At 43.1% G+C, this 65,166-nt stretch overlaps 1 protein-coding gene across 1 annotated transcript; it reads right to left on the bottom strand.

The window, feature by feature from the left end:
* Positions 1–4,435: 4,435 nt before the first annotated feature.
* MAFF (MAF bZIP transcription factor F) lies at positions 4,436–39,094 on the bottom strand. The gene is made up of 3 exons (XM_089674260.1): positions 38,935–39,094; positions 20,810–20,870; positions 4,436–10,919 (listed from the first exon to the last, which is right to left on the bottom strand). The coding sequence occupies exons 2-3, from the start codon at positions 20,843–20,845 to the stop codon at positions 10,509–10,511; spliced, it is 447 nt and encodes a 148-aa protein (XP_089530386.1). The 5' UTR covers positions 20,846–20,870; positions 38,935–39,094; the 3' UTR covers positions 4,436–10,508.
* Positions 39,095–65,166: the final 26,072 nt, after the last annotated feature.

Here is a 65,166-nt window from a genome sequence, read left to right as displayed (position 1 = left end):
TGCAACATAGGTTCCTACCATCATAGGAAACAGGTTTTAGGGTGTGAGGAACACAAAAACAATCTGTAAGAATGTATATTAGTGTGTAGAAACCAAACTCTGTGAGAAAAGAAAGGTCTAAAATGGAATAAAAAGAGGAAGCATAAGGTGACCATACTGTGAGGAGGTATCTTTGGGAACCTATAGAGACAGCAAACAAGAGCTCACTACTTTACTAGTGGTGAAGTTCTCAACAGAAAACTAGTGGCTCTGACTTATGTTGTACAAACAAGTGGCTGATCCTGAATGCCTTGAGACAGAATAGCAATTTTAGATATGTTTAGGTTGTTAGTCTTTGATTATTCGGTATCATCTGCATATCTCTTGTGTTGGTGGGGGTGCACCGAACAAGAAACAGGAGGTTTGGCCATGCCACTGTTAAGTGTATGAGCAAATAAACACCTAAAGATGGTATTTTTAAAAATTTTCTTCTGTGTTCCAGGCATTTAGTCAAAGTGCCCTCTGTATATGAACAAACAACACTGCTGAAATTCAAGGCTTGAAGGACTTGCCGTGTGTTAGATTCATTGAGACATGGTTTCACAAAGTGAAGACACCATCAACAGAGGATGGTGAGTTGTTCCAGTTAATTCAATCTTAGGTGGGGGAATATGGATGGGGAATTTGAATGTCAGTAAAGTTCCTAAAGGTAAAGACCTTATCAACCAGTGTGGTCAGATGTCCAATTATAAGAAGAAATGGAAGGCCCAAACAAGGTGAAGTTGGTCCTCTAGATGCATAGCAGAGAACACTTCATCAATCAGATTTGATAGATTGAATTATCAGGAATCTGGTCAAAAACAGTCTCTACAGGAGTAGACTGTAAAGGTCCTGATTCTGAAACAAAGATGAAGACAACTCTGAAAGATATGATTTCTGAAAGAGTCTTGTAGAGTCAATACTGTCAGGAAAATCGTATGCACAGTCGTGCTCAAAGATGTGCACATGCTTATAATAATTCTCGAGTATCAACTAGATGTGCCCTAACTTGCACACGTGCATAAGCGTAAATGTACATGAATACTTGGTACTCATTTGCCTATTTAAAGTGGCTCCAGAGAACAGAGAATTGCTAAGTGGTCATCATCTTCTACTGTTTGTGACCTGATCCTTTGCTACTCGGCTTGTCTTGACAGTTGCTTGTTCCTAATGCCCCGTTGCTGATTCTGGCTTGTGACCTGACCTGACCCTGCCTTCTGTCTGCTTTTTTGGTACCTTCCCTGCTCACCCGATACTGACCCCGGCCTTGCTCGGACTCTGTTTTGGTTCCAGATTCTGCCGCCCAGCTGATACCGACTCTTGCCTGTCTGATCACCCGAGATCCTGCATCTGCCTGTTTACTACCTGCTGTTGTGCACATGCTACAGTGTCTCTGCATCTGCCAGGGTATCCTACATCTGCCTGCTTGCCAGCCTACTTACTGCCTGCACCTATTACTGTGTCTTCGCATCAGCTGTCTCATCAGTCTGCCTCCATGCCCTGTTATATCCTGTCACCACCTCCAGGAGAAACAGGACAGGAGATGTAAGGGAAAGTCCTCTCGTCAGCTAAACCTTGACCAGGTACGTGACAACTAAGCTCTGGTATAGATGGGACTGGGGCACATATTGAATGCCTGTGAAAAAACTGGCAAGTCAGTAGTGGCTATAAGAAATGCAATGCGGGGGCATCATGGGAAGCAATGATATTTCAAATATCATGCGGATTGGATGCGGTTCAAACCACATCCAATCCGCATATATGTGAACTGACACTCAAACAGAAAATATGCACCAAGTATAGGGTTTCAACTAAATCCAAAAGGAGAAAGTCCTAGGCTACTCAGAAACCTAGGCAATAGGTGCTGGTTCAGGCCACAGGTGGCAAGAGATGATTATGTCACTAAAGGCAGGCACTGGAGAAAGACTGGAGACCAGATGATCAGTAATTGGCAATGGGAAAAGATTTCCTTCTGCGACGAAAGACAGGAAAGGATTATTATTATACAGGATTTATATAGCGCCAACAGTTTGCGCAGCGCTTTACAATATTAGGGAGACAGTACAATTACAATATATTTCAGTACAGAAGGAATGTGAGGGCCCTGCTCGTGGAGCTTACAATCTAAAGGAAGGGGAAGATGATACAAAAGGTGATGGCTGCGGGGGATGATCTGGTGGAGGTGATTCAAGTACAGTTCTTAGGTGGAGGTGGGGTAGGTTTCCCTGAAGAAGTGCGTTTTCAAAGATCACCTAAAGGCAGACAGGGTGGGGGCTGACCGGATAGTGAAGTGCACGCATGCAACACTCCCCTAGGTGTACAACGTCCAAGCTGATTTCCCATAGGCATAACTGTCACCTCAGTAAAAGGGGAGTAAATTTCCAAAGACAAAATGGTGGTCAACAATACAAGAATGTTGGTCCATGTCACCATCATTCCCAGTCAGTGCTTTGGGAGCCCTGCTGAGAGAGAGAGAGAGAGAGAATGAAACCAGTAGAGGGAAAAGAAGGTCCAACTATGTTTCATCCTTGACCAACATTATTATACAGGATTTCATATAGCACCAACAGTTTGCTCAGCACTTTACAATATAAAGGGAGACAATACAGCAACGATACAGTTCAATACAAGAGGGTTAGGAGGGCCCTGCTCCTTGGAGCTTACAATCTAAGATCATAAAAGCATACTGTGTACAGTAGGTTAAATAAAGATAAAAAAAGTTAAGATTTTATTTCCCATGGTTAATAACTGGCATGGCATGGTATTGTTTATGCATATTGATTTAAGAATTGAAGCAAAACAGGCTAGCAATTAGCAATTTCAGAGGCCAGCATTTGTATCCTCTATTTTTCCAAGTCTGGGCGAACCTCTATATTTCTCTCATTACAGGGGTAATTTAAATGCATCCTGAGGGGTGTTGGAGGCTGTGCAGCACAATGGTTCTAGCCAATTTTTAAATGGAGCAACAGTAATAAACTTTTCCAATCATTTGTATCCTTGTAGTAAACTCAGTTGGTCAGGAAAAACAACAAGTCCATGTAGTTCAACCAAAAGAAAAAAAAAAAAAAGTTAAATAATAGCCTCCATAAACAGAAACCTAAACCCACAGTTGATCCAGAGGAAGGGTTAAAAAAAAGCCCTGCTTCCAAGTGTAGTCCTGCTATGATAGTTTCCCTATGCCATCATTTAATGTCTAGGCTACTCTAAGGCTTCATTCAGAAGGGCGGCAGCCTATGCCACTTATCTATAAAAAGCACTCAGTGGTGGATTGTTTTTCAGAGGGTCGTTGACATGGAGGTTTTGCTGTCACTGATTGTTTTAACCCTGAAAAAGCTGAACCACTGCATTGCAACTAGAGGTGCAGAATGACAAAATGTGTTTAGTTTCGATTCGGTATTTAAATCATTTCCTTTTAGTTAAATTTGTTTAATTCATTTTTGAAATTTGTTTTGTTTAATTTTATTCATTTTTCAAATTCGGTCGAATTTAATTCAATAGAAAAGTATCGTATTCTAATTTCAGACGACTGTTATATTCTATTTTTTTTCTATGCTTTCATTTTCTAATAGTCTTTTCTATTCAAAATTAGAATTTCCGAAGATGGGTTTAGTCTTCCTATTTTATTCTATGCTATTGTTTTTTCTATTCTATTCCTTTATTCTCTATTGTAGTTTATTCTATTTTTATTTTCTATTCTGTTTCACTCTATTCTTTTGTATTCTATTTTAGTCTACTCTTTTGGATATTCAAATTTTGGAAGGCAGCTATATTCTAATTTATATCTTTTCGATTTTATTTTCTATTCTAGTCTATTTTATATTGTATTCTTGCTTTCGAATTTGATTTCATATTTGAATTCCAATTTGACAACTTTGTTTCGATTTGTCAGATTCGTTTAAATTCATTATTACTGTAATTCGGATATATCCGAATAATGAAAAATTTGTGACATTGCCCTTGGTTGTGGTGAGGCCCCAAGGTCTTATTCAGACAGGTGTCAGATGTCCTATTTAGGCACTGTTGGGCCACATTCTGAATGCTGTGAATAGCAGGCACAGAGGAAATCCCTTTGTGCAATGCTAGGGTCAGGGCCCCACCCATTGAAACGTGGGTTCAGTGTGAATTGAATGTTGGGTCCACAAAGGGAACTGGAAAGGTGTGCTGGGCATCCAGGCCATCCACCTTGGTCTTAAAGTGTTCTATAAGCTAGAACCCCCATCAGCATTTTATTGCAGTCTATGCCCCATAGAATTTCCTCACTTCCTGTGTGACTAAACTGTTGCCACTGCAGAGACGCCAAAATTGCAATAAAAATCCTTTCTGGGTTCTAATCCTTCCCCGCTGTATCCCAAACTGAAAACAAAAGCTTTTGCTGGACATACGTTAACGCGTTTTTAGTTAGGAGGCCAACACAACATTTTACATGAAAATGCTTTTATTCAAACAATATAAAATACACTTAGAAAGGACTTTAAAATGTTCAGAAAAATAAATACCATTCACTATATTTATTTACACACATATATATTAGATGAAAATGTTCAATACATGAGATTTTAATGCAGAATAAGTACTGTGCACTTGTGTCTGATGAACACACAGATACTACACCTGAAATAGGACTCACACCCCAGCTGGCATTACAAGCCATAGTCTGCACTGCAGCAGAGAGGGTGATGGTTCACTGCCAGAAAGAAGGTAAAGGGAATAAATAAAGATAATTAATAAAATGGAACCTTCCTCCTGTCAATGAAATCACCACTAGTGGAAGCCACAGTATGAAAGCATTGTTTACAAAATGAATTGTAATGTGTCACAGAGTAGGTTGTGTCAAGTCAAAAAAGCCCTCATTGTATTCCCAAGCTTCAGCATTGGGAAGTTAATACCCATTGGACTTAGATAGAAGGACAAGAAGATCCACACCTTCCATCTGAATAAGCGGTCTGTTCCTAGACTTATAAATACTTTGGCCTCAAAATAAAAGGAATCAAAAAGGTTTTTCATGAAGCAGGATTATAAAATGGTTTGTCATGTTCTGAAGATGCCGAATAGCATGTATGCCAGTCTTACTATAGTGGCTTGTATATAATGATCCATTTATAAACAGCCATATAAGTGCAAATACTGGGAAGGTAGACCACAGCAAAAAGATATTACAGAATTGGGCATCTGTACATGCAGATGACTGCTATGGACCTCTATATCCTTTCATCTAATCAGGTACTTTGGAAGAATTCTACAGGTGAATTGGTCTAAAAATATATAGGGTAAATCTGACACCTAAACATATGTTCAAATCAGAAATGGATCTTTCCAATTAGCAGACTTAAAGCAGCAGGATCATACTTTGAAACTCTACAAATTAAACAAGTAATTCCTCTTTAGGGAGTTTCCACTTCCAGCAGATAGCAAGCTAAAGCAAAACTGCAAAGAAAAGCTTTGTCTAAGCCAAAGTGTCAGCTTTCATTCTGAAAGAGGTTTGAAGGAGCCAGAGTAGTATGTCTATCTTTAATACTTCATTTAAGACAGATACTATTGAATGCTTTTTTCATATAAATATCAGCGTGAAAGCGTTTTGAGTTGGTATTGCAAAAACAACAGTAATACACATTTTATGTACAGGTTGTAATAAAAATACTTCTAGAGTTTACCTTATAGCGGAGCTCCACTCAAAATAAAAAAGTCAGCAGCTACAAAAACTGTAGCTGCTGACTTTTAAAAAAAATAAACAGACTCTTACTTGTCCCTCGATTCAGCAGTGTGTTCACACTGGCTGTTCTGTGTCCCCACGAGCTGGCATCTTCTGTGTGGGCACCTCGGCTCTGTGACAGCTTGCGACTTCACAGCCGGGTGCCCACTGCGCATGCGCGAGTAGTGCTGCGTGAATGGTCCCATAGTCTTTTGAGACCTGTCAAGTGTCCTAGAAGACGAGGGGGAGGACAACTTCTGCTTCCGATCGCCTTGGCAATTGCAGCAGAAGTGGGAGCGGGTACCTGTCAAATTCAGGTACCAGCTCCCCAAAGGTGCCATTCCTTTAATGGGGAGCCGGGGATGAAGCTTTAAAGCAGAACTTCCCCTTTTGGGTGAAGCTCAGCTTTAAGGCCTGGTTCACACTAGTGCAGCAGTGCTTTCATCCGATTTCCAATGCAATTATATACTGCAATTGCAGTATGACTTGGTGTGTCTGACGTGATTTTCATACTGCGATTTATGGAGGAGAATTGTTGGGGGGAAAAAAATGCACTAGAATTGCATAAAAAAGCTTGTAGATGCATTTACATTGATGTCTATGGGGCATAAAAAGGCACTGCATTGCACAAAAGTAACACAGGACCCTTCCCCAAAGTTGCATCGCAGCTGTGCTGCATTGATGTGAACAGACACCTTTTGAAAGCAATCTGATTTCCATTGTCATGCGATTCTGTGCGACCCAAGTTGCATCTGAAATTGCACCAGTGTGAACCACATTTAGATTGTACATGAATACCATCTACTTTAGCATAGCACACTGGTCTGAGTCTTCCCAACCCCACCAAGATTTTATTTAATCTGTTTTGGTAAGTTGTCTATACCTGTTGCTCTGTAATAAGGCAGCTGTGGTCTATATATGTGTATAATGCTGTATACACAGGCACAAGGCCAAGCTAAGCTGTGGTAGATCAAAAGGCAATGAGTAAGCAACTCTGTCAAGCAGCCATAAGTTATGATATATGGGAAATACAGAAAGAGCTCACAGCATTATTTTACTTAGTAAATGCTGACACTGCCTCTAAATAAAACATTTCTGAAGGTGGAAACCCCCTTTAAATTAAGGAAAAAATATGCAACATGCTGGGGCAACCTTAGGCTTTCTTGCTGTTGCTGATCTATAGCATAATCCCAACATAACCAGTTGCCCAATCCAATTAACAGGTATAGAAACCAAATAATATAATATATATATATATATATATATAAATAAGAGTCATCATTATATATTTTTGTTGTTTCAAAATTTTCATCTGTAATTAGAATTCCTGAATGCAGCTAACTCTAATCTCAAGTAATAATGCTTTTTTGTCAATAACCATTATAAAAAAAAAAAAAAAAAAAATTCTAAAAGACATAATTAAAATAAGACTTTCCCACCCTTAACCCTATTATTTTTAAAATAAAAATATATAAATATACAGAAAAATAAACGTCTCAAACATAAATAAGAAAGCACATAATGGCAACAGGGATAATCAGAGAGAAATGGCCTGGAATATTGAGGTCAGTGACATCACACCCCACAGCAGTGAGAATTCTCTGTCCCATGGCTTGTCAAATTGATTCTTCCTAAAGCAGCTAATAAAGTTATTTTAGAGTGTCTCCACAGGGAAGGAGCGGACCCAGCTCGCCATAAGTAATGGTATACAAGGGAGTGGGGTACTTGTCATATGCCCACACTGGCCACTTCAGCTTTAAAGATACAGTAATATTATATAGTGATGTCTCAAGGACACATTAAAAGTACCGCGCACCAGTATCAGTGTACAATAATGACTTCCTGTGCCAGGACACTGGCAGCTACCCCTACCCAAGCACTTGTTAATAGTATCAATCTGGGGCTCCTCATGAAGGTTGGTATCAAATTCCTTGAGTCCAGGATTTAAGGTCTACCTTCTATCCCTTTATACATGCTAGTCTTTCCTAAAATCTGCATAATATTAATATGCATACACTTTCCCGTGGATTTTCCATCTATTGATTTATTTTCATCCTTGCACTATTCAACAACTTGCAACATAGCACTATAAATATATTATATAGATATGTGGCAGATGTACTGTAGATCTACAGATTTCCTGATTACAACAGTTACTTCCAACCTTTCTCCATCATATGACCCAATTCAGGATTAGTTAGGGTCTTCAAAAGCCTTACCCTGTTCAGTAGAGAATGGAAGAGGCGTATGGACTTGCTATAGTGAGAGGCATTATAGATTTCAGAATGGATCTTATGCTTCTTTGTCTGGTCACTTCATATAAACACAAATTAATTTTTTTCTGAAAGGTGGTTAAACCTGGTGTTAAAATTATTGGCCAGATAACATTACACATTTCACAAAACGTTCCCTTGCCAGTTTGTGTATACCACATGCTCAATGTTATCATCCAGTTATCTACCACCACTACTGATGGCAGTTTTGTATGACTATGGGCAGCTTCACACTGAGCCACTGCGCTTTGGCTACAGCGTAGTATACCCGCGGTATTGATGTGGGTGAGCTGCGCTTTGCCATAGGCTTCTATTATGTTCCACAATTTTGGTGCCGAAGCAGTGTTCTCATGGTTTTGGTGCAGGCTAGCTTCACTTTGCCATAGACTTCCATTATGTCCCATGGTTTTAGTGCATTTTCTGAAAGTGCACCAAAAGTCCTGCATTCATGCAGGACTTTTGGTGCGCTTTCAGAAAAAAAACCAAAACTAGACAATGTAATAAGAATATGGCAAAGTGCAGCTAAACCGCACCAAAACCACTGCAGCCGGTCATTGTGAAGTCTCCTTTGGCTTGTTTCCTTTTGTATTACTGGCACACTAACCAAGCAAAAAAAAAAATAATAATTTACAGGGAATACTGGAAAACACTATTAGAATATAACTGCTTAGATAATTCACCTTTATAATTTTCAGTAACGGATGTTTGTTCCATCATCCTGTACTTCCGCTACACAGTAGGATCCCACATATATGGCTAGCTTCAGTATGCTCATTTCACATTGGCAATATGACTGCTACAGCAGTATATATGAATGCATCAGATCAATGGCTCTTATGACTGAGCAGCACATAAAGCTAAGGAGGAAGCTTTGTGTGAGATTTAAAATTTGCTTGTGACCAGGACATTTAACCCATTCTTGACCAGTGCAATATATTAATTTCAAAGAGCAACTGGCAACAAATAAGTTAAAAACATACAATAAAACTCAAGTACAGCTGAGCCCTTAGAGGAAGGCTTCTCTATCTGAAGCACATTCTAGCTTTAGCCAGCACCCTCAAATCTAATCCCAGGACAGTCGTGAAGCTGACACTCCACATGGAGCTGTATTTTGACTAAAAAGGTATTACCCCGGCTGTTTTTAAAATTACATGATTTTTTGGTTTTCTTATTGATCTGCAACCAGGATTTTCTTTTCAAACTGCCAAAAGATCTAATGTGGTAGCTGTGTACTCCTCTAATCTTCTAAATCACTTACTCTTTCTTAATGCTCTACTTCACTACCAACCTCCTGTTTGCCACCTTAATTGTCAACTTCTTATTCCCCATCTTCACATGACATATTGCTTTCATAACTCTGGGCTATTACTTGTCCCCCACACTGCGTACATTTTTCTAGACCAAAATCCTATGAACCAGACAAAATGAAACCAACCCCCATGAGAGTGCATATATATATGGACTGTCACAGCATCGCGTGGTATAGGTCATCTCTAGCATATGGTAGAAAATTCATCTACATTAGAAAATAACATGCAAACACTTTTTTTTTTAAAGTGAACCTGCCAAGTATGCAACTCTCTGCCCATCCTACATATCACAATAAATATTGTTAAAATAAATAAAATATATTAAAATAATAAAATGTGAAATAACAAAATAGATATCCATATGGATTTCAATCTCTGCATTTTGATTTTTCCCCAAACAATATGAGTGAAGGCTATTTTTTTTACTTCTAGTACAAATATAACGTAGGAAGGGTACATTGTGTGATGGCATAAGTGCCAAAAACAGCATAAATATCTTTGATATAAGGACTATAATATTTTGTGACAGGTTTACTTTAAGAAAATCCAATGCTTTTCCTAAATAAAGCACTACCCAGCATATAGAAGCATACTAGTTCTGAGTTCCACAGCCACAATGTGCTGTGAATGGAATTCTGTAGTTTAAATATGAAGCTAAGCCTACCTAAAACTGATTTGCAGTTTTGGATTGGCACAGGTGTTTTGAATTCGCAAATGGCTTATTGTATCCCTTTACGAGATTTGCCCCCCCAAAGCTCTGGACTCTGTTTCCCCATGTCAGGCACTGCAATGTCTCCTCTTGTCGTGTTCTCCAGCAGGTCATGATAACAGATTCCACCAGGAAGAGTGAGGGCTCCTCTCAATGACTGCATCAGGAGGACACAACTACTGCCACGGTGAAGAGATCTTACTACAAGAGCTTTCCTAGCAATACAGGAAGTTGGTGGGGGCAATTCAAACCATTGGATTTCACCCAAAACTGAAACGTGGATGCACCCTGTAAATTACTGCATTTTTTAACATAATTCACGTACGGCAAGCCTGGTGGGGGAAAAAGAGAAAAAAACAAATAAAACACAACCCTCTGGAGGACCAATTATGGAAGTCTTATACTGGTTGCTAGCCACATCTTTTAAAGGCTGCAGTCTGAAGTGTGGCTGATAGCTGTTGGTGGTGTGAGATGGGACTGGATGCACAAGGAAAGACGTTTTGCATTTGTTAAGAGTAAGAGTTCCCAGAGGATTTCACAATGGTGATCACGCTGGTGGCAGCAACTTTTGCTGGAGTGATGGGCCCTAGGGACACTGAGTGTGCAAAGTTCTGCAGAGCCTCATACTTGGCCCTTAGGGCATCCAGCTCCAGCTTTATAGTAGAATTCTCCTGTGCCAGCTTCTCCACTTCCTGCTGGAGGTCATTCTTCTGCTTCTCTAGTTCCTCCTTTTGGGAAACACGCTTCACACGGCAACTGGCGGCGTAGCCCCTGTTCTTTAGGGTCCTTCTCCTCTGTTTGAGCCGTACCACTTCTTCCTTTGATAAGCCACGCAAGTGGTGGTTAAGCTCCCGCACAGACATTGACATTAATTCATCATCTGAGAGCATTGGAGTGTTCTCCCCAGTCTCTCTTTTCACCTACAAAATAAGGATCAGAGTTTGTCAATGGAAAAAGTCATACATAGAAGCAGCACTGAATTAAATACAATACTTAATTAACACAACACTTAAAAACTTTATAGGCCGAACTTGTGTTTTTTTTTTTTTTCTTTAAACCTTGAACTATTTAACCGATTTAAAAAAAAAAAGAAAAAAGGGTAGCTGTGTACTGCTTTGTACCAAAACAAAGTCTGCATGCACTGTATGTAACCCTTGCTATAACTATGCTTCTCTCTGCATGTTACATCATTACTGGACTTCAGTCCATTGTATCACTGACAAACACTCTGCAAGAGGTCTACTAGTCTGTACAGGAACACAGATGTGGGGGAAAGGCAACAGCCAACAGACCTCCCTTCACTTTGAACATTTGGGAGATTTTGTGATGGAACTGGATAGATTGGGTCTGGTTTTGGAGGATAAAGTCTGAGAGTAACAAATTAAACCCTTCTTGGCCTCTGAGGGAGGAAGCACACTTTAACCACTTCAATACCGGGCACTTCTACCCACTTCCTGCCCAGGAATTTTCAGCTTTCAATGACAATTGCGTGGGCATGTAACGCTATACCCAAATTAACTTTTTATAATTTTGTTCAGACAACTAGAGCTTTCTTTTGGTGGTATTTAATCACAACAGAGTTTTTTCTTTTTTGCTTAAAAAAAAAGAAAATTTGAGAATTTTTGTTTTTGTTATAAAATTTTACAAATAATTGTTCATAAATTTAGACCAAGATGTATTTGGTTACATTTCTTTGGTAAAAATAACCCAAAATCAGTATTTAGTCTGTAGGAAAGCATCAAGTATAGCATCAAGTCAACGAAACTCCTGGGATATTGATCTGGTCAGCTAAGTAGCAGAGGGGGTTGTTAATTTCATTAACACCAAAGCTACTGCAACTGATTAACAACAGGTGCACTAGATGAGCAGCAATGAGACTACCACCAAAACCAGAGCGGTTTTACAGGTGGAGGCCACTGACTTTTTTTCCCATAGTCATCTTTTCTGACTGTTTTTCACTAGTTTTGCATTTGGCTAGGGTCAGTGTCACTACTGGTAGCATGAGGTGACACCTGGACCCTACAGAGGTTGCATAGGCAGTCCAACTTCTCCATGATGGCACATCAATATGTGCCATTGCCAGAAGGTTTGCTGTGTCTTCCAGCACACAGTCTCATGAGCATGGAGGAGATTCCAGGAGACCAGCAGTTACTTTGTATGTACAGGGCCATGGAAGGCCCTTAACCCATCAACAGGACTGGTAGCTGCTCCTTTGTGCAAGGAGGAAGAGAATGAGCACTGCCAAAGCCCTACAAAATGACCTCCAGCAGGTCACTGGTGTGGATGTCTCTGACCAAACAATCAGAAACAGACTTCATGAGGGTGGCCTGAGGGCCCAACGTCCTCTAGTGGGCCATGTGCTCACTGCCTGGCACCATAGAGCTTGATTGGCATTTGTCATTGAACACCAGAATTGGCTAGTCTGCCACTGGTGCCCTGTGCTTTTCACAGATGAGAGCAGGTTCACCCTGAGCACATAACAGACATGAAAGGGCCTGGAGAAGTCATGGAGAACGTTAGGTATGCCTATAACATAGTTCAGCATGACTGTTTTGGTAGTGAGTCAGTGATGGTCTAGGGAGGCATATCCATGGAAGGACGCATAGACCTCTACAGGATAGACAATGGCACCCTGACTGCCATTAGGTATTGGGATGAAATCCTTGGACCCATTGCCAGACCTTATAGTGGTGCAGTGGGTCCTGGGTCGATGACAATGCCCGGCCTCATGTGGCAAGAGTATGCAGGCAGTTCCTGGAGGATGAAGGAATAGATAACATTGAATGGCCCCCACACCTGCCTGGTAAATGCCTCTTTGAGCATGTATTGGTCTGTAAAGTGATTAGGAGGAGCGAATAGTTTACAACAGCTTAGGAGTTTTCCAGTTACCATACCGAACCAGTTCAAGTAAGGAGTTTACCAGAATTTTTGATAGTTTTGGGGCTTTCATGAATCTCAGACTAGTAACTGCACTGGTAGCAGCTACAGGTTATTCAAATATTAAGGTGGCATACACCCACTGTATTAAAAAGAACCAAAATGGTAGTTAAGCTTGGGAGCTATAGCAGCTGGTTGTGACTCCTCAGGAACACATTCATCAATAAAGATGGACAGCGCCTCAATATCATAAGGCTTGGAGACTACCACAGTGGCAGGCACATCTGACACACATTCTTGAAGAGAAGGCATAGAAGTACACTGGCAGCCTGGTCACTGTAAGTGACAGCAAGAAGCAACTGATAGAACTGTGTGTCTTGCAAATATGAGTGATAATAGGAAGCAGTTACCTGAAAGTGACACTATAACCAAAGTAAAAAATATCATATATGATGCTGTCTGTCAGTAGTATCAACACAGCAGCCTTTGTTTTTCTGAGTTCCTCTAACATAATTTATGACCTGGTAATTCGACCAATAAATCTGTAATTACTCAGCTTCCTTTAACAGACCAAGCTGTCCACCAAAAAGCAGTTACAGAGTTGAGACAAACCACTTAAGACTGGGGTCTTACAATGGTCTGCTTTTAGTTATGTAAAACCTTTATCCCAAACGGAAAAAAATACTATTGCTGTAACTGCTTAGCAAGAGTTAGCTATTTAATGGTGGATAAAGCGCCTGGATTAGATTGCTTGCACTCATGGGTCCTCGAAGAGTTGAGTGTTACTAATTTTTAGAGACCACTTAAATGTATTGGTGCCACAAGACTGTTGTGGTCCCTATATAAAAAAAAAACTACAGACTACAGTTTAACCTCCATAGTCAGGAAGACACTTGAGAATTTGATAAAAGACCGCATAGAAGAAGTTTTGGTGGAAAACAATATTTTAGGCAATAGAATGGTTTCATAGGACAGGAGTTGCCAAACAAATCTGATGTCTTCTGTATGATCACATACACTTTAAGCTTCTTATGCAGCTGAGAACAGACAGCTGGAGGAGGAGAAACAGCAGCACATTGAACTTTCCAGCAAATGGCTATGGGGGGTGGTTTGTAAGCATAAATCGGATTATTAGAGTAGAGCACACCATGCTTTGCTCTCCTGCGTAATGTGGTCAGTTTTTTTTTTAACAGGAAAGAAGAGGGACGGGCAGGAACAGGATACGTTTTCATACAAGCACATGGTACAACAGGCACGTTCCGGAAATATGAAATGTTAGATTTACATGCTTTTTAAAGTCTATAGGCAAAAAATACAGTTTGCAAGTTGGTAGAAACTGGCTAAAATACCATATTCAGCAAGTCGTGATAAAAGGATAAGTTCACTTTCTGAACACGTTACACCCGTGTTTAGGGTGTTCAAAGTGGTCTGGAGTGGTAAGTGTCCTATGAGGCTGCAGGAACCCTGACCATCTGTCTGGACAGTACTGATTGGCCCTGTGCTGATCACATACACTCTCCCCAAAAAAAACAAAAACTCTAGCAATACACAAACCGAGCATGCAGCTTGCCCCCAAGGCTCCGTACTATCAGCAGATGGTTTGGGGACAGTAGTAGGAGAGTATCAGAGAAGACAGGATCAAATATCCTTTACATAATGCAGAGGATTAACCCCTTAGGTTTCAAAAGTGAATATAACAAACATGCTTTACTGCATATACAGACTTTGATTGTTGTGATTTTATTGTTGTGGGTTTAACACTTTAAGAAGACATGTGGCTACTCCATGAAATTGGAGGAGAAGCGGTTTAACCTTAAACTGTGCATGGTTTTCTTTTTTTTTTTTACTGTTAGAGTGGTAAGGATTTGGAACTCCCTTCCACAAGCAGTGGAGGTTGCAGGAAGTGTAACAGCGTATACCCAGAGATGGATGCGGTTCAACAATTTTGGCTTCAACCTCCATCTTGGCAAAGGGATTAACCATCCTGACAAATATATTTCTCCCTCATTCTTCCCCCCTCCCTTTCTGAGAGTCCCAGCGACATTTGGCCAGTGTGTATGTGTGTCACAGAAGGGTCATAGGAGCTACAAAGCCCCCCAAGGGAGCTGGGGCCTCCCTGTCCAAAAAACCTGCAAATTGTAACACCTTGGAAGAGATAAGGCAAGCTTTCCCAGGAGTTGAAAGAGCTAATAACCTAACTCAGCGTAGGTAACAGAATCAGATAACCTTTGTTAAAATCCACTTTTCCCCTATGTCTCTTATCTTGGAATATGAGAGACTTACATAAAAACCGGGCATATCGTCAGATTGGCCACGAGAAGGTAAACAGTTTGATAGATCACTCGCCTTGTCTCAAATACATAGGAAAGCAGAAAAATAGATCTTGTGAACTGTTCAGTATAGAATTACATATTTCAACTCTAATCACTCCTTAGACGTGTCTGCATAATAATCTACCTGCGGGTGGAATGTCACTTGTGCATAGGAAAAGTTATGAGCCCAAATATGAACTACACGAGATTTTGGCTCTAGTTTAGGTCGACACCCAGACCTACACTCCCTACACGGGGTATTGGTCCTTGACGTCAGAGACACCCCCTGCTGGGGAACTACAAAATAGGCTGTCTAAGAGTATAAGTTGAAGACGGTCTCTGTTATATATATATATATATATATATATATATATATATATATCTCTTACATCTTTTTTGTAAATTTTTTTATTGCACCCGTTTGACCTTTTAGTAATAAATCTTTCCTTCTGAAAGTGTTGAACTGTTTCTATAGCGCTTTATTGCAATTTACGAATTCCTGCCTCTAAAGAGAACGCTACTGTGTGTGTTTAACCCTCTGCATAATCGGCCTGTGGTGACCGTATTATGCAGACGATTATCTCAACCATTATAGTGTTTTAGTTGATAATCGCAGAGTTTCCTCTCTCTGTACAAAAAGGAGGTGGTGGCAGTGTGAAGGGTTAATTGCGTAATTAACCTGACCCAGTAACAATCGCTCAGGCTGCCGGTACATCGATGGTGGTCCAATTCGCTGGAAAATCGTTGTGCAGGGTGCAGCTGGGTGTGGCATTGTTACGCACGTGACATCGCGGTTTTAGATCGGCTAGTCCTTTGGTCACGAGTTTGGTGAGAAGGTCTGGGGTCTGATACCGCAATCGTGACAGGAAGTACCAATAGTTTAAATAGAAAAAAAACTCTTAGATGGGCGTCTTCGTGAATGCAATATATAGGGATACAGGAGATATTGACTTAAAAACACACACAAATACACAGCCACATAGGTTGAACTGTATGTCTATATTCATTATTACCAAGTATGTAAGAGTGTAACATACAACATGTTAAGCATCCTACCCCCCCCCCTTTCCCTGTGACAGCAGGCCGTGCTCCTCTCCGCCACGCCATTCATTCACAGGAATCCGTGAATGAACGGACTACACGTCCCGTCTGCCAACACAAACATCTTTTCGTTCTAAATTAGCGCTCTTGCAGCTGAGTAACTGTCTGCCCATATGGAAGTATATGGACAGAGCTGTCAGAGAGTTTGAAAAAGCCTGACATTGCACCCATGATCCACTGATCACAGGTGCAATGCTTTGCAGGCTCCAGGGTAGGAAAAATAAATAAATATATTAAACACACTTTTTTTTTTTTACCTGCAAAATCATGTGAATTTATTTTTTGTAAAGGTGAACTTAGACCATTCAGAGTATGAATCAAAGGCTAACACTGGTTAGAATTTTGTTTGAATTTTTTTGTTTTAAGAATGTTCTTATTCTTTCGATTTTCTAATAGTTAGTGGTCTCAATATAATGTTCATTACAGTCCATTTACCCCTATGGACCGGTGGGTGTAAACAGATTTGTGTCTGTTTATACCTGCCTATCTCCAGTCTGATTTGGTCTGGCAAAAAAAATTAAAATAAAAGTTACGGAATAGGAAAGCAGTCAGGTGTAAACAGACAATGTAGTCCATTTATTCCTAGCTGTCCATAGGGCAGAGAGGGCTTTGTCCGTGTCCAATTTGCAGAAACTCAGCATCCCTATATTTACAACACGGACCTGTCATCTGCTGCCCTGCTCTGATCAGCGGGCATATCTCCTGCTGATCAAAAGGAGTCTGCCCCGTGTGAAAGAGGCCTTATCCAGTCAAAGAATTTTTGTACAAATGTTCCTTCGAAAATCTACTGGTGCAAAGCCAAATTAAGGTCAGCAGTAGTGTACCCTAAGGTTTAGTGTTGGGACCCTTGAGTTTGGGATTAAAAATACCATTCTTCATGGTTTGCAGAAAACACCAAGGTATGTAATGTAATAACGTCCTTACAGGATGTCTCCAACTTTCAAGCAGACCTTAATGCACTATTTAATTAGGCAACTATGTGGCAAATGAGGTTCAGTGTGGATAAATGTCAAGTTGTGCACTTGAGGACTAAAAACATGTATGCCTCATACATTCTAGGAGGTGTTCAACTGGAGAAGTCAAGGGCAGAGAAGGATCTGGGTGTACTGGTAAATTAGGAGAGAGAGAGAGAGAGAGAGATCCTGGGTTTAGTAACACTTTAACCTCCACATATGGAAAGGTTTCTTCACAGTTCAAGCTGTAAAAACATGAAATAGGCTCCCTTAAGAACTAGTTTCGGCCAGATCATTTCTTTTCTTTTTTTTTGTTAGGCCTGGATGAATTCCTGAATACACAGAATGTAACTAGATATTCCTAATCTTAGGTAACAGCACCAGGGATTGCTGATCCAGTCATATAGGATTTCCTGTTAGGGAATCAGGAAGGAATGCATTGGTTATTTAGGATTTTGTTTGGCCTTCCTCTGCATCAACCGTGGGTATAGGGTTCTGTAGATAGAGGTTTTCTATTTATTCTGTTTATTTTTTCTATTGGTTGAACCAAAAGGGTTTGTCTTTTTTAAAGAGACTATGTGCACTGGTTGCAGCTCCTCAGGAAAGAGGGAAAACTCCAGAGGGTGCATGGTCAGTTAATCAAGAGGCTATATAAAAGTGAGGAGTAATGAGCGAATAACACAAGCTTCTTCTTCCTATGTCATGTGTGTGAGACTTTGTCCTCAGCAAGGGTGCTGACAGTGCATATGATCAGCTGCTAAAGCTTGTGGCTGGAAGCCTATTTAAAACAGAACTTCAGGCAAAAATCTAGGGAACTCAATTTTATGCCCCAGATAAAATCTCCTACCATACAAGTAGAGCTGCAACAGTTCAAAACATCTCTCCCTGAAATCATGATAATGCTTTTCAATCTAATTGAAAAAAATGAAAGGAAAAAAAAAAAAATGGATGCAGCTTTCTAAGTCACCTCTCCCACCCAGCCCACTAACTGGACAGTATACTGTATATCTATGGTAGTACTTCATCTAATATGGCAACTGAGTCCCATGTATGGCACTACCTGCATGGGGTTTGTGTGAGTATCTTCTCACACAATCTAACATACAAATACTGGTAGGTTAACTGTCTTCTCCCAAACTGGTCCTAAACACACTTTTTTTTGTGTAATGACATTATATTAGTAGTTCCTTTATGGTATGAAAATGGTTCGATGCACTCTAAAGCACAACTTAATGTGTCGGTACTATGTAAATATAGGAACTGAATAACAGAAAGCAGCTATTACAGCTGAGCCAGAGCTTCACAAGAAATCTCAATGTCCCAAATTCAACTCTGTCTTGCAGAACTTCTTTAAATAAAGTGGAACACCACTCCAAAAAACATTACATAAAACCGTTAAAATAACTGCATAGCAATTGCCTATTCTGCCAAAGGCATATCAGGTAATCTCAGCACAATAGTTTGCATCCCAGAATTTGGGAGGCAAGAAATCTAGCACATAGTAATTCCAAAAGGATACTAAATTCTGGCACCTGACACAATAATACCAGTTTCATCAGGATAATAATTTGTCCATTATGTTTACAAGTTTAGTCTGTGTTTCTGTTTAGCCTTGTGATCAAGGCACCCTTTCCAGACAATGGAGAGGATTTACTAAAACTGCAGAGTACAAAATCTGGTCCAGCTCTGCATACAAACCAATCAACTTCCAGGTTTTATTGTCAAAGTTAATTGAACAAGCTGAATTTAGAAGCAGATTGGCTACCATGTACAGCTGCACCAGATTTTGCACTCTCCAGTATTAGTAAAGCAATCCCACTGTGTCTAAAGATAGAATGAAAACTTGAAGCTAAATAACTCAAGAGATGTTTGCAATGTAATGAGCTAAGCTAATCTAAAGGGAATCTATGCTCTAACACAACCACAACTACTATACACCCCAAATGATTCAAACACCCTTTCATCTACTGTCAGAGGCACAATCTCAAGTTTTACCTGTAAAACCATCTGCTGGTAAGCGACAGAGCAAGGTTGTTCTGGGGGGGGGGGGGAATGCAGTGATCATAGGAGGTTCTAGGTTACTAAACTACAAAGTCTCATTTGTTTAATTGTGAAGCAATGGGGGCATTAGCAGTGCCCCTTACCACTTTCAAAAAGTTATATTAGAGCAAGGGTACCCAAAATCTCATCGACCCCTTCCTAAAGTTTATCAACCTCCACACATAAAAAGGATTTAGTAAATACTTCTTTAAATATATTAGTACTATGAATAATAATAATTATTATTATTGTCTTGTGAATACAGTCAGCATTTCCCATTAGTATCAGACGCTGCCATTAGGGTTGTTACATTGCTGAATTTTTAGTAAATGCGGAGCACTCTGTGCCACTGAGTACCATTACTCTCTGGGCAAACTCACTGGCACTGCAACACTGTCCAAGTTGGGGGCAGTCCCTGGATTTCCAGGAGAGTTTGAAAAGAGTGTGCTAACTGAATCTTCAACAGAGTACACTCAGTATGGGAAGTAGATGTGCGCATGTATTCTTCAAGGAGGGAGAAAGGTGCAGACACACAATGCACAGCCCACAGGTAAACAAGGCCAGTAACACAAAACTGAACCTTGATGACTCAAGGTCGCTCTCACTGGTGACTGACCATCCAAACCTGGGTAACACTTTCTCTCTGTTAACTACTGATCTCAAATAATCAATTGACCCCAATCATTATTTATCGACCATCTACCTAACGTCCACAATATATTTACTGTCTCCCCTTTGACCCCTAGCTATTTTATTGACCCTTTGGATAGTCCCATCAAACCTCCAGGGTCATTATTGATCACCTTGGGAAGCCCTGTAATAGCATAAACCCAACATTGTACTTTGTCAGCATAGGCATTTTAACCCCTTACTTCCCAGTGGGGAAGGGAAGATCAACCTGATCATGTGACCACTGACCGACCTTTCACAGGGGTCCCATGATTAGGCACCAGTTTCGCCGCCTCCTCCTCAACTCCTGATCATTACTAGAGGCCGGAATCTTTATGATAGCTTGGGCTTTAGGAGAGTGCAGTGTGAGTACTCTCACCACAGAAACCTCTGCCACCCATGGACACATATGTAGTGTGTGAAGGTTAAAGCCACTGCACATATGCGTTACATGGGAGGCAAGTGATTAAGAAGCAGGTTTTGTTACATGCAGTATCAAAACAAAATGAACATATGGTTCATCTCAGTGCAAGGCCTGTTGGGTCCACTTCCCCTTTATGAGAAGAGCAGGGGGAAACATATTTTACTCTTCTCTATTTGATCTTTACTAAGTTTGTGAATCGGGGAAGTGTTTAGTAAGGGAAAGCCTAGCGACCCTATCAGATTCTACAAAAAGAACTTTACCTGTAGGTTTTGTTTTTCGTGTTTTTTTTTTTTTTTGTTATATAGAGGACATGTATGCAGAGCTCCAAGCTATAGTTGCCCTTTAAACCGATATATAAACATACTTTTATTGTGCAGTACATACTTTGTGAATAGGGAAAAACTGAACTGTCACAAAGATATCAAATGAAATACCTTTAAGGCCTTAGACGACAGTCCGTCTGACGACATTGTTGCTTAGTGATCACTTCCTCTTCTGTAAAGAGTGCAAAAATACAACGAACCATTAATAACCATTTGCAAAAGAATGAAAAGAAATAATCATGTCAAAGCAGCAACTTTGTAGCAAATTATGTTGCATAACAGTCTCTTGGGATTATTTTCTCAAGTGATTTTTCTACTTTCAATAGCTGGCTGCTGCTATAGCTGCTCCTTTACTTGTCTACTATGCATGTCCAAACCTCTGACATAACATTCTCATCAGCAGCTGTATTAAACTGAGCAGATGCTGAAGTTTCTATAGCCAGCTCCAAGCGCGACATAAATGAGCTACAAATTGCTGAAAATTACTGTAACAAAGACTTTTCAGTGACTGCAATTCAGTTTTTCCTAGCAACAATTTATTTACACACGTGTTTCAGTGATTATAGAAATATATGCACCAATCTGACAGCAGATCAGGGCAAACAAAATTCCATCAACATTCACATCATACCACAACGATTAAAATGAGAAAGTTAAAGCATAGAAAATTATTTTTATTCATTTGCAACCTGCATTTGAACTTGCTAGAAAAATTGACTAGCCAATTCCTTAACATGACGATCCTCCCTCCTTGCATTCCATAGCCTTTTTTTGGGCGTGCCTAATTACCCGTGTGCTGCCCCAGCTCCTCCGCCTCCCCCCTCCCTACATAAACTTTAATGTAGGTGGAGGTAAAGTAAATATTAGAGAATGTCACCTCAGTGACAGCTCTAGGTCTGCTACCATCACTTCTAAGATGGCAGCTCCCAGCGGCAGTCTCAGGTCTTTAGCGGTCTACACAAGGAAGGCTTTTACAGTTAAACAACATGCTTAACATACATTAAAAGCACCATAATAATGGTCCACCTTTTTTCATGGATTTAGTAAATGCACCCTAAATGTGCTTAAAATGTTAAAATGCACACATTATCTTATAGGAACAATTGAGAATCATGGTTGGTTACATGATCTCTGCTGAAAGGCCTTAGGGAACTAAAATTTAGAACCAGCCAATCAGTAGCGTTGAGTAAATTCTAACCCTCCGATTCAACAGATCCCTGTATCGGAGAGGGCTCAGGGTGTTGCTTTTCCGCAGCAACGGATTCCATTAAAAGGTTGATTTTTTTTTTTTTTAAGCAGTGGTCCACATATGACCATCATTTGACTATGGTAAAAAAAAAAAAAAACGTCCCTTATATGAATAGATTGGATCTGCTATTGTACAGTCAACTGAAAAATTAACTACCATCACTAAACCACCGGTCAGATGCGCTAACCTGCAATTTTTTCCTTTATGTGGTATTCCTGGTTCCACTGTTCTTTCAGGCAAACAAAATATCAGAAGCCCAAGCTTTAACGCCACCCCTGAGGAAGTGCATAGGGTTTACAGTCACCCATTGACTGGCTCTGGATATCTTAATATGTGACTGTCTCAAAAACACAGGCACTAAATTTCTAAGCATTCAACAGCAGACAGCACCGGTCTTCAGTGGGGTTGCCACCTCATCGGTTTAAAACCAGGCACGTATTAATTACACAGGTTCCGTGGCTGATTAAGGTGGCAATTAAACTGACTTAGTGCTTTATCTGCATTGAATTAACCTCAGAACCCGTGTGATTAATATGTGTTCGGGTTTAAAGGGATGAGGTGGCAACCCTAGTATTCAGGCCTGTGCCTTTCCCTGCTGCCCAGCGTCCTCCTAGAGTCACTGATCCAGGACAAGAATGGAAATTTTTATATTTGATTATTCTTAACAAGCAGTAAAAAGGCTTCAGAACAATCCCTCAATGACCTCTGTAGTTCAAGGCACTATTGAACCACAGCTCACAACCCCCCCAGCTCCCCTTCCTAGCCCCCTAACCTCTTACCTTCTGACCGCATCATCCTCTCACATTTCAGCTTAGACCTTGAAGAAGGGGACATACCCTGAAAGCTTGTCCTCAAAATTGTATGTTAGTGCAAATAAAAAAAGTATCACGGACAGTACTCAATTGTTTCTGTCGCAAATGCACTAATACGGCTACAATCACCTCAAGCAGCCTGGCTGGCAAAATCTAGCAGGGTGCTTCTTGTGCCTGCACGTCAACATCCAATACACTTGATTGAGACATAATGATACTATTGAAGCAACATTCTATACACGGTTTTGGGGCATTAACGTGCAGGCAGTGCCTTACTAGATTTTGCCACCTGGGATGTAAGTAGAGCAGGCATCTGCTACCCTCAGATAAGATAAGTATGCACCTGGTTGGTGTTTAACTTCAGATAGATAGGAAGATTTGGGGTTTAATTAAAACAGTAAACTTTTCCTTGAAGTTATTTATCTGTAGCAGGGCAGCACAGTGGCTAAATGGTTAGCACTTACGCCTGGCAGTACTAGAGTCGTGGGTTCGAATCCCAGCCACAGCACCTCCTGCCTGGAGTTTGCATGTTCTCCCTGTGCCTGCGTGGGTTTCCCCCGGGTGCTCCGGTTTCCTCCCACACTCCAAAGACATGCTGCTAGGTTAATTGGCTCCTGTCTAAATTGTTCCTAGTATGTTTGTTTGTGTATGTATGAATGTAAGTTAGGGACCTTAGATTGTACACCCCTTGAGGGTTAGGGACTGATGTGAATGTACAATATATATGTAAAGCGCTGTGTAAATTGACGGCGCTATACAAGTACCTGAAATAAAAAAATAAATAAATCTGTAGCTCAGCTTACCTTGCTCCCCCTCCCAGCAGTGACTTGGCAGTCTCTAATGTAAACACACAGCAGGTGCTCTGGGAATGGAAACAGAGTGAGCTGAGCTGCTAAGAATAAAAAAACAGACCTTCTGCTGTGGATGAATTGCTACACATTGCGCTCAGATACAGAAGTCACCGAGTACTTATTGAGCTTATTTGTTTATAACCCCTGTCATTGTGGCCCATTGGAGAGATTTTCTTTCACTTCCTGTTCCATAGTCAAAACTGGAAATGAGACAAAATCCTAGGTTGTCACCAGAACAATTGTAGTCAATGGAAGATTTCCACGCCATTCCTATTTTGGTGACAACCCAAAATTTGGGATTTTCTCTTTCTATTTCACTCTCAGTGAGACTGGTAAACAGGACAAAGAGTGAAATCCCCTTACAGGGGGACAGACACCAATAAAAGAATAACAGGGGTTCTCTCCACTCTATCCAAGACTAAAAAAAAAAAAAAAAGTTTTGCATACAGAACATTCCAGTAATTTAATTTCCTGCTTATATGATTGGCTCACTGCTTTTCTAAAACTCTGACCCCTCCTCTGAGCAGCTCCCTATAGGCTCTACTCTGTTCTATGCTATAAATTTTCCTACACTATATGTGAGATTACCCCTTTTTTTTTTTTTCTTTTATTGTGAATTGATCTATGTATAATCGCATTTTTGTACTTAGTCCTCTTGTACACTGGACATTTTTACAGCTGCTGTTTTTGGCTTTTGATGTTTTTTTTTCTACAGCCAGTAAACTCCCCAGCATGTTATCTTATGTGTCCATGCACACATAGACTGTAATCAACGTTTATTGGCTGGAAAAAAAAACCCAGAACTGGTAGGTTTCTAGAGGAGTTTTTTAGCTGTAAAAAGGCAGCAAAACACAGCAAACCGGCATTTTTGGACTTTTGACAAAAAAAAACAAAACAAAACAAAAAAACTGAAAAACTCATGTTTTTAATGTGACTTTACACAGCTAACGTTACCAGCGTTCTCAAAAACGCCCAGTGTGCATGGAGCCTGACAGATGCAAGTTACAATTTCAAAAGTTGAATCAAAGAATAAAATACAGTTTCTAAACAAAAAATTTTCCTACATATAAAAAATAAGTTGCATTCAGTTAACTTATGCTGTTATCATACAGAACATTCTCTAACTCTCATCCAGTGATCATATGATTGGTTTGTTTATGCAAAAGATTTAGGTAAAAATGCAGGCATCTCCAGCACTATCCCTTGTTTTACTGGAGTGACTGTAAACCTTCAATTTTTGTCTAGTCATAGTGCTGGGAATGTGATGTTTTTCTTATGATAACAATGCCATTCTTTAAAGTGGAACTGAACGCTGGAAGCTGTGCCAAAACAATTGCCCATGGTCTTCTATAACTAATCTTTCCCCCATCGCTGGCTTACCATGCCATGTCCTGCACTGTCTCTATGGAGGCAGCCATCTTGGTAGAGGAAGGCTTTCACTTCAAGTCAAAGCCTTCAGCAACACAGTAGTGACAAATCACCTAAGACTAGCAGTCAGTGGCAGCATGCCTTAATTCTTACACTACAAATATACAGCTAAAAGGTTGTAGACACCCTCACATACCAGGAAGTACACTATTTCTCAGAACGAATTTCAGCAAAAAAAAATATGCGGTTTAGAAACCATTCCCATAGAAGTCAATAGCTTGTAATCAGCACCTGAACCGGACCGCGCAGCTCAGAAATCAGACATGACTTTTTAAAACCGCACTGAACATATATGACCAGGCACTATAGCAAGCAATGTTATTTTACATGTCATGCGGATTGGATGCGGTTCAAACCACATCCAATACGCTTATATGTGAACCAGCACTAAATCTTCTCTATGACATAGTACATCTTCAGTTTTTTTTAGTTCAGTTCACTTAAGGCGTGCAACAGGCCACTTAGCTTTTCATTTTGAGAAAATAACTGCAATGGCAGCATACTGTATGGCAATTTCACATGGGTGGTCTGTTTTTTTTTCATCAGTTCAGTCACGTTTTTTCCAAGAAGAAAAAAAAAAAAGTGATCAGTTCACATCAGTTTTTCATCCGTTTATCATCTGCTTAGCTTTTTTTTTTTTTTTTTTTTTTTTTTTTTTAAAAGGAGTGTTTTCTTTCGTTCACAGAAAAAAAAGAAAAAATTAAGCACTTGCCGCCCAGCCACTGTAGATGCAGGGCGGCACACGCAGGAAAAACCACGTTTTACAACGTGTGTTTTGTAAACAAATAGGGGGCGCGCGCGAGGCGCGCCGCTGCCCTATCTGTCCCGCCGCAGATGTGAGTCGCCGGGTCATAGCCGGTCCTTAGCAAACAGTGACAGACAGCACAGCTGCAGTAGCTGTGCTGTCTGTCACTTCCCTGTCAGCTCGAGGATGAGCTGATCGAGAAAGAACAGTTTCTCTTTCTCGATCAGCCTTGTCCCGTCCAGTACACCCCCCCGCCCCCTAAGTGGAACACTCCCCTCACTCCTATAACCCTTCCATGCAAAATAAGTTAACCGCTCCATCCCCATTGCCATTAGTACAGTGTCAGTGTTTTTTTTTTTTTTTTTTGCACTGATCACTGTATTAGTGTTTTTGGGGATGTCAGTGACCCCAAGTCAGTACCCCCCAATGTCAATGTCCGCCGCAGTCCCGGCATAAGTCGCTGGTCGCTGCCATAAGTCCCTGATTGCCGCCATTATTAGTATAAAAAAAAAACAAAAACCTAAAAATCCCAGTATCTTTCCCGCCATTTGTAAACGCTGTAACTTTCACGTAAACCAATTAATTTACACGTATTGGATTTTTTTTTTTTTTAGCAAAGACATGTCACAGAATGCATTTTGGCAGAAATTTATGACTAAATTTGATTTTTGCATTTTTTTTTTACTGGATATGTTTTATAGCAAAAAGTCCAAAATATTGTTTTTTTTCCCTCAAAATTGTCAGCTTTTTTTTTGTAGCGCAAAAAATAAAAACCGCACAGGCGATCAAATACCACCAAAAGAAAGCTCAATTTGTGGGGAAAAAAAAAAGGATGTAAATTTCATTTATGTACCGTATTGCATGACCGCGCAATTGCCCGTAAACTAGTGCAGCGCTGTATAGCAGAAAAATGGCATAAATTGCAGTATTTATATTTATTTATACCATAGTTTGTAGACGCTATAACTTCCACACAAAGCAATCAATATACACTTATTGGGATTTTTTTTTACCAAAAACATGTAGCAGAATATATTTTGACCTAAATTTATAACCAACTTTGAGTTTACTATATATTTTTTATAGCTGAAAGTAAAAAATAGTTTTTCTTCAAAATTTTTGGCCTTTTTTTGTTTATAGCGTGAAAAATAAAAAGCGTACAGGTGATCAAATTACACTGAAAGAAAGCTCTATTTGTGTGAAAAAAAGGATGTAAATGTCGTTTGGGTGCAGCATTGCATGACTGCGCAATTATCAGTTGAATTAGTGCAGCGCCGAGTAGCAAAAAGAGGCCTGGTCATTAAGGGGGATAAATCCTCTGGAGCGCAAGTGGTTAAATGGACGCAGACATTAACGGATGTAAACAGATGATCATCTGTTTATATCCGCTAGTCCACAGAAATACATGGGTGTCTATTTTACATTAGAAAATGGACCGGACATACGGAATGCCAGTGTGAAAGGGGCCTTAATCTAGTAAACAGAAGCAAGTAACTAAAGGCTACAAAATCATATGTTTAAATCCTTGGGGGGGGGGGGGGGGGGGGGAGAAACCACACCACACCACACCACACCACACCACACCACACCACACCACACATTTTTCCCCTCACAACGAAAAAGAATGTTTTAGCGACTAATAGCCGGACTATGGAACCTAATGGTCAGTGATAAGCATACCCTTAAAACTCTAAGGCATTTTTCCACCAGTTTGCAAATGCTCTCCCAGTTTGTTTTCTATGTTCATAGTAATGTCTACATGCACTAACAATCCTGTGTTCACTACTGTAGAAAATGAGGATTTCTGAATCCCAAGTTCAGCAGACGGTATAAACGCTCTCCTCTGGAGCCTTCATGTCCTTATACAGTCATGATGCTCCTCATTGATGGATATCCTTGTGCTTTTTACAATGTCCCTCATACATCAGAAGGTTCTAAAAACGATATAGAATCCCTGAATACCAGTTATTTATCACAGAGGTTATTTAACATTTACCTTTAAGGATGGGTTTTAATAAATACCATAATAATGATGTCATGACTCTACAAACACATACACGGAGGTTTGTATAAATATAGCACCATAATAGGAGATGTCCTCATTTGTACCCCTTCTATACTGACATCTCTCTGTACCTTCAGATTCTCTTTAATGCTCAAGTCAGATCATTTACTACCAGTACAGTCAACTTGTACGAACAGCCTCCTCTCCAAACACAACACAGGATTAATGACAATGGTCAACTTTCTGTGGTTAAGCATTAACGTTCACACATGGCAGTCACAAGGTTCTTTCATAAAAGGAAGTTACTTGACCAGAGGAAGAAATGAAATAAACATTCTACCCTGGAATATGCGGAAGTGCAATTTAAAAAAAAAAAGTTCTAAGCCAATTCTAATTTGCATGTCCTTTATCTTTGTAGGTGCTGAAAAGAGCACAGCACAGTGATGTGCACTACAGCTCAGCCAACCCCAAATGTGCTTTCATTAAGTTACAAGCAGCAGAATGACAGCCAATTTCTAGTTGTCATGGATTATGTCCACTGGGCCATCAAGCAGTTCCTCAGGTGTCATAAAAAAGAACCTGGTTCTGTTTGGGGTTGCTGCAGCAGCCTCATTGGGGGTGTCCTCTTTTCCATTTTTATAACAAATCTCAATTGTTATATGAAAAAAAGAACACTCAGCCCATTTTCCACAAATTAAAAGATAAGTTTGGTTTTGCATAGGTGGGTGCAGCATCACTCCAATTCTGCATATGTCCCCTGCTGGCTCTAAGTGTGAGAACTCAGCAATCACATGATCACTGATCGCTGCGTTCTTACTGACGCTGTGAGCAGAGAATGGTGACTGTCACCACTGTCTACTCTGCCCCTCACTGGAGCGCTGGGAGGGAGCGGATGGCTCAGGATCTCAGCAGATGGTCGAGAGGCTGAACCAGGTGCTACTCCAGACTCTGGGGTGGATCCCAACTTTAAAGTTGGGATCTTTCCCCAGCCTAGATCGGCTGAGTGACATCAGCTGAAAACAGGTCACAGGAGTTCAGAAAGAACTTCACTCCTATGATCCACAGGAGAACTACAGCCAAAAGAGCTAAAAATAATGCATGTCAATCTAAAACTTTTTTTTTTCTTGGGTCCCTTTCATACAGGCGGTCTGATGAGGTCCACCTGTCAGTTTTTATTGAAGCTATAGCTTAGTCAATGGGAAGGCAGATGTAACCGGACATGTGTATATCTATATCCAATTACTTCCAAACCCATCCAGGTTGGAGAAAAAAAAAAATATATATATAAAGATCTGTGTCCTTTTCTGTTGTTTCAGACCTCTACATGGCAGATTGGAGATAGTCTAATGTACACTGAAGTCAGCCTATTTACATTGAACCACCCATAAACATAACCTGGGTTCAGAAAACTCCAGCAGCAAAAAAAAAAAACTGAACCGACATGGATGTCACAAAAGGTGACATTCTGCTACAAATTGTTTACAGATCCCTTGCTGAGTTCAGCGACCTCCTGTGTTCACTTAGCAACAGGGCTGCTGTTCAGCATGGCACCTGGATACCAACATCAATCCCCGCCATTGCTGTGCCAACGACAGTGATTTCCAGCTTCCAGGGGGACTGGCCAGGTATGACACATGCATAGTTATATTGTGACTATGCAATACTAGCCATTCCTGGAATTCAGCTTTAACCTGCATGAAGCAGGCTTTGTATTCTCACAAACTTGACAGAGCACTGTATGGGAATGCAAAACCCAATTAGAGTGAATTAAAGTCTGTGGATATAGGGTGCACATATAGCCATTGACAGCGGGAAGTACTATGATCTCTATGAATGGTAATAAATGACTAAGATATACCTATGCATGACTTAGCAACTTTGCTTTGAATCTAGGAGTCAGCTAAAAAAAAAAAAAAAAAAGTCAGGAGCCATTTTTTTTTTTTTTAGCGTAGCTTTGGTTGTTAGTGCCCAAGGCAGGGCAACTTTTGGGTGACAAGCTTCATAATATGCTATTTGTTATGTAATAATCACAGCATGACCGCACCATGTTTTAAGTGCCATTGAAAATGGCACCTGAATCTGTGTTTTGCGATCACATCGATTTTACCGCAATCCCAAAATGCCCAGATGTGAATGGAGCTGCCCTGGTTCACACATATGCAACTCTGAATGTATTTTCACAGATTTGTATAACATGCTAGATCACGGGTGTCAAACTGGTGGCTCTTCAGCTGTTGCCAAACTACAAGTCCCATGAGGCATTGCAATATTAAGTTACAAACATGACTCCCAAAGGCAGAGGCATGATGTGATCTGTATTTTCGCAACAGCTGGAGGGCCGCCAGTTTGACACCTCTGCACTAGATATTTCGTGTTGCTATTGAGGTGGTTCGCACAGATGCAATCCACATGCATTGTGTTTTGATCGTGTGTATGGGGCTTTAGCATGTTGAAGAGAAAAAAAAAAAAACCTACCAAAAATAATGCTAAAATTAAGTGATGAATGTCGCAAAACAGATATTTAATGCATACAGTAAATAACGCTTATTTTTTTTTTAATTGACTACTTGAGATAAACACCACAGGAGTTATTTTAATGCAAAAAAATCATGCAGTATTTAGTGCTTTGTGAATGGACCCCATCTTTACTTTGGACATCAAAAACAGCACTGGACTTGCAAAAAAAACCAAATCACAAATATACAGTATACAGCCTAGAGGTTCAGGATTCATGTCTGGTCTGGAAGACGAGCAATTTCCTTATGCCTCTTATTAGGCTAGTGGTTTGTTAAAAAGCAGAAAACTGAGTTAATTCTGTGGCCATTTTGGATGCTGTACTTTTGTGGCATTTAGTGACTGTCATGCTATTTGTTCATCCATCTCCATTGGAAAGCTTTGACTTACTGCCACTGATCTTTCCCCCCCCCCAATGTGGTTTCCTCAAGTTTAGTATATGAAACTTTATAGATCACACAGTCTAGAAACAGATCCAAGATATCCAATGACCAATAACACCACCCTACCGGAACTCCATAGCATTCTCCATTGCTTTGTGACCAACCGATAAACCAACAACTCTCAGCTTTCAAACAACTTTGCCTGAAGCAGGAAACAATGCGACACGATTTATCAACTACCTATACCCTTGTAATAACACCATCAGAAGAGTTCAACCCCACCTACCTGAAGGTAAAGAAAGAAAGAAAGAAAGAAAGAAAGAAGAAGGGACCTAAATATAGGGATCCTTGATCAATAAAGATCATATTTTACTCCAAAAGCTCTGCCTTGTGTTGGTGTTACCACCAAAGCATTGGTATGCTCCTTTATATTTTTGGGAGAACTTCCCCATCCTTAAGCCATTTTAGGATGACGCAATCCCCACTATGTTCAAATTAACCAAGACAGATCTTCATATTAAAAGGGGCGCCCTCCTCTTTCATTTGACCCTGATCCAAACCTTCTCTTCTCATGCATTTGATAAACACTGAGGGCTTGCATACCTTTTAAGGTGAAAGTCACCATCTCTACAAGTACTCGTGCAAATGTTTAATAATGGCACCAATATCAGTAAAACTCTAGTGCATACTTGCACCACTTGTGAAGGTTTATTTAATTTCCATGCCCCACATTTATCTGCGCACCCCCCCCACAGAGGATGGAATTAGAGATCTATATTATGATGTGCTTCAATGTCAGGCAGCATTACATGATGCCATTCCCTTGTTTCTTATACTGTTCTCTTACCCACCTTATGTGCTTGTGTCCTATCCCCTTCCTCTCCTTGATTACACCTTTCTTATGTATATTTGAAAACATAAATATGGAATCTAGAAAATTGGAACTAAACTATCCTATCCTTACAGTCCAGGACAGCGCTATCTTAGCCTCTGTTTGATCTGCAGTTGCCATGGTGATGTAACTGTGATTGGCTATGACACCAGCCATTTGAGGGCTGTTGAAAGGTTAAAGTATTACTAAACCCACAACAGTAAAATCAGTCTGTATATGCAGTAAATCATGTTTGTTATACTCACTGTGGAACCTATGGGGTTAATCCTCTGCACTGTGTAAAAATGCAGTTTGATCCTGACTTCTCTGATCCTCCCCTTCTTCCAGGGTCTCCCTCTTGTCTCCTGATAAGACATATACTGTGGAGTCACTATGCACATGTTCAGTATGGTGTGTATTGCTAGCGAGGTTTTGTGTTTTCCTTGAGAAGAGTGCATGTGATCAGCACATGGCCAATCAGCACTGTCCAGACAGAGATCAGAGGTTATGTGTCCCCCTAGAGCAAAATGAAAACTCCTCCTACAAGCTTTAACCAGTGCTCAGCTGGACACTGATTGAAGTCACAAGACTGCTGATGAGAAAAGGTATTTAGCAGTTTATATTTACTAAAATAATTGCATTTCCATGTTGTGTGTACTGTGGGAGACCAGATATAGTGAATGGTGATATTAGCAGGCATTAGGAAATTTTGAAATCTTGGTAAACAACAAATAACATACTTGTTAAATTATATTGTTTCTCCAAAGATGTGCACAAGCGATTCTGGACTTTACTGCCGCCCAGGTCAAGGGTTCTGCATCCTCCTAGAGCAGAAAGAAAACTCCTCCTACAAGCTTTAACATGTGCTCTGCTGAAATCACAAGACTGCTCTAACTGCTGATGAGAAAAGGTATTTAGCAGTATATATTTACTAAAATAATTGCATTTCCATGTTCTGTGTACTGTGGGAGGCCAGATATATTGAATGCAGGGTCCTGGGTTTAGTAACACGTTAAGGTACACAAACTAGTAAATATGTCAGCTATCACCATAGGCATGTCTTGAATTAACAGTTTTGGGAAACCATTAAATTGGTGGGTTTATTTGCACTGTAACAGTTGCATACCGACACTGCTAAACTTGGTCTCGGTTTTAAACAAAAACAAAAAAAACCTCTGGTCACAAAAGGATTATAATCTCTAAAATGGCTTGTTTTAAAAACCTAAACGAGACATACTAAATAAAGAAATCTTATTTTCATCATTTCAGATTTTTAAGTTTAGCTCATGGACCAGCAGCAAACTACCGTTCCCACTTTGAGGAGCAGTTATTTTAAATATGATGAGAGGATACCAAGCGTAGTGCAATGCCCTAGGCATGGGCCTAGGTAGCTGGTAAGGCAAACAAATGCTTTATTTTGTAGCTGTAAAACAAATTATTTTCTGAAAACTATCATTAAACCTGAAACTATGACCCAGGAAAAAAAAAAAAAAAAAAATGTTTTGACAATGGGTTACTATGTTAGTGATTGACTTGACGGGTCACTAGTACACAGCAGACAAAAAAAGTGCTGAGCTTGAACTTTCTAAAAGAGAACCTTCGGAGCCTTGCTTCACACTTCGTATTTATGCTGACTTGTAATGCTAGCTCTACTGCACTGCAGAGTGTGACAACAATATTTAGGTTTCTTTTTAATGTCAGGTATTTCCCTTTATACCACGTATTATTTTTAGACACAGACTGTGTACACCAAGTGAATGGTAATGGTAGAGGGCATCTATTATTATTGTTGGACTATATTTACGTATTCGGCAACACTTGCAGGCCAAACTTTTTAACATTGTGGAACCCTTGAAATAACTTTGGGGTCACAGGGAACCCCTTCCAATAATTACTATAGCCACAGCTCTTAGTATACGGACGTAAAGTACATAAATTTGACACTCAAGGCTGCTCTAGAAAAGAAAAAAAAATGCTAATTTTCAGACAGTTTGAAGAGCTCCCTTGAAGTTTATTGGGCCATTCTGCTTCACAAGGAGACTGTGTACTGTTCTTAGCTTCAGGCATCAAACTACAGGCTACCGATAGCAAGCAACTGCCAACTATCAGCTGATGGGGAGAAGCCCATCCAGGCTCAAGAGGCATAGATTTACCCAGGTTCCTGATTGGCAGCTGGCTCTGGAATTCAATGCGTGGTTGAAAGCTGCAGCCTTTCGTTCCTGCCCCCTCCTCAGTCCAGACCTCCAGTGAGTGCTGGAGGAGCAGAGCAGAGGGTCACCGCTCTCTGCTCAGAGCTCACTGAGTGGTCAGCGGTCATGTGAGCTCTCAGTTCTCAGTCTTAGAGCCAACATGGGACAGCTGCAGCATCACACAGATATTGCAATATAAAGGGATTTTTTTTTTTTTTTAAATCACACACATCTCCATTATAGCGGAAGTAAACCCCCCTATCTTTTACAGGCAAGGAATCTACCATCTTAGCCTCTGTATGATACACATGTATTCAGTTATGACATCAGCCATTTGATAGCCTGACAGTTTTCTTGAGAACACTAGGAACAGTGACAGCGTAAGTGAAGTCTGCCTCCAAGGTGGCTGCCCCATACCCCCCTAGGACGCACCATTATGGTGCATGCTCAGATGTACCCACAGGCTCTGCCTGGCTCTTGGGGCTTGGCAATGCTTTTGGGTACATCTGTATGATTATTTTCATACAGGATATCAATACTGTATGAAAATAATAATAATTAGCAAAGCTAATTTCCTGCCCTGGGGAGCATACCTTTTTCCCTGCTCATTATCTTCTTGGGCAATGGTCCCCCACCACCCTACGTGAATTCTCCTACCTCTGGAGCCTACAAGATGGCCTGGCAGCTGCAAATGTCGCCTGCACCAGTAGGAGTTATCTACATCATACAGGCAGTGATGTGGACATCTGAAGAAGGACCCCACGTGGTAAACTGAGGAACAGAGGACTATCACATGGCCTTGACTTTAGGTAAGTAAAAGAGGTACTTGTTTTTTGCACGTTGGCAACTAGTCAGAGGATGGTGGGAGGGAGAAGGTTTCCAACACCTGGAGGTGGGATTCAGGATTGGTAATATTCTACATTTTGGTATTGGGTTTAGATATACTTTAAGGTCACACCAGTGCACTTTTACTGCACTAAAACACACCTTCCCAGTACGGCAAAAGAGCATGAAAAATAATCTCCTTTAAGGCCCCTTTCACATGGGGCAGACTTTGTTTCGATGAGCAGGAGATCTGTCCACTGACCCTCTGCTGATCAGAGCAGAGCAGGCGGATGACAGGTCCATGTCCGCTCAGTCTATGCGGACTGGACACTGCCTCTGATCCACCTACATGGAGAGATCACATAGTAGACGCAACAAAGTTAGGATGGATCCTCTTCTGTTTGTAGCGGACCAGATCGGAGGTAGGCGGGTGTAAATGGACACAAGTTCATTCACACCTGCTGTTCTGTAGTGGTGAATGGAGGGGGTCTGAGTAGATCCACCTGATAAACTGACAGGTAGACCTGATTGGACCCCTCGTGTGAAATGGACCTAAATCCTAACTGTTCACACCTGTATGCTGCGTTTTTATATAGTGTGCTACATTTTTTTGATGTCTTGCTGCATCTTTAGAGCCCTGTTTGAGAAACGTACCAAAAATGCGTCATCTATTATAGTCAAGGGAAACGCACCAAAAACAGCATGCTTTTTTTAAGTGCATTTTGAATCAAATGACAGTTTTTTTTCCCCCGGGTGACCAGGGATGACAAGGCATTTAAAATTTACTGCAAACATAATGCCTTTTAAAGCAATGCATTAAACAAGTGCTAAAACACATATTGTATTTTACAAGGCAACAGCGTGAAGGTGTCCTTTAGCAGAACTGAATTGCCTAGGGCAATCTGAACAGAAGTTCATGCCTCCCTTCACCCACAGTCTTCTGGGGCACATTACAGGTCCTAGAAGACTGTGGCACCATTCACAAAGCGCACTACAGCTTGCACATCCGTTTCCCTTAGTTAATGTGGATTTTCTTTAGCAAGGAACATACATTCCACATTAACAACTATGCTACCAAAATGAGTGTGGGCTTCTTGCTGGAGGCTGCCATTTTGCTGAAGCCCAGAGCCCCTGAACAGCAGTAAATCTTTAGGCCAGCCTTTCTTAACCTTTTCAAACAGAGGAACCCTTGCAATAAGTTGCTGATCTCCGGAAACCCCTACTAACAATTACTAGATCTACAACTTGTGACACATTAGCGAGATGGTCAGTGGGAAGAATGCTCCTCATATTTGTGGTCATCTGGAGGAATTACCCCTAGCAGATAGCTAAAAATATCAATGGTGCCGGTGGGAACTTATCTGAGAGACAGAAATTGCTCATTGCTCTAGGAACCCTAGGATTCCATGGAACCCCGATTGAGAAACCCTGCTTTAGGCGGTCAACAGACCGGTCTCTACATTTTCGGTACAGTGCCTAAAAATAAAAAGCAAGTGAGCATGTGCAGTGGGAGACAGTATAGCACTGGATTTTAAACAGTATAGACCAGCCTCTCAATCTTTTCACAGAGGAACCCTTGAAATTATTTCTGATATCAGGCAACCCCTGCTAACAATGACTATCTACAACTCATGATACATTAGTGAGATGGTCAGTGGGACGAATGCTCCTTACACTTGTGGTTATTGGGAAGAATGACCCCCTTATAGATTACTATAAAGACCAATGGTGTCAGTGGGAACTTATCTGAGAGGTAGAAATTGCTCAAGGAATCCCCAGCAACTTCTGGAAGAACTCTAGGCTTCCATGGAACTCTGGCATAGACACTTTTTAAAGTTTTACACAGCTATACCTTCAGGAGGAAGTCATCTAGTGGGACTTAATTTTCTGAATAAAGTTCCAGTTTAACCACTTCCTGACCGCCCTATAGTAGAAGTACTGCTACAGGGTGGCAGGGATGCGCAAAATCACGTATACATACGTGATTTTGTTTTCAGGGGTAGGGGACATGCACTCCCTACTCGCGCCGCTATTGGCTCCTCGACATATGAATTACCGGGTCCTGGCCGCCGATTCTCGGCCGGGACTCAGTGATCGCTGGCGGAGCTGAAAAGGGAGAAGTCTTTTATGTAAACAACACAGATCTCTCCCCTGTCAGCACGTACAGGCTGCTTTGTTTTGCTCTGCATAGCAGAGCAATACAAAGCAGCTGGTCTCCCAAGTAAATCACGCAGCACACTGTTAACCCTTTGATCACCCCAGATGTTAACACCTTCCTGCCCAGTGTCAGTAGTGTGTCAGTGCTTTTATTAGCCACTGATCACTGCATTAGGGTCACTGGGATATCATTGGCAGTCAGCTCCCTCTCCAGTGTCAGAATGCCTGTTGCAGTCCCGCAATAAGTCGCTGATCTCCATTACTAGTAGAAAAAAAAAAAAATTCCAGTATCTATACTGTCATTTGTAAAAGTTATAACTTTCATGTAACCCAATTAAATTTACACGTATTGTGATTTTTTTTTTTTTTAGTAAAGATATGTATGTAAATGTATGAAGAAATTTGATTTTTTTTTTTTCTGGATATGTTTTAATGCAAAAAAGTCAAAAATATTGTTTTGTTTTTTCCCACAATAGTCTGTCTTTTTTTTGTTTATAGCGCAAAAAATAAGAAGCGAACAGGCGATCAAATATTACTGAAAGAAAGCTCTATTTGTGGGAAAAAAGGACATAAATTTTATTTGGGTGCAGCATTGCATGACCGTGCAATTGTCAGTTAACCAGTTCCCTACTGTGCTATAGTCGGACAGCTACAGTGCAGCTGCCTGGTTCTGGGACGACGTCCATGGACGTCATTCTAGAATGCGCCCCCAGTGCTTGCTGTGTCCTACAGACACAGCTGATCACAGGATACAGAAAACAGCCAATCACGGTGGCTTTTTACTACATGATCAGTTGTGTCCAATGACACAGCAGATCCCTGGTAAATGCAGTTGCCGGTTATCGGCTGCACTTTCCTCACACTGTCACTGCGTGAGGAAAGTACTGCCGATAACTGGCAATTGTCAGAGAAGTGATTGGCACTGATCAGTGCCCTGCAGTGTAGCCTCATCAACACACATCAGTGAAGAAGAAAAATTACGTGTTTGCAAAATGTTATAATAAAAACATTTTTTGTTTATAGCGCATAAAACACCCAGCGGTGAGTAAATACCACCAAAAGAAAGCTCTATTTGTGTGAAAAAAAAAAAGATAAAAAAGGTCATGTGTACATTGTTGCATTACTGCACAATTGTCATTTAAAGTGCAACAATGCTGAAAGCTGACAATTGGCCTGGGCAGGAAGGGGGTAAAAGTGCCTGGTTGGCAAGTGGGTAAAGTAATGCAGTGTCGTATCGCATAAAATGGCCTGGTCAGGTAAATCCTCTGGAGGGCAAGTGGTTAAGATGCTGGTGCCTGGACCCGATGCCCACTGAAGAATCGGCTCAGGTGAGGACGGCTCTGGATCCCTGGACAGGTAAGTGTCTTTATATTAAAGATCAGCAGCTACTTTTACTTATTGTGGGTGGTGAGTGAAGTTGGTCTTTATTGATCAGCCAATTATCACTTCATGGGGTGGTATGTGGGCTTCATTCATGGCCAGGACTTATACCCCACCTTTTTCCACATGGTTCAATAATGGGGGGCAGACATGTGTTCTCCTCCCAGCAATAAACACCTGACAGAGCTCCAACCTTCCACAAGCCCTGTCTGGGGCTCACCATGTGCTCTGTACATAGGACTCTCCCGGCTGAGTAAACACTGCTGGTCCCGGAGATCCTCTCCTCCTCCTGCTCTCCTCTGTAGCGGCCTCCTCCCCTCCTGTCACTTCCAATTGTATGCAGACAACACCCAGGGCACAGCGCGATGTTACGTAAGGAATGTTACACACTCTCCGCTCCGGGAGGAAACCAACAACATGACTTCATCTGGGAGCAATCAGCCCCGTGTATGGACCCCCCCCCCCCTCCGATCTCTGTACACACCGATCAGACAGTCCGATCTCCGGCTACTGTGTACACACACACACACACACACACTGATCGCACAGTCCGGAGGAGGAAGTTCCACCCGGAGGGCCCTCTGATCGTCACTCTACCCCCAGACCACACACAGCCCCGCACCGTCCCCGGGCAGGTGGCAGCGATGGCTCCGGCTGTGATCACAGTCCCGATCGTCCACCGGGGTCACCCGCCGAACCAGCTTCCTTGTTTCCTCCCTCCAGTCGGGCGATCGGCGCTCTGAGCACGATTTCCTTGTTGTGAGAGTGATCGCGGTCCCACCCAGGGTGAGGAAGGGCACGCACATGGGCACCGAGGGGCCTCTTACCTGCGGAGCTGGCTGTAGCTGGGCCCGGGGGGATGGCGGGTGCCGCTGGCAGCAAGGAGCGCTGAGATCTGCTGAGTTGTAATGTTACAGTTTCCTGGAATTACTCACTCACGGATTCCTTTCATTCATAAAAACACAGTCATGCACTGACGTCATTCTGGAGGCGGGCCGGCCTGTCACATGATGGGAACAGTGATGTCATTCTATGGCCTGCCTGCTTTTAAAGGGGCGATCCTTGTCAGATGACGAGCGGCCTTTCCATTACCCGGGAATGTTTACATGTCATTGGGGATCGTGTCTAAGGCTGAGCGCTCCGGATCCTCCGGCCTGGATATATAGGTGGCCGCGGAGACATTGCAAAGCTGTCAGTGTGAACTCGACGGAGAAACGGAGATCATTCCACATTGATTAACTGCTTGACCTCCTGAAAGTGTTACCTTCCTCATTACCAAGGCATTTTATGGTTTACCTGGAAATTGCGCGGTCATGCGACACTATGCCCTTAAAGTGTATATTATTTTTTTTCTCACACAAATAGAGCTTTCTTTTGGTGTTATTTAACCACTCGCCCTCCAGAGGATTTATCCCCCCCTCCTGATTGGGCCATTTTTTGCGTTAGTTTAACTGACAATTGCGCGGTCATGCAACGCTGCACCCAAATGAAATGTACGTCCTTTTTTTCCCATGAATTGAGCTTTCTTTTGGTGGTATTTGAACGCCTGTGAGTTTTTTATTTTTGCGCTATAAAAAAAAAGTCTGAAAATTGTTGAGACAAAAACAATATTTTTTACTTTTTGCTGTTTAAACATGTCCATTAAAAAAATGAATCAAATTTCGTCATAAATTTAGGCCAAAATGTATTCTGTGACATGTCTTTGCAAAACAAAAAACCCAATATGTGTAAATTGATTGATTTACGTAAAAGTTATAGCATTTACTGAAATTTTTTTCTTAATTTTCACTAGTAATAACAGCGATCAGCGAATTATAGTGGGACTGCAGGGGGCATTCTGACACTGGGGGGAACTGACTTGGTGTCACTGACATCCCCAGTGACACCAAAACAGTGATCAGTGCTAAAAAAAAAAGCACTGACACTATACTAATGGCACTGGACAGGAAGGGGTTAACATGAGGGACAATCAAAGGGTTAACTGTGTGCTGGGTGTGTTTTACTATGGGGCTGTGTGTTTGTGCTTCACTGTAATCACACTGCTTTGCATGGCTGTGCTATGCACAACCATCCAAAGCAGTGTGCACGAGCTGATGGAGAAGAGCTGTTTTGTTTACAAACAGTTCTCCTCCCTGTCAAAGATGCTCGGCAATCACCGGGCGCCAGCGAGTAATCACCGGCTGGGACCCGGTGATTGACAGCCATGAATGGCGGCGTGGGTTGGGTGCACATGCGCCCCCTATCCGGAAATGCAAAATTACGTATATATACGTGATTTTGCACACCTGTTCCACGCTGTAGCAGTATATCTGCTATAGGGCGGTCGAGAAGCAGTTAACCACTTGCCCTCCTGAGGATTTACCCCCCTTCCTGATCAGGCCATTTTTTGCATTACGGTGCTGTGTTACTTTAACTGACGATTGCGCGGTCATTCAACACTGCACCCAAATGACATTTACAGCCTTTTTTTCCACTAATTAAGCTTTCTTTTGGTGGTATTTGATTGCTTGGGCATTTTTTATTTTTTGCACTATGAAAAAAAAGACCTACAATTTTGAGCAAAAAACAATATTTTTTACTTTTTGCTGTTAAACATGTCCAGTAAAAAAAGAAAAAAAAATCAAATTTCATCATAATTTTAGACCAAAATGTATTCTGCTACATGTCTTTGCAAAAAAAAAATCCCAATACGTGTAAATTAATTGGTTTATGTGAAAGTTATAGCATTTACAAATGGCGGTATAGATACTGGAATTTTTTATCTATTTATTTTTACTAGTAGTGTGGGTGATCAGCGATGTATAGCGGGGCTGCGGTGGACATTCTGACATGGGGGAGAACTGACTTGGTGTCACTGACATCCCCAGTGACACCAATACAGTGATCGGTGCTAAAAAAAAAAGCAGACACTGTACTAATGCTACTGGGCAAGAAGGGGTTAACCTAAGGGGCAATCAAAGGGTTAACTGTGTGCAGGGAGTGTTTTACGTGGGGGCCATGTCAGTATGCTTCACTGTAAGCACACTGCTTTGGAGGGCTGTGCTGTGCACAGCCCTCCAAAGCAGTGTGCCTGAGCTGACAGGAAGGTTAACTGTTCGTAAACAAAACAGTCCTCCTCCCCGTCGGAGATGCTCGGTAATCACTGGGCACTGGCGGGTAATCACCGTTGGAGATGCTTGGTAATCACCGGGCGCCGGTTGGTAATCACTGGGCCCTCCTACCTGGAAATGCAAAATCACATATATATATACAGTTGCAAGAAAAAGTATGTGAACCCCTTGGGATTACATGGAGTTTTGCATGAATTGGGCATAAAATGTGCTCTGAAAGTCATCTAAGTCACAACAATAGAAGAACACAGTCTGCTGAACATAATACTACACAAACATTAGATGTTGCCATGGTTTAATTGCACATAACATGTAAACATTCACAGTGCAGGGAGGAAAAAGTATGTGAACCTTTTGATTTAATAACTGGTTGACCCTCCTTTGGCAGCAATAACCTCAACCAAACGTTTCCTGTAGTTGCAGATCAGACCTGCACAACGATCTGGAGTAATTTTGGACCACTCCTCTTCACAAAACTGTTTCAGTGTAGCAATATTCTTGGGATGTGTGGTGTGAATCGCTCTCTTAAGGTCATGCTACAGCATTTCAATTGGGTTGAGGTCAGGACTCTGACTGGGCCACTCCAGAAAGCGTATTCTGTGCTGTTGCAGCCATTGTTTTGTTGAATTACTTGTATGCTTTGGGTCATTGTCCTGTTGCATCACCCATCCTCTGCGGAGCTTCAGTTGGCAGACAGATGGTCATACATTTTCCTGCAAAATGTCTTGATAAACTCTGGAATTAATTTTCCCATCAATGACAACAATCCCTCCAGGCCCTGAGGCAACAAAGCAGCCCCAAACCATGATGCTCCCTCCGCCATGTTTTACAGTGGGGTAGAGGTTTTGATGTTGATGTATGTCACGACCCGCGGCCGCCGCCACCAACAGGCGACAATCGCACAGCCGCGACTAACAGTAATACGTCACGCCCACGGCGTCAGACCCCAGACCTTCTCACCAAACTCGTGACCGAAGGGCCGGCCGATCCAAAACCGCGGTGTGACGCGCGTAACAAGGCCCCACCCAGCTGCACCCTACACAGCGATTGCCCAGCTAATGGACTACAATCGGTGCCTGCAGCCTGAATGCGCTTGTTACTGGGTTGGGTTAGTTACGCAACTAACCCTCTACTGCCACCACCACTTTTGTCGGAGACTGGGAAACTCCGTTACCAAATATACACTATAATGATTGAAATATTGATCTATATAGCACGGCCCGCGGACCTGCTATACAGAGATATGACAACCCGTAGCGTCTCTTCAAAGGCAGGGATTCGTGAATTGCAAGTAAGCGCTTAGAAACAGTTTAACACTTTCAGAAAGAAAGATTTATTTCTAACAGGGTCAAACAGATGCAAATAAATAGTTACACAGATGTCACAAAAATATATATATATGTATATAAAGACACAGCAAACATAGAATAGCAAGGAAATTACAGGGTAAGTTACTTGCCTTGCCTGGTTTTAGCAAATCCAAGATGTAGAGCAGAAAGGTTCTTTGATCTCCTCTGTTACGATGTTACCTCGGAGATCTCTGTGTGTGACAAAAACTTTTTACTCTCTCTCTAGGCTTGTCAGCCTGTCTTTTTTAAAAGTCCCTCACAAAGGGGAGGGGGGGGACTCTGACTTGGGAGTGGTCATTGGGAAACTCTAAATTACCAGCTTCATATCCTGTGATATGAACCATACAGTTGACCTGAGGAATGTTCAGTTCTTGGGTCCCTTTGATAAGGTGTGGGCTTACATAGCTTTGGGTGACCAAAGTGACACGTTCGTAGACAGCGTGTCTCCACTTCTAATGTCTTAGCCTCCTTGTTCCACATCATCTGCCAGGAGATAAAGTCTGCCTCACAGGAATGCAGGGGGGATGTGAGGAATGATTCCAGGAAGACCTCAAATACACAGACAGAACACGAAAAAGAGAGTGTAAAGGGGGACTCCGCTCCAACAAGGATGAGCAAGTTTGCCACAATGTGCTGTGCCTTTTTTTCTCCACACATAGTGTTGTGTGTTCTACCCAAACAACTCAATCTTGGTTTCATCTGTCCACAGTATATTTTGCCAGTAGTGCTGTGGAACATCCGGGTGCTCTTTTGCAAACTTCAAACGTGCTGCAATATTCTTTTTGGACAGCAATGGCTTCTTCCATGGTGTCCCCCCATGAACTCCATTCTTGTTTATTGTTTTCCTTATTGTAGATGTGTCAACAAAAATGTTAGCATGTGCCAGAGATTTCTGAAGGTCTTTAGCTGACACTCTGGGATTCTTCTTTACCTCATGCAGCATTCTGCGCTGTGCTCTTGCAGTCATTTTTACAGGACGACCACGCTTAGGGAGAGTAGCAACAGTGCTAAACTTTCTCCATTTGTAGACAGTCTGTCTTACCGTGGACACATGAACATCAAGGCTCTTGGACATACTTTTGTAACCCTTTCCAGCTTCATGCAAGTCAACAATTCTTGATCGTAGGTCTTCTGAGAGCTCTTTTCTGCAAGGCATGGTTCACATCAGACAGTGCTTCTTGAAACCAGTAAACCCAAAACAGGTGTGTGTTTTTTAAGGGCAGGACAGCTGTCAGCAACACATCCAATATCATCACACTGATTGGAGTCAAGGTTGGCTCACTCCTGGCTCCAATTAGCTCTGGGAGAAGTCATTAAGCTAGGGCCTCCATAAATATTGGGACATCGACACAATTCTAACATTTTTGGCTCTATACACAACCACAATGGATTTGAAATGAAACAAACAAGATGTATTTTAACTGCAGACTGTCAGCTTTAATTTGAGGGTATTTACATCCAAATCAGGTGAACGGTGTAGGAATTACAACAGTTTGTATATGTGCCTCCCACTTGTTAAGGGACCAAAAGTAATGGGACAATTGGCTTCTCAGCTTTTCCATGACTAGGTGTGTGTTATTCCCTCATTTTCCCAATTACAATGAGCAGATAAAAGGCCCAGAGTTCATTTCAAGTGTGCTATTGCATTGCATTTGGAATCTGTTGCTGTCAACTCTCAAGATGAGATCCAAAGAGCTGTCACTATCAGTGAAGCAAGCCATCATTAGGCTGAAAAAACAAAACAAACCCATCAGAGAGATAGCAAAAACATTAGGCGTGGCCAAAACAACTGTTTGGAACATTCCTAAAAAGAAGGAACGCATCCGTGAGCTCAGCAACACCAAAAGACCCGGAACACCACGGAAAACAACTGTGGTGGATGACCGAAGAATTCTTTCCCTGGTGAAGAAAACACCCTTCACAACAGTTGGCCAGATCAAGAACACTCTCCAGGATGTAGGTGTATGTGTGTCAAAGTCAACAATCAAGAGAAGACTTCACCACAGTGAATACAGAGGGTTTACCACAAGATGTAAACCATTGGTGAGCCTCAAAAACAGGAAGGCCAGATTAGAGTTTGCCAAACAACATCTAAAAAAGCCTTCACAGTTCTGGAACAACATCCTATGGACAGATGAGACCAAGATCAACTTGTACCAGAGTGATGGGAATAGAAGAGTATGGAGAAGGAAAGGAACCGCTCATGATCCTAAGCATACCACCTCATCAGTGAAGCATGGTGGTGGTAGTGTCATGGCATGGGCATGTATGGCTGCCAATGGAACTGGTTCTCTTGTATTTACTGATGTGACTGCTGACAAAAGCAGCAGGATGAATTCTGAAGTGTTTCGGGCAATATTATCTGCTCATATTCAGCCAAATGCTTCAGAACTCATTGGACGCCACTTCACAGTGCAGATGGACAATGACCCAAAGCATACTGCAAAAGCAACCAAAGAGTTTTTTAAGGGAAAGAAGTGGAATGTTATGCAATGGCCAAGTCAATCACCTGACCTGAATCCGATTGAGCATGCATTTCAGTTGCTGAAGACAAAACTGAAGGGAAAATGCCCCAAGAACAAGCAGGAACTGAAGACAGTTGCAGTAGAGGCCTGGCAGAGCATCACCAGGGATGAAACCCAGCGTTTGGTGATGTCTATGCATTCCAGACTTCAGGCTGCAATTGACTGCAAAGGATTTGCAACCAAGTATTAAAAAGTGAAAGTTTGATTTATGATTATTCTGTCCCATTACTTTTGGTCCCTTAACAAGTGGGAGGCACATATGCAAACTGTTGTAATTCCTACACCGTTCACCTGATTTGGATGTAAATACCCTCAAATTAAAGCTGACAGTCTGCAGTTAAAGCACATCTTGTTTGTTTCATTTCAAATCCATTGTGGTGGTGTAAAGAGCCAAAAATGTTAGAATTGTGTCGATGTCCCAATATTTATGGACCTGACTGTGTGTCAGACAAGAAGGCCTGGCTCGCAGTCTGGACTAATTCATCCCAAAGGTGTTCTATCAGGTTGAGGTCAGGACTGTGCAGGCCAGTCAAGTTCCTCCACCCCAAACTCGCTCATCCATGTCTTTGCACTGGTGTGCAGTCATGTTGGAACAGAAATGGGCCATCCCCAAACTGTTCCCACAAAGTTAGGAGCATGAAATTTTCTGAAATGTCTTGGTATGCTGATGCCTTAAGAGTCCCCTTCACTGGAACTAAGGGGTCAAGCCCAATCCCTGAAAAACAACCCCACACCATAATCCTCCCTCCACCAAACTTTACACTGGGCACAATGCAGTCAGGCAAGTGCCGTTCTCCTGGCAACCGCCAAACCCAGACACATCCATCAGATTGCCAGACAGAGAAGCGTGATTCGTCACTCCAAAAAACATGTTTCCACTGCTCTGGGGTCCAGTGGTGGCATGCTTTACATCACTGCATCCAACGCTTTGCATTGCACTTGGTGATGTAAGGCTTGGATGCAGCTGCTCGGCCATGGAAACCCATTCCATGAAGCTCTCTATGCACTGTTGTGCTAATCTGAAGGCCACACCAAATTTGGAGGTCTTTAGCTATTGACTCTGCAGACAGTTGGTGACTTCAGCACACTGTGCCTTTCAGCATTCCCTGACCTCTCTCTGTCATTTTACATGGCCTTCCACTTCGTGGCTGAGTTGCTGTTGTTCCCAGTTGCTTCCACTTTGCTATAATACCACTAACAGTTGATCGTGGAAATTTTTAGTAGCAAGGAAATTTCACTGATGGACTTATTGCACAGGTGGCAACCTGTACTCTGCTTGAATTCACTGAGCTCCTGAGAGCGACCCATTCTTTCACAAATGTTTATAGAAGCAGTCTGCATGCCTAAGTGCTTGCTTTTATACACCTGTGGCCATGGAAGTGATTGGAACACCTGAATCCAATGAGTTGGAGAGGTGTCCCAATACTTTTGGCAATACAGTAATACCTCGTTTTACGAATTTATTTGTTCTGCGGGAATTTTCTTATAGTGGAAAATTTGTAAACCGAAACATCGTTTCCAATAGGAATGCATTGTAAACCAATTATTCCGTTCCTGAGGTCAGAAAAAAAAGTCAAACACAAGTCTTTTATCTGTTCAAAACTCTTTATAAAGTGCATTTTTCAAAGGCATTAATACTGTACAGGGACAGGATTACTCAAGCAATAACATGTCAAACATCCAACTTCAAATATTAAAGCACACATCTTATAAAACATGGCAAACTTTTCAAACAATTTCAACACTCTCTGGAGGAGGAGCAAAGCAACTGGGCAGCACTAACACAAGCAGGTTCTTCTTCATGTCTAGGCTGTTTTAATATAACCTTTCCATTGTCTGCTGCCTCCGGCGCCTTTTCAGCATCCCTCGGAAATGGGGACATGATGTCGGTGTCAAAACTTTACAAGTCTCTGGGCTAGAGCCTTATCTGGGTGGTGCTGCTGTACAAAAGCTTGTAGGTTTGCCCACAGTTGGCATGCCTCCTTGAGATCCCTGGAAGAGAGCTGTTCCTCACTTGTTTCCTCCTCCTCAAATGAGACCCGCTCCTCTATCACCTCCTGCAGTTCCAACAGGTTCTCAGTGGTTAGCTCACGGTTGTGTCCCTCCTCCACCAGCTCGCAGACATCTTCCTCAGTCACCTCCAGCCCCATGGTCCTCCCCAAGGAAACAATCTCCTTCAACACTGTTGACTCTGGGGCAGGTGCAGAAGCATCGGACTCAGGTGTCACAACACAGTCTGGCCACAGGTTGCGCCAAGCTGAATTTAGGATTCTATGGCTGACACCGGCCTAGACAATGGTGATAATCTGCAGACAGCTCAGGATGTCAAAATGGTCTCTCCAAAATTCATGGAGGGTGAGGCTTGATCAATCTGTCATCTCAAAGCATCGCCAGAAAAGCTCCCTTGTGTAGAGTTGTTTAAAATTGGAGATGACCTGCTGGTCCATTGGCTGGAGTAGTTGGGTGGTGTTAGGCGGAAGGAACACGACGGTGATGAAGTTAAATTCCTCCAGCAAGTCTTCCTTGAGACCTGGAGGATGAGCAGGAGCATTGTCCATGAGCAGCATGGCCTTGAGCAGCAGGTTTTTGTCGACAAGGTGCTGCTTGACAGCAGGACCAAAAACAAGATTGACCCACTGCACAAACAAGAGGCGTGTGACCCAAGCCTTTGGGTTGGACCGCCACAAAGCGCTCAACTGTTCCTTCTTCACCTTGTGTTTCTTGAAGGCCCGTGGGTTCTCTGGGTGATAGACGAACAGGGGCTTGATCTTAAGGTCCCCACTGGAATTGGCGCAGAACAGGAGGGTGAGACGGTCCTTCATCGGCTTGTGGCCAGGCAATGAGGTCTCCTCTTCCGTGATGAAGGTATGCTTTGGCATCCTCTTCCAGAAGAGCCCAGTCTCGTTGCAGTTGAAGACCTGCTGAGGAAGGTAGCCCTCTGAAAATATGACCTCCAGGAACTCTAGCAAATTCCTCAGTTGCAGCAACATCAGAACTTGTGGCCTCTGCATGCCTGGCCACGCTGTGGATGCCAGATCTGGTCTTGAACTTTTTGAACCACCCCCTGCTCGCCTTTAAGCCTTCTGCATCGGCTGACATTCCCTGCTGTTGGTCAAGGAGGTCAGTGTGCAAGACCTAGGCTTTTTTGCAGATGATCGCCTTGGTCATTGTGTCCCCTGTACGCTGCTTCTCTTCAATCCAGAGCAGGAGCAACTTTTTGACCTCCTCCAGAAGGAGGCCGTTGCTTGGAGACCCTGGTGACTCCCTTGGCTGCATCTCTCCCAGTTATCTTCTCTTTCATCTTTAGGAGGGTACCGATTGTGGATGCACTCTTTCCATACTCTTTGGCAAGGTCAGTCAATCGCATTCCTCCTTCATGCTTCCTGACGATTTATTTCTTGACCTCAAGCAGAATCATCTCCTTCTTCCTCTTCCCAGCTTCCGCTGCTTTCTTGGGTACCATGACACCACAGTCACTAAGTGAGCAGAAAATAAAAAAAATGCTTTACTGTACACCCACACCCAGTCCAAGAGCCCCAAGTCTATCAGTATCAGGCATGCACAGCACATGAGCTGGCATGGAAACCACCCCACAATGCAAAACACACAGTAGCAGGCATGCACAGCACATGAGCTGGCATGGAAACCACCCCACAATGTAAAACACACAGTAGCAGGCATGCACAGCACATGAGCTGGCATGGAAACCACCCCACAATGCAGTACACACAGTAAAAGATGCAAACGACAAAGCTCACCTCCCTACCTTTCCACAGACTCCAGCATGCATGGTGTTAAACCTCCCAGGCACAACACAGACTCCAGCATGCACAGTGCTACTGTGTAAACCTCCCAGGCACAACACAGACTTCAGCATGCACGGAGATATAAACCTCCCCGACGCAATGCATCCTGGGGAAACTTGCTTCGTATTGCGGTAAAAATTCGTAAACCGAGGCATCATTATCAATGGATTTTTATTCGTAAACTGAAAGTTCCGTTAACAGAGTTGTACGTAAACCGAGGTATCACTGTATAGTGTATTTCTCACACATGCTATGCATATATATATAGAAGTACACCCAAAACACATCCTGCTACTTTTGAGTATGGGGATACCATGTGAGATTTTTTTTTTTTTGGCAGCTATGCCACATACAGGGGCCCAAAAACAATGACCACCTTCAGGCTTTCAAAGGGCGTTAATTACGCATTGGATTTCCTGACTACCTATCACATTTTTGGAGGCCCTAAAATGCCAGAGCAGTATAAACACCAGCCAAATAACCCCTTTATGGAAAGTAGACACCCAAAGGTATTAGCGGAGAGGCATGTTGAGTCTTTGGAAGATCTCATTTTTTTGCTATAAGCTTTTGGAAAATGAAAAAATATATACATATTTTTCTTTGTTTGATGATGAGCAGCCATCAGTTTCCAAAAACTTGTGGCAAAAAATAAAATCTTCCATGGACTCAACATGCCTCTCAGCAAATACCTTGGGGTGTCTACTTTCCAAAAAGCGGTCATTTGGGGGGTATTTTACCTGTCCTGGCACTTTAAGGCATCTAAAAATATTACAATGGTTGAACTATTATTTTTTTTATTATTTTAGCAGCGCTTTACATATATATTGTACATTCACATCAGTCCCTAACTCTCAAGGGGCGTACAATACTAGATGGACATGTGTCTTATTTTCAACCAGACAACTATGTAACTATGTACATGTATGGCCAGCATTAGTAGTTTCTGAAGCAGTCCTAATGTTGGGCATAAATGTAATGTTCTTACATGCCTGTAAGCTGATCGAAAAAAGAATCTAACAGTTTCCTCCATTCACATTGATTGATGTGGATGAAAAAATCTCTGTCAGGAAAAAGTATATACTAAGCATAGAAGCTACTGCCCCCTGACCACTCCATGCTGCAAATGCTGGACATACACATTTGTTTGTTTTTTTAACTGTGGATGGAGAACTGTCCCACTGCAGCGCTGCAGGCACTGGCGTATGTATTCTGAGAGCAGCACTCTGCTGCTCTCAGAATACACAGATCAGTGCTGCAGCTGATTGGCATTCCTTCAAAGTGAACAACAACAGTTAATAACAAACAATAACAATATAACAACCCAACAAAACAACTTTTTTTTTAAAGGCAAATTTGTCTTTATTATTTTGCATAAATTTAACAGACATAGCATGAGAAGTATAAAGAACATGTACAAGTAGGTAAACAAAAGAAACAACACAGATGAGGTTATGATCCATGTAGATGTATGAAAATGATGTAGTAAAACATGAAGAGGGAAGGATCCATAACTTATTTTACGGAGGTATAACATAATAAAGTATCAGGGGGGTATCCCTGTGGCGAGATGCCTGGAACAATATGAGAAAACTCCATACAACCAAAGTTGTAAACTAAAAAAAAAAAAGGGGGGGGGAAGTCAGCGGAAAGGAAAGCAAAAAGAGGAGAAGAGAGGGGATTGGGAGACTGGGACAGTAGAAAGCAACAGTAGGGTGGTTCCTCAACCGAATCTCACCTAAGTGACCACACCGCCCGCATCTCGGCAAGGACCGCAGGGCCCAATCGGTGGATAAGCCAAAATGAAAATTAGTCGTGGGAGCAAGGCTCAACTCCACTAGAGTGCAACAGGGGAACACATATCTCGGAGGGTTGCAGAGGAGGAGAAATGGAGCCAGATCGACCACAGCAACTTATGTTTATCATAGGTATCATTGGTAAATACCAGCATTTCCTCCATACGCATGGTATCATTAAGCACAGAGACCCACATCAGGAAAGGAGGGGGATGGACGTTTTCCAAAAGGGGTATCAATTGGCGGGCCACAGACAGAAATAAGTGCAACAGACGTTTCTTCTGTGCTGCCCATGGGCTCGGTAATATAGATAGAAGAGCAATTTCCGGAAAAGGGGCCAAGGACTCACCATAGATCCAGTTATATACAGCAAAGACTTGTATTTGATCACAATCCCACCAAATGTGGAGCTGTGTACCAACAGCTCTATTACAGTGCCAACAAAGATCAGGTGTAGAAGGAAAAATTTGGTGTAGGGAGAGGGGATCCCTGTACTATTGAGAAAGAAGCTTAACATTCTTTTCTTGTGAGTAGCAAGAAATAGATGATTTATGAGTAAAGTGGGACGACGTGGACCAATCTTCCGCCGGAATGTCCTTACCTAGGTCTCGAGCCCACGCCTTAGTGTAGGGAGGGAGTTCAGAGTGAAGAGCATTGTGGAGCACTTTATAGAGAGAAGCTAAGACGTGTCTTGGTAGTTTAGAGAGGGAGCACAGCCGTTCAATCTCAGAAAGTGGGTGATGAATGTTGGAGGAAGAGTGCAAGAGCTCGCAAAAGGAGGATAGGTGTAGAGTGGTTTTACCAGTCCTTAGACCCACCCTGATGGAGGGGAAGACCCGATTGGGTGTAGATAAAGTCCCGGGCTACGGACCAGGAAGCACATGTAAAGGGTCCAATTATGTCAATCACCTGATCTCAACCCAATTGAGCATGCATTTCACTTGCTGAAGGCAAATCTAAAGGCAGAAAGACCCACAAACAAAGAACAACTGAAGACAGCTGCAGTTAGAGCCTGGCAAAGCATCAGAAAGGAGGGAACCCAGCCTTTGGTGATGTCCATGGGCTCCAGACTTCAGACAGTCATTGCCAGTAAAGGATTCTCAACAAAGTATTAAAAATGAACATTTTATTTATGATTACATTCAATTGTCCAATTACTTTTGGTCCCTTAGCTACTCTTAAAGAGCTGTAATCCCTAAACCCTTACTCCAATTTGGATGTACATACCCTCAAATTAAACCTGAGAGTGTGCACTTTCAGCCCATATAACTATAGCCTGAATATGTTTTAGTAAATACCTGAAAAAAAAACTAAAATTTTGCCCGTGTCCAAATATATATGGACCTAACTGTATATAGACACCTTTTTTAAACATTGTTTAGCTCTGCAGGAGGCTAAATATGACTTCGTGATTTGGCCATTGAAGCCTACACTTTCCATATATAGGTGTTAGTTGTCCTGGACGCAGAGAGGTGTTTCAACTATATCAGACACTGTGTTAATGTGGACTGTTGTGTCTGGGTGAATGGAAGACAGGATGAATACATCATGTTTGTCCTTCTATTTTACTGCTAGTAGCTCTTCATTCTGAAAGCAGACTTTCTCCCCCTAAGTGGGGGAGATGTTGGGTGCAGCCCCTGCGATTAAGTCGCATGGTGCCACAACAGCCAAATTTATTAAGGATCAAATTTTCAAAAAGTGGCATGCTTGCATAAAAGTTGTCCATGTACAAATGATACCCCATATTGAGCAAGGGTGACAAGTCCTACACTAGTATGGGCATCTGGGGGTCTAAATTCGGCTGTCTTTTCTCTCATAAATTCTAAAGCGGCATGTATAGCCTGTGGCCCTCTCACAGAGCTTATACATTTTGATCCCATATCTGGCAGCTTGCTGGGTAGATACTGCTTAATTGCAAACTTGGCAGTAAAATGTACTGGGACTGATCTATGCAGATAATTTGTTAGGACCTATACACATCTGCAAATTTCTGGGACAGGTAATTTACGAGGAACCGAATTTTGTGGATGTGATAATTGTCAGGATCACCCTGAGAACGACAGAGTATATTTTCATTGAAATGCATAAAACACGTTATTAGCTGATATAATTTCCTGGTCATTACAGCAGAGAACATGAGCATGTGATAAATCAAGTCTGTAAACCACAATTAATTCTTTTCTTGTAAAGCCCATGTTAAAAGTTAGGCCAAATAAAAAGGGTTACATTTGGAAATCGTGATTTCCACTCCTGTGGCCTGACAAGATATGAATTTGGGTTGGAGAAAATGTACTGTTGGGCATAAACTTTACTTTGCTCCACAATCAAATCATAAAGGTCTTCAGAGAAAAACAGCTAAAAAAATTCAAGGGCCATTGTTAGTTGGCTATTTCCACCTGAACCCCAGGCTGGGCTGTGAATGGGGGGATAAACGATGTTACCGAATTTGGGGGAAGCCAATTAGGGTTTACAAACACCTCTGGAAGGCTTCTACGGTGTCTATGGGCCTCTGCTCGAATTTGTGATGGCTTTCACCATGAAATACTTCAGTGCTGATGTCTAAAAGGCCAGGATGTACTACGCTGTTGATGCTTGCCAGACTACCAAAAATGCAGCGCTAGTATTTGCGCCCTTCCACATCTGAGCATAATTATGTGTTTGTAGCACCTCAGCAACATGGGGTCACGTACACCTGGTTTTATCAGGGACCTCTTCACCATCGTCTAAGCTAGCTGCCAGGACTCCGCTGCTTTCTACAGGTTCATATTCTGAGCCTGACAGTGAGGTCCCCCCTTCATTCTCATCTGTCATGCTCAGAATCCAGTATGCCTTCAGTCCTTACTAGTGTACATTTTTTTGGACATTTTGGGCATTAACTTTACAGATATCTAGTTGCAACTCAGAGAATAACTCACTCTGACGCTATCTGATGTCGCTAGTGACACTAATACAGTGATCAGTGTGAATACTGTACACTGTACTAATGACACTGGCTGGGTAACAGGGGTGATCAGGAGGACAATCAAGGGGTTAATTGTGTGCCATCAAGTGTATGTGTGCCACTTTTACTCACAGATTGGTTCGCTTTTCTTACTGATCTCTGTTCTGAATGGCAACAGACCAGTGAGAAAGAACCAGCTAAATCCTGTGTGTTGTGTTTAAAAACACACAGATCTATGTGTTGTGGTTGGCCCACAGTAATCAGCAGGTTTACAACCAAAATCACTGGCTATAGCCTGCTGACAAACTTGTGCTGTGTCAACTGCAGCAGGGGGCTTGTGCGCGCACCAAACATTGCGGTGCTGGGGAAGCCACCAGCCAGCCATAAAATTACTGTTGGTCAGTAAGCAAGTGGTTATAATATGGAACTAAAGATCTGACATCAGGCAGAAATTTGGGGGAGAGCAGCAGCAGGGTTTCCCACACACAAGCAAAGACTGCAACCTGGGAAGTATGTCTTTGCATATGCCCAAATGTACCCACAGGCTCTGCCAAGACCAGAAGGTCAGGAAGAGCCTTTGGGTTCATCTGAGCATGTGTCATAATGGTGGTGACGGGGTATGGAGGCCACCTGGGAGGTGGATTTCACTTCAAGCAAAGTTCTGCTTTAACTTTCCAAAAATAGTCAAGGCATGCTGTGAATGATAATTGTCACAGTTCCTTGTGCTCCCAGCTGACATGAGCCATCAAATTGCTGATACAGTTGAGGAAAGTGGAAAGAGCTCTGTACTCGTAGATTTATTTTACTGGTTGTAAGATCTAGCATCAAAGGTAGAGCTTTAAGGGATTTTCTTGCCCAATTGTATTAGCAGAAAAGTTCAGAAAAAACATCATAACATGAATTTCGTACGCAGGGCTATTAAGCATTTGTCTACCATCTAAAAAAAAATACAAACATTCAGCCCTTGCACTTACAGCACTGCGTCTCTGGCCCTATACTCCAGGCCCTGTCTGTCTTCTACAGACTGCTCGCTCACCAATGTTTGGACCACACACCTAGCAGCTTCTTGCTGCTCTGGCTCCCACCTCTCTCCTAGGTGAAGTTCTCCTGACTCCTGAGCCAGACCTCCTGTCTGGTGGGGTGGAGCCCAGAACCATGGTCAGTTCACCACTAATAGCCCAGCACACACCTGACCAATTAGTGTGCTGGTAGTTCTAAAAACCTGGACACAGGATTGGAGATTTCATCCCACCCAGATCACTTTGAAATCTCCAGGCTCCAGGTCCCAAAATGGATATTACCAAACACCGAGGAAACTGAAAAGCCAGTTTCCTCCCAATGACACAAGCTTTCTGGACCCCCTCAACATGCCTAATTAAGAATCCTGGGTTATAGTCTTCATATAGACCCTGGCATGGTATCACACTGCCACATGGTATTGTTTTCTTCAGGTATTAATGTTGGTGTAAATGATCTGGTTCCAGGTACAACTTTATTCCATTAGAGGTCAGGGGTACAATTCAAGAAGTAACCAACGTGTTTTGGGGGTCTAAGTGCCCTCTTCATCAGGGTTAGAAAGAACATAAGATTTCATATCAATTTCACATCAATACCATATCGCCCTCCATGGGGTTGTAATTAAAACCAGTAAATAGTAATGAGAATGTCAAAATAAACACTTGCTGACCGCTCTAAAACTGCTACAGGGCGGCCACTCTACATAAAATCACATATATATATATATATATATATATATATATATATATATATATATATATATATATATATACAGTCATGGCCGAAATTGTTGGCACCCTTGATATTTCTCCAGGAAATCATGTATTTCTCACGAAACGTATTGCATTAACACATGTTTTGCTATACACATGTTTATTCCCTTTGTGTGTATTGGGACAAAACAAAAAAAGGGAGGAAAGAAAGCAAATTCGACATAATGTCACACAAACCTCCAAAAATGGGCTGGACAAAAGTATTGGCACCCTTTCACAACTGCGGATAAATAAGAATGTTACAAGCATGTGATGCTCCTGTAAACTCACCTGGGGCAAGTAACAGGTGTGGGCAATATAGAAATCACACCTGAAAGCAGATAAAAAGGAGAGACGTTCACTTAACCTTTGCATTGTGTGTCTGTCTGTGCCACACTAAGCATGGACAACAGAAAGAGGAGACGAGAACTGTCTGAGGACCTGAGAACCAAAATTGTGGCAAAATATCAACAATCTCAAGGTTACAAGTCCATCTCCAGAGAACTAGATTTGCCTTTGTCCACAGTGCGCAACATTATCAAGAAGTTTGCAACCCATGGCACTGTAGCTAATCTCCCTGGTCGTGGACGGATGAGGAAAATTGATGAAAGATTGCAACGCAGAATAGTCCGGATGGTGGATAAGCAGCCCCAAACATGTTCCAAAGACATTCAAGCTGTCCTGCAGGCTCAGGGAGCATCAGTGTCAGCGCGAACTATCCGTCGACATTTAAATGAAATGAAACGCTATGGCAGGAGACCCAGGAGGACCCCACTGCTGACACAGAGACATAAAAAAGCAAGACTACAGTTTGCCAAAATGTACTTGAGTAAGCCAAAAGCCTTCTGGGAAAACGTCTTGTGGACAGATGAGACCAAGATAGAGCTTTTCGGTAAAGCACATCATTCTACTGTTTACCGAAAACGGAATGAGGCCTACAAAGAACAAAACACAGTACCTACGGTAAAATATGGTGGAGGTTCAATGATGTTTTGGGGTTGTTTTGCTGCCTCTGGCACTGGGTGCCTTGACTGTGTGCAAGGCATCATGAAATCTGAGGATTACCAAAGGATTTTGGGTCGCACTGTAGGGCCCAGTGTCAGAAAGCTGGGTTTGCGTCCAAGATCCTGGGTCTTCCAGCAGGACAATGACCCCAAACATACGTCAAAAAGCACTCAGAAATGGATGGCAAAGAAGCGCTGGAGAGTTCTGAAGTGGCCAGCAATGAGCCCAGATCTAAATCCCATTGAACACCTGTGGAGAGATCTTAAAATTGCTGTTGGGAAAAGGTGTCCTTCCAATAAGAGAGACCTGGAGCTGTTTGCAAAGGAAGAGTGGTCCAAAATTCCGGGTGAGAGGTGTCAGAAGCTTATTGATGGTTATAGGAAGCGACTGATTTCAGTTATGTTTTCCAAAGGGTGTGCAACCAAATATTAAGTTAAGGGTGCCAATACTTTTGTCCAGCCCATTTTTGGGGTTTTGTGTGACATTATGTCATATTTGCTTTTCTGCCTCTGTTTTATATTTGTTCCAATACATACAAAGGGAATAAACATGTGTATAGCAAAACATGTGTTAATGCAATACCTTTTTTGTGTGAAATACTTGATTTTCAGGAAAAATATCAAGGGTGCCAACAATTTCGGCCATGACTGTATATATCACTTGTGTGTGTGTGTGTGTGTGTGTGTATATATATATATATATATATATATATATATATATATATATATATATATTGTGACAGTGTGGCGATCTGTCACCCAGGATTCTCAACAAGGCAGGTTGAGGGGCTCCAGGGTAAGTGTTTGATACGGAGGAGAGTGGCTTTTCACTTTCTTCCTTTGTTTGTAAGGTCCATTTTGGGATCTGGAGCCTGGGGATTTCAAAGAGATCTGGGAGGGATGAAATCTCCAATCCTGGGACCAGATTTTGGGAATGGCCAGGAGACTGATTGCACAGGTGTGTGCAGGTCTTTTCATAGAGTCAGGACCAGGGTTCAGGGCTCCACCCCGGCAGAGAGGAGTCAGGAGGGCTCCACCAAGGAGAGGAGTAGCTGTATGCTAGTGGCTAGCTGTGTGCGAGAGCCATTTTTTAAAGATTCTGCAGGAGTCGGACGTAAGCCTGAAGAGGAAGGCCAGTGGAAGCTTGTGTATATCTGAGAGCCAGGAGGCTGAATTTTGTTTATGTGGATGATAGATACCCCTGTGTGGGAAACTTCTGATGTTTTGAACTTTCATTTAAATAAAAGTGGGCTAAAAAGGCCTTAAAAAAGAAAGCACGTTGCTGTGTGCATTTAACCAAGTTCTACAATTTGAAGCGAGTTCCCACAATATATATACATGATTTTGCATTTCCAGGTAGAGGGTACGTGAACACGCTGTCTGGCTCCTGTAGGTGTCAATCACCAGGTGCCAGCCAGTGATTTGTGGCCGAGACGCCATGATCATTATTATTATACAGTATTTATATAGCGCCAAAAGGTTTGCTCAGCGCTGTACATTATAGTGGGGGACAGAACATGAGACAATACAGTAACTGTCAAGGACCCCAGTGGTTGCCAAAATCGCGTGCGGGTCTGCGCATGCGCGGTGTGCCCGGCCGCACTAGCGTGCGAGCATTGGGACCAGGGCACCCGTGATTGCAGCGGCGCTCACGCATGCACACTCGCGATCGCGAGCCTGGCACCAATCAGGGCACAGGGTGCCCTATTTAAAATAGGATTAGACTGCAGTGAATTGCCGTATGGTCTTACCTGTTTCCTAAAGTTCCTGATTAGTAGATTGCTTTGTTACCGACCCTGCCTGACCCTGATTTGCTGTCTGTCTCCTGCTCTGATCCCTGGCTTGTCTGACCATTCTCCTGCTTAACCCTGCATGTTCTGATCTCCTGTTAACGAACCCGGCTTGTGACCTGTTTATCCCTCTGCCTGCTGATTTTGTACTACACTGCCACCACTGTTACCGACCCGACCTGCCCGAATCTGCTCTTGTTACCTCCTCACATCAGACTCTCACCTGCTATACACCTCCAACAGTGCTTCTACCACAGCTGGGTTAACCCAGGGGCCGCAACCTGGTCTTGGCCTGCTCCAAGTCCATCCCCACCATCAGGGGCCCTGGTAAACAAGCAGGTCGGAGCTTAGATTCCTCGTCTTGGGTGAGTCTGGTCTGTGGAGTGCTAGAGGCTACCGCGGTAGGATCCCTGACAGAACCATGACGGAGTCTGGAGGTTGACCTTCACCCTGGGAAGAGATGTGCCAACATCTGGCGGCACTCACACGAGCGGTGAAGACCCTGGAAGAGGGATACAAGAACCTGGAGGGACAGGTCCAGAGCATGGCCGCACCGGCACCCATAACATCAGACACAGTGGGTACGCCTCCTGCCACGGGTTCAGCGGGGTCTTCCACTGGAGCAGCATTTACCATCCCTCCGCCACAGCCAAGAGTACCGACCTCTGAGTGGTTCAGTGGGGACCGAGGGAAGTTCAGGGCCTTCCAAAACTCCTGCCAGCTGTACTTTGACCTGCAACCCCGGACCTTCTCCTCCGAATCGGTGAAGGTGGGATTTGTTATATCCCTGTTGCAGGGTGAACCCCACGGATGGGCTCATCACCTGATGGAAGCCCACCATCCACATTTGAGTACTGTAGCCACCTTCTTTAAGGCAATGACATTGTTGTACGATGACCCACATCGAGCTGCCTCGGCTGAGGCAGCCCTCTACTCCTTACAACAGGGACGCCGGGCAGCGGAGGACTATGCCGCTGAGTTCAGACGCTGCAGTGGAGATACACAGTGGAACGACACAGCCTTATGCCACCAGTTCCGGTTGGGAGTGTCGGAACCGCTGAAGGATGAGTTGGTGAGAATAGGAGTTCCGGACTCCTTGGAAGATCTAATCGATCGGGCCATCCAAATCGATTACCGACTGCGGGAAAGAAGACAGGAGAGGTCCAGCCAGGGACAAAGAACCTCATGGATGCTGCCAAGATTACCAGTCATGCCAAGGGTCAGTGTCCAGAATCGGAGCCCAGAGCCATCAGAGGGGGCCGAGCCTATGCAACTCGGCTTGATGCTGCCTGCTCTTTCTACTGAGGAACGACAGAGGTGTCGGGTAAACAACTTGTGTCTGTACTGCGGAGCAGCGGGTCATATTGTGCGTTCCTCTCCGGAGAAATACTGTAAGTCCTCCTCTATTTCTTCTAATATATCTACTGTGTGCACAGGCAACCCCACTCACTTGGCTGTACCTGTGTCTTTTCAGCTCCCCGGAGGAAGCATACAGGTGATGGCTATTATTGACTCCGGGGCCTGTAGTTGCTTTGTCAATCTCGGTTTCGCTACCCAGCATCAGATACCGTTACTCGCCAAAGAACATTGGGTGAATATTTTCCTGACGAATGGGTCTCGAATAAAATCGGGGATGGTAGATCAGGAGACCCCTCCTATACACACCACGGTGTCGGGATATCACCAGGAGCTTCTCCGATTGGACGACATCGTGTCCCCCCTATTTCCAGTTATTCTGGGGCTCCCTTGGCTACGAGCTCACGACCCCCAAATTGACTGGAAGACTGGGTCAGTCCAGTTCCACTCACAATACTGTCAGGAACATTGTTTACCTAGGGCATCACTAGATACACCGGCCCTATTAGCTGTAGGCCCTGATGCCAAGCTAGCCCAAATGGTGCCTGCAGCCTACCATCAATTCTTGGATGTGTTTAGTCCACAGGGGGCAGAGGTTCTTCCCCCACATCGGGCATATGATTGCCCCATTGATCTACTCCCAGGCTCTGAGATCCCTTTTCGGCTGCATTTTCCCACTATCTGAACAGGAACTAGGGGCACTAAAAGAATACATTGACGAGGGCCTCTGGAAGGGATTTATCCGCCCTTCCACATCACCGGCCGGGGCAGAGATTTTCTTTGTTGAGAAGAAGGACCGATCCCTGAGACCCTGTGTTGACTACAGGGACCTCAATAAGATTACGGTCAAGAACCGCTACCTCCTTCCTTTGGTCCCAGAGTTATTTCAGAGGTTAAAGACAGCATCCATCTTTTCCAAATTGGATCTCAGGGGTGCCTATAACTTGGTTCGGACACATGAGGGAGACGAGTGGAAAACAGCGTTTCGCACTTGGTTTGGGCATTTTGAGTGTCTATTCATGCCTTATGGGTTATGTAATGCACCAGCTACCTTCCAGCACTTTGTCAATGACATTTTCAGGGACTTCCTGGATATTTTTGTCATTGTCTACTTAGACGATATCTTGATATTCTCCTCATCTTTGGAAGCACATCGGGGACATGTTAAGAGTGTACTGGAACGTCTCCGTCAGCATGGTCTCTATGCTAAAGCCGAGAAATTCTGTTTTGAGCAAGAAAGCATCTCATTTCTTGGTCTAATTATCTCCACCACGGGGATCGCTATGGACCCACAGAAAATCTCGGCCATCCTGGAATGGCCTGCCCCCACGGATAAGAAGGGAGTTCAGAGATTTATTGGATTTGCCAATTTTTCTAGAAAATTCATAAAGAACTTTTCAGGCCTGGTAGTGCCCATTACCCAGCTCACCAAGGTAGGAGTACGTTTCCAATGGACTCCAGCTGCACAGGCAGCTTTTGAGGCATTGAAAAAGCTGTTCACAACAGCTCCCATCCTGAGCCACCCTGATGCATCACTGCCCTATATTCTAGAGGTAGACTCATCAGAAGTGGCTGTAGGAGCAGTATTGTCACAGAGGGTAGGGGCCAAGGAGCTAATGCATCCAGTGGCTTTCTTCTCCAGGAAGCTATCCCCTTCACAAAGGAATTACGATATTGGGGATTGGGAATTACTGGCCATTAAGACTGCTCTGGAGGAATGGCGATATCTGCTAGAGGGGGCCCTTCATCCCATTCTGGTCTATACCGACCACAAAAACCTTGAGTACTTGAAAACAGCCAAACGCCTCTGTCCACGCCAGGCCAGATGGGCACTATTTTTCGCAAGATTTAATCTCCACATAACGTATCGTCCTGGGTCAAAGAACACTAAGACAGATGCTCTTTCTCGGATGTTTGAGGACCCTAGAGAGATGCCCCAGCTAGACACCATCCTGCCAGCAGGTAGTTTTCTACTGCTGCAATCAGAACTGTTGTCTAAGTTGCAGGCTGCTTCCACCCGTGTTCTTGGAGGGGGGAACAGATCGTGGTACCCAAGGAGATCCAGTCCCTGGTGTTAGGTTACTGCCATGACCATCCCCTAGCGGGAGACTTCAGGATACATAAAACCATAGATCTGACACGACGTACATTTTGGTGGCCAAACATGGCCAAGGATTGTGAAGCATACGTGAGATCTTGCCCCATCTGTAACCGGAATAAACCCACCAGAGACAAGGCCTGGGGCCTATTGAAACCTTTACCAATACCTGACCGACCCTGGAGTATGATCTCCTTAGATTTTATTGTTGAATTGCCACCTTCACGAGGCCACACCGTGATCTTTGTGGTAGTGGCTCGCCTTTCTAAAATGGCCCATTTCCTTCCACTAGCCAAGACACCATCTGCCTCCGAAACAGCCAAAGTATTCATTAAAGAGATTGTGAGGCTTCACAGAGTGCCAAAAGAGATTGTCTCGAACCGAGGAGTGCAATTTACATCAAGATTCTGGAAAGCGCTATGTGAGGGGCTGGAGATTAAGTTATCTTTCTCATCAGCATATCACCCCCAGACAAATGGGCAGACAGAGCGAACCAGACGCTTGAGCAGTATCTGAGATGCTATACATCTTTCCTGCAGGATGACTGGCTGGCACTTGTACCCATGGCGGAAATCGCATATAATAATGCGAATCATTCCGCCACCAACCAATTTCCATTCTTCGCTAATTATGGGTTCCACCCTACCTTCCTGCCAGACCTGGTTCCTGAGAACTCAGTCCCGGCAGCCCAGGACACCTTAGAATTCTTCACTACCAATAACAAGCTATTACAGGAAACAATGGCTAAGGCCCAAGAAGACAGTAAAAGGTTCTGTGACAGAAGGAGAAAGGGAGAATTGATGATACACCCTGGGGATTGGGTTTGGTTATCAACAGTCAACCTAAAACTGACTTGCCCATCCAGAAAATTGGCACCCAAATTTGTGGGACCCTTCCAAGTAGAACGCAAGATTAATGAAGTAGCGTTTAAACTGGCTCTTCTCCGAATCCCTCAAGATATATCCAGTCTTCCATGTATCGTTGTTAAAACCTGCAGTTCCAGATCCCTTTTTAGACCGCAGGTCTAGACCTCCAGAAGCCATAGACATCAACGGGGAGGAAGAATTCGAGGTGGAGGCAATTTTGGATTGTAGGAGGAGGGGTGGTCAGGTACAATACCTAATCAAGTGGAAAGGCTATGGGCCGGAGGAGAACTCGTGGGAACCGGCCCAGAATGTCCATGCCCCCAGATTAATGCGGGAATTCCTGCATAACCATCCCCAGAGGAGGAATCGGGTGGGCATCCGGAGGCTGCCCGTAAGGGGGGGGGGCAATGTCAGGGACCGCAGTGGTTGCCGCGATCACGTGCGGGTCTGTGCATACGTGGTGTTCCCGGCCGCACTAGCGTGCGAGCATTGGGACCAGGGCACCTGCGATTGGAGCTGCACTTGCGCATGTGCGATCGCGGGCGTGAGCCTGGAACCAATCAGGGCGCCCTATTTAAAACAAGATTAGACTGCAGTGAATTGCCGTATGGTCTTACCTGTTTCCTGAAGTTCCTGATTAGTGGATTGCTTTGTTGCCGACCCTGCCTGACCCTGGTTTGCTGTCTGTCTCCTGCTCTGATCCCTGGCTTGTCTGACCATTGTCCTGCTTAACCCTGCACGTTCTGATCTCCTGTTAATGAAGCCGGCATGTGACCTGTTTATCCCTCTGCCTGCTGATTTTGTAGTACCCCGCCACTACTGTTACTGACCCGGCCTGCCCGACGCTGCTCTTGTTACCTCCTCACATCAGACTCTCACCTGCTATACACCTCCAACGGTGGTTCACAGCTGGGTGAACCCAGGAGCCGCGACCTGGTCTCGGCCTGCTCCAAGTCCATCCCCACCATTAGGGGCCCTGATGAACAAGCAAGTCAGAGCTTAGATTCCGCGCCTTGGGGAGGCCGGTCTGTAGGGTGCTAGAGGCTACCACAGTAGGATCCCTGACAGTAACAAAACAATACACGAGGGGTTCTAGGGTCCTGCTCTTTCAAGCTTACAATCTAGGAGGGAGGGGATAGTGGTACAGGAGGAAGTGGCTGTGGGGGATGGAGTGGTAGGAGGAGTGGAGGAGATCGGCTGTTAAGTGAGGGTGGGGTAGGCTTCCCTGAAGAGATGGGTTTTCAGGGTGCGTCTAAAGGTGAGGAGGGTAGGTGACAGTCTGATGGATTGGGGTAGTGAGGTCCATAGGATGGGGGAAGTCCTGGAGAAGTCCTGCAGTCGGGCGTGGGAGGAGGAGACCAGGGAGCTAGAAAGTAGGAGGTCTTGTGAGGAGCGAAGAGTACGGGTTGGGTGGTATTTGGGTATCAGGTCAGTGAGGTAGTTTGGGGCAGCGTTATGAATGGCTTTGTATGTCAGTGTTAGTATTTTGAATTTAATGCGTTGATGGGGGTGGCAGAAGCGGAGAGGTTGGTAAGGTGGATGAGTCTGGCCGCTGAGTTCAGGATAGACTGAAGCGGGGATAGCCTGTGTTGGGGTAGGCCGGTGAGAAGGGAGTTGCAGTAGTCCAGACGTGAGATAATAAGGGAGTGAACGAGTTGTTTAGTAGTGTCTGGGGTTAGGAATGTACGTATTTTGGAGATGTTGCGGAGGTGGAGTCTGCATGAGTTTGCCAACGATTCGACATAGGATTGGAAGGACAGGTTTGAGTCTAGAGTGACCCCTAGGTCTTTGGCTTGCGGGGTGGGACCGATGTTGGCGTTGTTGGTCGTGATGGAGAGGATGGGGGGGGGGGCGCGGGGAAAATTAGGAGCTCGGTTTTGGAAAGGTTCAATTTGAGGAAATGAAGCGACATCGAGTCTGATATGTCGTTCAGTAGGTGGGCGAAGACTGAAGGGGTGAGGTGAGGGGTGGAGAGGTAAATTTGCGTGTCATCGGCGTAGAGGTGATAGTTGAAGCCGTGGGAGTGTTTCAGTTTGCCGAGGGAGGAGGTGTAGATGGAGAAGAGAAGGGGCCTGAGGACAGAGCCTTGGGGGACCCCAACAGAGAGGGGGAGGTGGTAGCATTATAGGTAACGCTAAAGGAGCGTTGGGATAGATAGGAGGAGAGCCAGGAGAGAGCGGAGTCTCTGATGCCAAGGGAGTGTAGTTTATTAAGGAGGAGGGGGTGGTCAACTGTGTCGAAGGCCGCGGAAAGGTCGAGGAGTAGGAGAACTGAGTAGTGGCCATTAGCTTTGGCAGTTAGCAAGTCATTAGTGATTTTGAGTAGGGCGGTTTCGGTGGAGTGTAGGGGACGGAAGCCAGACTGTAGTGGATCAAGGAGGTTGTTGTCAGTGAGGTGGGAGCTTAGGTGATTGTAGACTAAGCGCTCAAGGAGCTTGGATGTAAATGGCAGCAAGGAGATGGGTCTAAGGTTGTTCAGGTCGGTGGGGTCCAGGTAGGGTTTTTTGAGTATGGGGGTGATGTGCGCGTGCTTTGGGGGGAGGGGAATGCACCAGTAGAGAGGGAGAGATTGAAGATGTGGGTGAGGGAGCGTAGGATGGAGTAGGAGGGTGACCAGAGGAGTTGTGTGGGGACAGAGTCAAGGGGGCAGGTG

This window comes from Staurois parvus, unplaced genomic scaffold (assembly GCF_062004578.1).
Source record: "Staurois parvus isolate SC_StPar_1 unplaced genomic scaffold, SC_StPar_1.0 ptg000149l, whole genome shotgun sequence".
Lineage (NCBI taxonomy): Eukaryota > Metazoa > Chordata > Amphibia > Anura > Ranidae > Staurois > Staurois parvus.
This window is presented reverse-complemented; position numbering and strand designations above follow the sequence as displayed.

What these genes read in the sequence shown, in the direction of transcription:
- MAFF (XM_089674260.1), bottom strand. Translation starts at nt 20,845, where the DNA reads ATGTCGTCAGACGGACTGTCGTCTAAGGCCTTAAAG. An exon ending in TGTCGTCTAAGGCCTTAAAG is followed by an intron (nt 10,920 to 20,809) that starts GTATTTCATTTG and finishes CTTATTTTGTAG; the next exon opens with GTGAAAAGAGAGACTGGGGA.